General features: G+C 42.5%; 1 protein-coding gene and 1 non-coding gene across 2 annotated transcripts; both read right to left on the minus strand.

The window, feature by feature from the left end:
- Positions 1 to 6,630: 6,630 nt before the first annotated feature.
- Positions 6,631 to 6,795, minus strand: LOC132532597 (U1 spliceosomal RNA). Its single transcript, XR_009544532.1, has one exon. It is a non-coding gene; the product is annotated as a U1 spliceosomal RNA (small nuclear RNA).
- An 18,251-nt stretch (positions 6,796 to 25,046) lies between these two features.
- IYD (iodotyrosine deiodinase) lies at positions 25,047 to 44,594 on the minus strand. Its single transcript, XM_007516000.3, has 5 exons — positions 44,307 to 44,594; positions 36,298 to 36,489; positions 31,964 to 32,123; positions 29,450 to 29,606; positions 25,047 to 25,536 (listed from the first exon to the last, which is right to left on the minus strand). Exons 1-5 carry the CDS (start codon positions 44,482 to 44,484, stop codon positions 25,354 to 25,356), a joined length of 870 nt encoding a protein of 289 aa, XP_007516062.1. The 5' UTR covers positions 44,485 to 44,594; the 3' UTR covers positions 25,047 to 25,353.
- Positions 44,595 to 72,089: the final 27,495 nt, after the last annotated feature.

Raw genomic sequence — 72,089 nt, forward strand, 5'->3', positions numbered from 1 at the left:
ACTGGCTGGCTCCCAATGAGACCATCCCAGACTCTCCCCTGGGCACCTGGGTGTGTCTGGCTCAGTGGGATTACTGGTTAAAGTGGGGGCTGCGGGTAGATTGGGAGACAGCATGTCCAGTGACCGCAGGACACATCCTTACCAGTCTGCTCTTGTTTGGCCAGTCTCTGACTCTAAATGTTCCCGCATGAGAGCATCCTGTTAAGTGAGATAAACCAGAAAGAGAAGAATGAATATGGGATCAGTCTCACTCATGAGCAGAAGTTGAGAAACAAGAACAGAAATGGGAATCACAAAATAGAATTATTTGGACTGGGTTTGGTATATTGCACCAAAGCAGAAGACTTTGGTGGGGGTAGGGGTGGGGGTCTTTAGGTCCTGGTGCATGATGGTGGAGAGGGGCCTGGGTTGGGGGTGAGAGTGTTTATACTCCCCTGTCATGGTGAGGTGAGAAAATTTACGTATGTGTCAACAACTGTATTTACAGTAAACCACTAACTTCCCCAATAAAAAAAGAAACAAAATTTTCCCCCAAGTTCCCCCCCCCAACAAAAAAAGAAAATGCAAAGGAAAGAAAGCAATCACTGATGGTTTTCCCAGCTGGTTCTTTAATTAATTAATTTTATTTTTAATTTTTCAGTGATTATTGATTTAAAAAATTACATGTCAACAGGGGGACAATTCCACAGCGTTCCCATCACCAGAGTTCTGAATCCCTGATCCCTCCACTGCAGTCCACCACAGTTCTCCCAAGGTTGCAGACGTGGGTCAACCATCATCTGTGAAACTATCTACATTTGTACACAACTGCCCCTCCCTTTCTTCCAGGTCTAATCCTTTCTTCCCTTCCATGCCACAGATAACCCCATTCCTACATCCAAATGTCCCTCCCCTTTTCCTCCTCTTTTGTCTCTGGGTCCTGATGAAGCCTTAGTTCAAAGCCTTTTTACCCTCTTCCTCCTATCACTTCTCCCCCAGTGGGAGTATGGACCAGGATTCTTTTGGGTGTAGAAGGTAGGAGTTCTGGCTTCTGTAATTGCTTCCCCACTGGAAATGGACGTTGGCAGGTTGATCCATACCGCCAGCCTGTTTTCTATCTTTCCCTAGTCGGGTAGGGCTCTGGGGAAGTGAGATTCCAGGACACATTGGTGAGGTTGTCTGACCAGGGAAACAATCACTGACTTTGTATCTTGAGCCATTTCTTTTGCCCAACACCTGCCCCACAGCTGCGGACCCCTAACAAGGTAGAAAGTATAACGAATGACATCTTTAAGAGGACGGGGTGTTGATGCACTGTAGTAGAATTTCCAGTACGTGAAAGAGAAATAGTTTTCCTCTCTCCTTTAGCGTGTGTGCAAAAGAAAAATGACCCCCCACACACATACACAGGCCACTGATGTCACTTTGTGAAAAGTAAAGGAATGCGTGACGATGGGATCGTCAAAATACTTGAACTGGAAACAAAGGAAAGTGACCATTTTTACAGCTGGGGCTTAGTCACTGCCCAGTCGATTCGGATGACTAATTTTAGCACATCTGTATTTACATGATCTGGAGACATAAATCAGTAACACGTAGGAAAACTGGGTGGGGTGGGGAGGCAGGGGTTGGAGGGTAGGGGGTGAGAGTGGGGGTGGGGACGTAACTTGATTACGTTATTAACTTAACCAGAAAGATTCTTTTTCTCTTCCTCTCTGCCCCAATCTCCTCCTCATCTGGAGTGACGGCGCCATCTAGTGGTTCTGGAAGTGACTCCAAGTAGAATCAATTCAGGTCAGAAAGCATCATAGTCAGCTCTAGTCAAAGGAAATTGAAACAATCTTTGCATACGGCAAGAAAAGAACCTAAGTTAAGGAGGGTAGAAGTGTTTTGCAGACATCTATCATGGGGAGACGAGAAACTATACTCATTAATTACTATTATAACCACGTTAATTGGGGGTTTGTTTTTCTATGAAAATCTAATGCCTCCACCCCCATGTATTGTTCAGAAGCATGTTGTTTGGTCCTAGGCTTTGGGGAATTTTCTTTTCTTTTTGTAGTTGATTTCTGGGTTCATACCATCATGATCTGAGAAAATGCATTTTATAATTTTAATATTTACATATTTTTTAGGCTGTCTTGTAACCCAGCATACGGTCAGTCAATCCTTGTGAATGTTCCATGTGTACTTGAGAAGAATGCGTACTCAGTTTTTTGGGATGTAAGGTTCTTATATATCTGCTATGTCCATTTCATCTATGGTTTCTTTTAAGACCACTATTTCCCTGTTAATTTTTTATGCAGATGATCTGTCTCTTGCTGTGTGTGTTGTGTTAAGATTTCCTACTATTACTGTCTTTCTGTCAATGGATCCCCTAAGTTCAGTTAAGTACTTGTTTTATATAGTTGGGTGCACCTAAGTTTGAGACATACATATTTGTAATGATTATATCTTCTTGTTGGATTATTCCTTAAGCCATTATGCATAATGGATGGATCCTGTTCTTTAACCCATTTGGCTACTGTGAGTCTTTTGGCAAGTGAATTCAGGCCAATCATATTTAGGGTTATTATTGATATATGTGATTTACTTATATTCATTTTGATTTTTGGTTTTATTTTATTTTATTTTAAATTGTTGATTCTTTTCCCATTTAATTTTATCTGTCATTTTGTGTGGATGGGTTTCTGTGATGAGTTCCTCCCTGCTTTCTCTTGTACTTTCTATAAATCTCAGTTTCCTGTTATACATTTATGATTACCATAAGTGTAATAACTAACATATAGTATTTTAAAAAATTCTTTTTAAAGTTGATCTTGATTAACATTTGATGAACTGCCTTATCCATTAGTTTCCTCCCCTTTCCTATTTTATTATTCTTTCCTATTTTTATTGTATTTTTAGTTAGTCTACTGCTGGTCACTACACTTAGAACACATATTCCTTTGTTTTTCTTTTCTTGTAGGACTCCATTCATTAATATTTGTAAGGTGGGTTGATGATGGCAAATTCCTTTAACTTTTAGATATTTGATATTTATATTATATTATATTAATTATATTATATATTTGATATTTAGATATTTGAGAAGACCTTTATTTTACCCTCATATTTGAAGGATAATTTTGTAGGATACTAGATCCATGCCTGGAATTTCCTATCTTTTAATACTTTGAATATAGTGAAGTCTTATAAAAACCTGATAACTCTACCATTGTATGTAACTTCTTTCCTTTTTCTAGCAGTCTGCACATTTTTTTCTTTGACATTGAGTCTTGATAATTCTACAAGGATATCCTTGGTGTTGGTGATTTTGTATTCATGTACTTGGGTGTACACCCTGCCTCTTGGATGCATATGTTCTGAAGATTGCCTGAATGAGGGAAATTCTCAGCTAGATATTAATATGTGCCAAATCCTTTAAGTAAGCCTCACTCAAAGGTGATACAACTGTTTCCTGGGCAGTAGGATACAATGAGAACATTATTTGAATGTTTGAATGTGACATTGTGTTTCCACTAATAGTGTTGCCTCAGGCTGTGTGACCTTTTGTATCAATCAGCTAAACCCTCCCCTCCCATGGCATTTTTGGAATCACCTACTGTCTGTTGTTGCCACTGTTCTTAGGTTGTTTTATTTTTTCCCCCTAAGATTGTGGGACTTTCTATGCCTATTAAATATGAACATTTAAGTGTTAGACTATAATTTCAGCCTGTTAGAATCTTTTGTATTTTGTTTCCACTTTACCAATTTACCTCTTTCAACTTTATATCAATTATGAGTTAGAAAGGTATTTTAAAGAAAGATACAAAGAAGACAGACCCCATAACCTAATACTGGTTGGATACAACAAATGACACTCGATGCTTTAACAACTGGAGGAAGTCTAAGCTCATCAGATAAAGAAAGGACTATAAGAGCTGGATAAGAGAAAGAGACTGGCTCACTTAACAGTGGCCTTTGGTCAATACCAGACCACCCTATCATCTAGAGCCCTAGTTAGAGAACCCTTGGATTTCCACACAGATATGATGGGCATAGACCTATAATAGATCCCTCTCTCTACCATCACTGACAACTTCCATCAGAAAAATCAGCATAAGCCCTTTTGTGGGCCATACCAGGAACTTGTCTTCTCTATAAAGTAGCAATGGTAGGGACTGCCCAACTCTCTGAAGGGAGGTTAGGTCACCCTATCCTGCCACTCAAGGAATACTGGTCCTAAAATGAGTGCAGCCTAAAATGCTAAAATGTTCCCAGATGTTGACCATGAACTGTGAGCTCAGACTGACTGAAACTCAGAGTTTACACAGGATCCTGTGATATATATATTTATCCTGTGTCAGATGGATGGGGTAAACTGTTGACTTTATTCATAAATTTTATTTCAGTTGGGAGCTACTCTTTGCCCTAATCCAACTTTCTTTCTAGCCCTGTACTCAACTCTGACATCATCTTCTCAGACAATATTTTTGTCCAACTCTATGTTAACTATAAAACTCAAACAAAAACTACTAAAGTCATGGGTCCCTACAAACATATCCAAAATAGGCTTGCTAGCTTCTATTTACCCTAAGGTCCCTATTCTGATATGCTCCTTTCCTACTTTTCTTGTTTCTGTTCATTAATCATGTTGTCCTGAATTATATCTTACTGTCTTTCAACCACCAAGCTGCAGGTGCTATCATGATTCCATCCTGACTTCCATGGGTAGGAAGGTGACCTCACCAATGGATCCCAGAACCTCACTTACCCAGAACCCTACCCCAACAGGATGGGGGTGTAGATAGACTTGCCAACATCCATGTCCAATGGAAGAAGCAACTACAGAAGCCAGAATTCTTCCCTTCTGTACCCCAAAAAGAATTTTGGTCAATATTCCCAGCAGAGGAGGAATGTTAGGGGAAGATGACCAGAGGGCTCTGAACACCAACTCCATCAGGACACAGAGAGAGGAGCGGAAAAGGGAAGGACATCTTGGAGTAGTAACAGGTGTAGATGTGACTTGGAAAATAAGAAAACACAGGACCATGGGAAAAAAAGGGAGAATATATATAAATATAGACAGATAGTTAAACAAGTAATAGTCAACCAATATCTGCAACCTTGGAAGAACTACTGCAATTTCCAATGGAGGGAATAGAAATACAGTAGTCTGGTGGTGGGAATAGTGCTGAATTATACCCCTGTTATTTTATAATCTTGTAAATAAATATTAAATAATTAATAAGTTTTTTAAAAGAAAGGCAATTAAAAAAAAAGAAAGGCAATTTTATTGGTTAGATTTGACTCATTAAAATAAGAACCACACTGAAAACCTCTTTTCAAGACAGTATTTATTCTTATAGAGCACCATTGCACAATTACAGGTTTCTGTTAGATTGAACTCAGTGTAGGTATTAGTCATGTAATAAATGTTTAAACTCTGATTGTCACTGTTGAGTTGGAGGGTGGGCACAGAACTTTGGCTGTGGGTGGAGTGTCGAACTATATCCTTTTAATCTTATAATCTTGTAAAATATTATGCAAGTACTAATAACATTTTAATAATCTTTATTGAATCAGAGTGAACTAATTCTTCTTTTCAAGTCAGTTTACAGCTATGTTGATAGAATCACTTGCCAAACACAAAAGACATTCTTTTTATTTTGTTACAATTCCACCAGGTAGCTATATTAAACTGCAATCAAGGGGGGAAACCATTAGTGGACATCTGCATAACTTTCAGTTCACTTCCCATTAGAATGTCCTTTACCTTTCAAATTCTCATAACAGATTTTTTTATTCCATTTTTTCACTGTGTCATCATTTGTGCTAAGTATTTTATATATCTCCTTTCTTCCTTACAACAAACCAATCAGGCACGATTATTATTCTCATTCTGAAGATAGAAAACTGAGGCACAGTATTGCTGGGTGTCCTGCGGCCAGCAGAGAAACCACAGCAACACGGAGAACAGGGAACCAGCGGTGAGGGTGAGGCATGGAGGAAAGGGCCAGCCTCCAAGAGGGCTTCAGAGAGACAGCTCATTTAGTGTTCATACACAGGGTTAGATATACTGATCACCATCCAATAGGAACATAGAGGAAGTATGTAGGACCCAATGAGGAAAGCGCATGACACTCACGCCATGTTAATCACCCCCAGGTGCACCTCATTCATGCTCTTAGCTAACACCTGCTTCTCATATCCAGCTGGGGCTCAAAGGCAAGTTACCAGCCCATAAGGACCTAAGTTATGGCCTTATAAGGGGAGGTCACATATCAGTCACACACGAGAAACAGGAACCTTTTAAGATATGTTGTGTAAGGAGGCAGCTCCCTTGCCCCTGAGCTCGGTGCCATCTCAGCCTACAAAGTAGAGGAGGGACACACCTTTAGGCCAGGTCGGCCTTGGGGTCAACCTCCTCAAGACTCAGTGCAGAAGTGATAGGCCTCTGCCCAGGTTGGCAGATCTGCACCTCCCACAGCACAGTGGGGAGTTAAAGAAATCATACACAAGGGCACAAGGCACAAGGTTAAGAACTGAGTCAGTCAAGTCCAATCTAAAGTCAGTCAATCACCATTCATGCTATGACACTTGTTCTGATGTGATGGTTTTCTTTTTATTTATTTATTTATTTATTTATTTATTTATTTATTTATTTTTCAGGGGAGAGCGTGAACGCAGTCCCCCACTACCACAGATTATGCAGTCGAGTGTCCCACATTTGGGGGAAGTCTCAGGGGTCAGCACATCTGGAGTGCAATGGATAAGCCTCGCCCTGGGAAAAGCACCTTCCTGATCATGGTATCCCCCCTGCCAGGTAAGTGTGAAGTGATAGTTTTCATTTAGAAAGATAGATGAAAGAGTGATGGAGGCATCACTGAACATACCACTCCATTAGAGACACTGGCAAATTTCAGCTGGTTGTTGATGTTTTTCATTCACAAGTGACTCCCAAGGAAGCAATAAAATAGGAATGAGTCAAAGTCAAGTAGGGAGGAGCAAGGTCTAGAACATTCACTTCTTTGTTCTTTCTTTTATATAAATATAAAAACGTTCACTAATTCCAAGAGCTAGATCCATGTGTATTTTTATGTAGCCTATACTCACCTCCATTTTTTTTCAAGCTATTAAAATAATCTTATAAAAGTCAATCCAGAGAAGGGGGAGATAGTAGAATGATTATGCAAAAAATCCCAGATTCAATTTCTCATGCCACCCTAACCAGAGCTGAGTGGTGCTTTGGAAAACAAAACAAAGAAATCAATCCAATGGATACCTGCACATTTTCATACATGTGAGAATATTCCTTTGACATCGATAAAGGAGCTAGGTCAGCAGAGTTTGCATTTCATTACAAGTTGAACAGATGTCAATAAAACCGAATAAAAACCATTCCAGATTGACTACAGTATTCACAGTTTCTTCTAGAAGGTTTGATGTTCAAACATCCTTTTTGGTTTGTTGATTCTTCCTATTAAATCCAAAAGTATTTAGAGATCTGGTCCATGTCATTAGGAAATAAACTCATAAAAATCAGAGCGCTATTCTTCTTCTAGCGTTTGCCAGAGCACTATTAAAATCATGCCACAAATTGGCAACTAGGAGCAGATAAACAAATGCCTAGCAAAGATTTTTTTTGCAATAATAGGGTTGTGAGGTATTTTTCATTTTCTTTACACAAGTTCTAAACTTGAAGCAGGAAAATTTTATAAGTTTTTTAAAGTATATCTACCTTTGTCTTCCAGTTCTTTAATATTCATCTCGAAGCTTATATGCTCTAAATACTCTATATTTGCTTGTACTCGAGATAAGTAACTATGTTTAGATTTATAGGCTAAGTACATTTAGACTACTGTATCTTTTTATTAGTTGCCTCCCTTGAATCTCTCTCATAGCTCTCCTTACTTTCTGATTTTGATATTTTTGAAATTCCTATGCAATTTACTAGTGCTGGAAATTATCTAATTATGTTTTTTTTTTTTACCTGTTTATAAAATAGTCTCCGAATAAATGTCTTTAAGACTTTGGTTGTTGAGGTTTGTTCTTGATCTTTAGCAAGGGTTTTGCTATATCTAAAGGAGTTAGGACTTTAGAATGTTTTTCTATGATGCTTTTAGAAATTCAAACACCTGTCAAGTGAGCCAGTTCTACTTTTTTGTTATAAACTTTACATACCTTTCAGTTTCACCTTTAGAGTGAAATAGTTATATATGAAAAGACTGTATCTGCTTGCTGTTGAGAGCAGAGCCAGAAAGATCAAATCCAAGGCACACAAACCATTCTGAAGATATTAAATTATTTTTTCCATTTCCATATTTTATTAGATGATGAACTACAGACTTCCACTTTTTAAATACCAGTCATTTATATTTGGGGAAAATTCACTTAACAATTTATGCCCCCCGCCCCCAGCTGGTTAAGCACACATGGCATGAAGCACAGGGACCAGCATAAGGATCAGCGTAAGGATCCTGGTTCAAGCCCCAGGTTCCCCATCTGCGCGTCACTTCACAGACAGTGAAGCAGGTCTGCAGGTATCTATCTTTCTCTCTTCCTCTCTGTCTTCCCCTCTGCTCTCGATCTCTCTCTGTCGTATCCAAAAACAGCAATGGCAACAAGGGCAACAACATGGGAAAAAAATGGCCTCCAGGAGCAGTGAATTTGTAGTGCAGGCACCAAGTCCCAGCAATAATCCTGTAGGCAAAAAAAAAAATGCCCCATGTTAAATTCATTTGAATTAAACATGGGTTTTTGAAGAGTACTGCTTTAATTATGTTATGATTGAAATGATTAATCACCATGCATTTTTCAGAAATGATGGAATTATTTTATTTTATTTTATTCTATTTTATTTTTTACCAGAGCACTGCTCAGCTCTGGCTTATTGTGGTGCTTGGGACTGAACCCGGGATTTTGGAGCCTTAGGCATGAAAGTCTCTTTGCATAACCATTATGCTATCTATCGATGCCTGTGATGGAATTATTTTTATCCCACTTTTTCAAGAGTGTTTTCATTCATTGTTTCTTAGAGGGAAAGTTAGAGGATAAAGAGGAATAAAAAGATAGAGGAGAAATGTAACACACTCTGGCATCCACAGAATTCCCTGGGATTCTCCGTAATGCTCCCATGTGGTAGTAAGACTTGATCCCAGGGACTCACACAAAGAAAGGTATGTGCTCTGTGAGGTGAGCTAGCTCCTGGCCCTATTTCCAGTAGGACACAATGAACCCTGCACATTCTTCATTATGTAGAAGAATGCCAGGGAGCTGTACAAGTCTCTCCTTTTTGACCTTATGACTTTGAAAGGACAAATTTGACTTTACAGTGTCTGTTTATTTCAGTTGCTGCCTTTCACAACAGAAACCCAGAACAAGCTGTTTTATAAGGATATACTTGGGAGTAATTTTTGGAATTAAGACGTTTGCATTGAGTCTCCAATGTTTCTATTTTCACCGTGATTGCTACATCTCGCCTATACGTGGTGCTTCACAACTTCAAAATTTCAGTGATCGCACCTCATTCTTATGATAAACTGTAGGGCTAGGCTGGGTTATTATTTGCTCAATGTGGAAGGACCCAAGTTGTCTTCTGACCTTAGGAATGGGAAACTCTGACCACTCAGAGTAGCTGACAGTGTCTGATCTATCAAAGGCTGTTTTTCTGTAGCCAAAAGATTCTGCCTCCCTACTATGGGGTCAAGAAGTCTGATCTGTATACACTTTTGAATAGACAGTTAGGATGAAGAACCCCTCACTGTTAGCCTTCAATTCTTAAATTAGTCATTTCCAATACAACACAGTGAACATTGCACACCCTTCATTAGGTAGAGAAAATCCAGGAAGCTGTCAGAATCTCTCCTTTTTGACCTTGACTTTGAAAGGATAGATCTTCTGGTAATTGGTTGGCATATAGCCCAGTTGACTTTATATAATAAATCATAGAAATATGGCTCATAAAGAGGAAAATGACATTTCAAACAATATCTATTTGTATGTAAGGCTTGGTATTGTTTTAATGCTTTAATATAATTCATCATTTCAAAGTTAATCATTTATCTCTATGACTATGATCTATGGTTTTGTCTACAAATAGCTTGCCTGTGTCATAGTAAAACTGACTAGGCAGACTGCAGTTTTACATGGTGAAGAGTATTCTTCTTAAATTTTAACTAACTTGATTATCTTTTATTAGTGATTTACGAAATCATAAGAAAATAGGGGTATAAGTTCACATCTTTGCTACCACCAGAGTTTTTTTTATTTATTTATTTATTTATTTATTTATTTATTTATTTATTTATTTATTGTGCCTCCAGGGTTATTGCTGGGGCTCGGTGACTGCACTACGAATCCACTGCTCCTGGAGGCCATTTTTCTCCTTTTGTTGCCCTTGTTGTTTATGATTGTTGTGGTTATTATTGTTGTTGTTATTGTTATCTTTGTTGGATAGGACAGAGAGAAATGGAGAGAGGAGGGGAAGACAGAGAGGGGGAGAGAAAGATAGACACCTGCAGACCTGCTTTACCATTTGTGAAGCGACCCCCCTGCAGGTGGGGAACCGGGGGCTCCAACTGGGATCCCTGTGCGGGTCCTTGCACTTTGCGCCATGTGCGCTTAACCCACTGTGCTCCCGCCCGGCCCCATCCACCAGAGTTCTATGTCCCTATCCCCCTCATCAGGAGCTGCAATAGTTCTCTCAAGGTCACAGATATGGATTGACTATATATCTATATCTATATGTCTATGTCTATAAATTTTGTCCGTTTTTTCCTCCCTACAGTCCTGCCTTCACTTCCTTTCTAAGTCACGCCTACACCTGTAACTACTTCCAAGTGTCCTTCCTTTGTTCCTCTTCTCTCTCAGATAAGCGAAATAGTGCCTGACTCCCTCTTCTGTTTTGCAGATTTGCTTCCTCCTCAGTGACGGCATAAAAACAAAGATTCCTGGTAACAGATGTTTCTGGTCTCGATGGAATTGGGGTCCAGGTCTGATCATCTTCCCCTAAACCCCATCCACCAAGGGTATGGGCCAAAATTCTTTTTGGGGAGCAGAAGGCAGGAGTTCTGGCTTCTGTAATTGCTTAGCGAAGTGTATTCTTTATGCAAGCCTTTCTGCCCTAAGGAACGCTGATGGTGTGGTAACAATGCAATGCAGTTATCTCAAGCTTTATAATATTTGCACTCAGAGTGGTGAGAGATGGAATGCGTCTTAGTAGAAGTCACCTTCCTTGCTGCCTTTCTCTTCCTCTCTCTCAAAAACATTTCAATCATGCCAGCTGTGTTAAAAATGTTATTGAAAGCAGACATATTAAAAACAAGAAAGAGCAAATTCACACATGGACACATATTTGAATTACACTGAGTCTGGAATTGGACATGTAAACTAGAAGACGAAGTTTCCAAGAATTCAGTCTGCCACCTATTGACTTTAGATTTCATGTCCCACATTAATTTTAATGAGTGAACATCTGTCTCTGTTAAGCTTTGTTTTCTCTGCAGCACTCCCCCACAATTTCCCCTTCCCAGGTCACCCCTGGAGTTCATGCCGGCTTTGGTTTAGTTTCTGCCTCTAAGCTAGGAAACTCTTGAGTCTACTTTCAGCATGGGAAAAAAAAAATCCATTCATGGGTGAAAATTGGCTTAAGTTCAGTCACGTCACTCCCTTAGACCTTAATTAAGGGAAATGCAGAAGTGTTGATTTCACTACATTGAAACATCTCCCTGAGAGTCCGAAGTCCACTAGCTTTTAGGTACACCATTTGTGATCAAAGTTACTCTGGGCTTTGTTTTAATCCTAAACAGAACTGCTGATGTGTTGGAAGGGGGTGTCCCCTATCTTTGACATATTCTCTATCATAGCTTTAAAATTTGCTTTTTTTTTCTTTTTCTTTTGCTCTAGTCATATCTTTGTTTTAAATGTTAAATATGTTGATTTAAAGACCATTGAACACAGTGTCACTAGCTTAATTTTTTCAGACATTTAGATTATAACTTTAGAAAGTCAAGAAGAAAGATCATAAAGAAATTTGAGGGATCCCCACCTGAGGCACGGGGGCGGGGCTTGATAAGCAATGAAGCAGTGCTTTAAATGTCTCTCTCTCTTTTTTTCCCTGTCTCCACCTCCCCTATCAATGTCTGTCTGTCTCTGCTCAAAACTTAAAGAAATCAGTTGATGATTTGGGTTCTCTGTTTTTTACTGGAAAAAACCAGTAGGCCTATTTTAGGTATATTCCAAGGGGTCCATGACTTTACTAATTTTTGCCTGAGCCTGACATCTAATAGGCAGGTGGACCCAAGTTACTGTAGTTGGAGAAAAGACTAGGAAGCTGAATAAGGGAAGAGAGTAGCTCCCACATATGGGGAAAGTATCTAACTATTGTTAACTGTAAACCCCTTGATTTGATTTGGGGCCCATAGTCAGCACAGGAGCCTATGTGACCTCTGCATCCCTGTAGGTCTGAGCTCGCATTCTGTGGTCACAGCTAGGAACATTCCAGGCTGCAGTAATTTCAGTCTTTTCTAAAACAGAGTGGTCCCGGAGGTGGCACAGTGGCTAAGGCACTAGGCTCTCAAGCATGAGGTCCTGTGTTTGATCCCTGGCAGCACATGTACCAGATGGCTGGTTCTTTCTCTCCTATTTCCAAAAAAAACCAAAAACCAAAAACCAAAAACCAAAACAAAACAAAAACAGAGACCCCAAATCTTCATCTGCAATATTCTCGCCTTTAGGTTAATGATTAGTCAACAATTTGTTTTGCTTTATATCTTAAGTCTTATTCAGCCACCAGGTTCCAGATGCTACCATGATGCCAACCAGACTTCCCTGGGCAGATGACCCCACCAATGTGTCCTGGAGCTCTGCTTCCCCAGAGCCCCACCCCACTAGGGAAAGAGAGAGACAGGCTGGGAGTATGGATCGACCTGTCAACGCCCATGTTCAGCAGGGAAGCAATGACAGAAGCCAGACCTTCCACCTTCTGCCCCCCATAATGACCCTGGGTCCATACTCCCAGAGGGATAAAGAACAGGGAAGCTATCAAAGGAGAGAGGGGATTGGATACAGAGTTCTGGGGGTGGGAATTGTGTGGAAATATACCCCTCTTATCCTATAGTCTTGTTAATATTTCCATTTTACAAATAAAAAAGAAAAAGAAATACAGATGGAAACACAGGCAAGGCAAGCGGGGCAGTGGAACACCTGGTTGGGCACACATCTTACAATGTGCAAGGACCCAGGTTCAAGCCCCTAGTTTCCAGTCCCCACTAGCAAGGGGAACACTTCACGAGCAGTGAAGTAGTATTATAGGTGTCTCTGTTTCTTCCTCTTCCCTCTTGATTACTCTGTCCAATAATAAATAAATAAATATTTAAAAAAAAAAAGAAAAAAGAAAGAAATCAGAGCAGATGCACATTTGAGAACCCAATTCCTGGAGTCCTTGACTTTGGAGGAATCTTCTAAGCTGTAACCCAGTTAGTTGCACAGGGCTGTGCTCGGGGCCCACCAGGCTCTCTGGGCTGCGACTGGCTGACTACATCATAAGCCCCAGCCAGGGCCTAATTCTGCAGGTGCAGCACATTAACCCTACTTTGTGCCGGGGCGACAGCTGAGCTTGCCAGGCTTTGAAATGCCGTAGTCAGACGAAAGAGGGGCTTATTTCATCTTTCCTCCGGAAGGACTGCTGGTTCAGTTGGATCCCATCCAGATGATATTTGGGTGGATTCCAGGGCAACCCTCAACTCCCACTGGTGGAAGTAAAGTGTGTTTGATTAGAGGCTGGCTGAACATAGGTGATATTTGGTCTCTCAGTCCAAATATTTCCACAGGAGCAGGATTGCTACGACAGGTTTTCTACTTTCTAGAATTTTACCTGCAGACCCTAGTGGACCACAGGACTACATAAGAGTCTTCTTGAGCTCAGAGTCACACTAGTATCCACGTACTGACCCAAAGTTTTTTTTTTTTTTAATTGTGTGAACTCCATAATAAAATTCTTTGAGGTTGAAACTACTCTGATGGTTCCCTTTTCCACAAACACTCAGTTAATAGGGAGGGGGTGTTAGATACTTAGAAAAGATCAGGAGGGTTAGGGAGTGGCAGTTAAACTTGGATGAAGGTTCCAGATTCTAGGGTACATGCTCCTAACCACCCCTCTTTGAGTAAGACAGAACTATTTGTCTGGGGTTTGCATGAGTCATTTCCCTTCTTTACTACAAAGTAAAGAAGGGAAATGACTGGGAAAAGAAGGGAAAAGTCCACTCTAATCTCAATGTCACTAGAATTTTTACTTTTCAATTTTTTATTGATTTGTATGCTATTTTTTTTTTTTATTGGCACCAGGGCTTAGTGCCTACATGATAAATCCACTACTCCCAGTGGCCATTTCCTTTCTCTCTTTCTTTTTTTCTTTTGTTTGTTTGTTTAATAGAAATAGAGAAATATGAGATAAAGGAAGGAAAGAAAGAGAAAGGGAAGGAGGGAGAGAAAGGTAAGGAGGGAGGGAGGGAGAGAGAGAGAGGCCTGCAGCACTGATTCACCACTCATGAAGTTTCTACCCTACTGGTGAGGACCAGGGGCTTGAACCCTGGTCCTTATACCTGGTAAGTTTGTACTTTGTTGGGTGTGCCACTGCCCCACCCCTTATTTTTAAATTCCAAGTATGCTATTTTACCTTTTAGATAGATCAATAAATAGGCAAAAAATAATACTGATTTAAGGCAAAATCAGGGATAGAAGATGGGAGAGAGAGAGAGCAAAGAAGTCAAGCTAAGCTCATGGGAAGCAGTTGGAGGATGGGAGAAAGGCAGCATCAAAGTGTTTTTCCTTTTCCTTCTGTCTCAGGCATGTCTCTGGCTGTGGCAGGCCACCTATTTCCCCACCTCCCTCCAGGTGATAAGCGCCCCCCCCCAGCAGTAAGGGAGGGGACTGCCATCACCTCGAGATCTTCGGTGTCACAGCTCTTCCACCACCTGGAAGTAAATGATCTCTTGAAATGCCCTCTACCCACTTGCCCACAATGGCCGTCTTTGCCCACTCTCTCTCTAGTACCTCTCTGAGGCTGTAGCCACATGAATGATGCGCCTGCTTTTCAAGAGCATGAGAGGGCATAGAAATCACAGGTTGCCCCCATTCCGCCAGGTTCTGGAGCATTTGTCAGCAGGAATCTCATTTTTATACCATTAATGAAAGGGAAGTGAATCTGGAAAACACCCGAGGGAGCCAGGTACTATTTCTCTTATCTGAAAGAGAAGAGGGGAGAAAAGAAAAACACCTGGAAGTAGCAAGGATGATTTAGAAAGGAAGTGAAGGCAGGACCGTTGGGGAGATATGCATATATATATATATTTATTTATTTATATATATTTATATATATATATATTTATACTTGGGAACACTATTGCAGTAGCCAATGGAGGGGAGTGGGGACACAGAACTCTGGTGATAGAAACTGGAATTATACCCCTGCTATCTTATAATTTTGTAAAATAATATTTTAAAATAAATAAATAAGGGAGTCGGGCGGTGGCGCAGCAGGTTAAGCGCATGTGGTGCAAAGCGCAAGGACCGGTGTAAGGATCCCAGTTTGAGACCCCACCTTCCCACCTGCAGGGAAGTCGCTTCACAAGTGGTGAAGCAGGTCTGCAGGTGTCTTTCTCTCCCCCTCTCTGTCTTCCCCTCCTCTCTCCATTTCTCTCTGTCCTATCCAACAACAACGACATCAATAACCACAACAATGTGAAACAAGGGCAACAAAAGGGAAAATAAATAAATAAATAAATAAATATAAAAATTTTTTTTGAAAAAGAAAAAAAATAAAATATGGGGTAAAGCACCAGCACAAGAGAGGTCTTTCATACCTGAGGCTCTAATGTTCCCAGTTCAGTTCCCTGGGGCACCATAAGCTAGAGGTGAGCAGTGGTCCGATATCTCTCTCTCTCTTCAAAATAAACAATAAATTATGAAATAATATACATATAGAAAAGAATCACTTGAAAACTTTTTATCTGTTAAAAAAAGAAAAATGGGAGTCTATACACACATATATTTACATAGACATAGATACATCGCTATAGAATTAGCCCGTGTCAGTGACCTGGAGTGAACCATTGCAGGTTACAATGGAGGGGATGGGAACACAGAGCTCGGGTGGTGGGAACCATATCTTAGAGTTCTGTAAATCAATATTAAGTGACCAACAAAAAAGCAAATAATAATAACAAAGAGAAATGGCATCTTCAATGGCCAGGCATTGGCGGACCCAGATGATAGCACTCATTCCCGTGCATAGGAATTTAGGTTCAGGGGCTGGGTGGTGGCGCACCTGGTTGAGCGCACATGTTACAAAGTACAAGGACCTGGGTTCAAGCCCCTGGTCCCCACCTGCAAGGGGAAAGCTTCACAAGTGGTGAAACAGGTCTACAGGTGTCTCTCTGTCTCTCTTCCTCTCTATTTTCCCCTCCTCTCTTGATATCTGGCTGTCTCCATCCAATAAATAAAGATGATAAAAAATTAAAGAAAAGAGGGAGTCGGGCTGTAGCGCAGTGGGTTAAGCGCATGTGGCGCTAAGCTCAAGGACCGGCGTCAGGATCCCGGTTTGAGCCCCCGGGTCCCCACCTGCAGGCAGGTCCCTTCACAGGCGGTGAAGCGGTCTGCAGGTGTCTATCTTTCTCTCCCCCTCTCTGTCTTCCCTTCCTCTCTCCATTTCTCTCTGTCCTATCCAACAACAACGACATTAATAATAACTACAACAATAAAACAACAAGGGCAACAAAAGGGAATAAATAAAATAAATAAAAAATTAAAAAATTAAAAAATAAAAAATTAAAAAATTAAAGAAAAGAATTTGGGTTCCAGTCCCTCTTCCCACCTGTGGGGAGTTTTATGAGTGGTGAAGCAGTGCTACAGGTGTCTCTCTTTTCCTGACCCTTTCCATATGCATCCCTTCTCAATTTGTCTGTCCTATCAAAGAAAGAGAAAGAGGAAAACAAATGGCTATCAGGATCAGTGGATTTGTCCTGCAGACACTAAGCCCCACCCCAGTAATAACCCTAGTGGGGGGGAATAAATTGCATTTTGATTCCTTTCTCAATTAAAAAATGCACAGAAATATGCCTTTAGCTCAGCGCTCCCAGTTGATGGTCACAAGGTAAATTATAAACTGAGTGGCTGAGAGTGAAGAGGCTGCACTTGGTTTAATTCCATCCTACCATTCACCCTCGGAACATGTAACCCCATTCTGCCCACAGGTATGGGAGCCTTGTTACAGCTGGTTTAGGTAGCCATTAAATCTGAGAGATATAGACTCTGTTTTTGTTCCAAGAGCTTCCCACTAAAAAATGTAGAAGAGGTTTTGGTGTGGCCTCCCAGCCATCCTGTAGTGTACACTACTGGAATTCCCTGTCCTGTGACTCCTCTTGGTCAATACTTACCTGGGACCAAGCACAGGGCATCCTTGGACCAGGTACTGATGGAAGAGAAGCTGAGCTGGATGAGGGCCCTGCTCTTGGAGAGTGGGGAGTCTGAGACAGGAAGAGGGTGACTGGTAACAGGAGAGGACTCCTAGTGGCTCAAAGAAGAGGCTGACCTACTTGATTGAGGACAGACTAGGCTTCAGAAGGACCAGCTCAAAAGCTATCTCCACCTCTGTTAATTTTTCTCTTGACCTCCAATCCCTTCTTCCCTCCCAGCCCCTTCTTCCCTCCTTTCCCCTCCTTTCTCTCCAGTTGCCCTTCTTCAACCCCACTCTGGGGGTTTTACTTTCCACCCCTGTGGTAGCCCTGCTATTTGCTTGCTTGCTAAGTGATTTATACATTCTAGGCTGGATCCAGGACAGTGTGGGCTGGAAACCAAATGCAAATCTACCCGAGACAAAGGCCAGAATCAACATAAACTTCAAGACTTCAAGCTAAAGGATTTCAAGACTCTGCCCCCTGCCCAGCTGTCCCTCTGGGGTTCTTTGTCTCAGCTCAAAGTGGGCCCCCTGGCTGTCCCTCATGGGGGAGAGCTGTAGGACAGAAAAGTGGTCTTTGACGTTCCTTCTTTTCCTTTTAGTGACTGTTGGCCCTGTGACTTAGATAGTAGAGTACTAAATAGCTAAAGCTACTTTGTCACAAGTAAGAATGGCTATGTTAAGGGTCACTGTTCAGGAAAAAATCAGAGGCAATCATGAATGTGAGCAACAACAAAGTAACCTCAGAACCACTGTTTCTCCAGATACCAGCTCTGAGCTCAGTGCTTGAATGAGGGCTGCTCTGACATGATCAAGGCAAATGAAAGACCTCAGGGATCCACATTTAGTTCATAAACTCAGTGAGTACATGTTGTGTCAGGCATAAAAAACAAGACTATTGGAGCCAGGTGGTGGCAGCATACCTGGTTAAGTGCATGTTACCATGCTCAGAGATCTAGGTTTGAATGCCCACTCTTCACAAGCAGGGAAATGCTTCACTAGTGGTAAAGCAAGTCTGCAGGTGTCTCTCTTTCTCCATTCTCTTTCAATTTCTCTCTGTCCTATTGAATTAAAAAAATAGAGAAAAGAAAAAAAAAAAGAAAAAAATGGCTGCCAGGAGCAGTGAATTCATAGTGTGGGCACTGAGCCCCAATGATAATCCTGACACACACACACCTCTTTGTGAGCTGAGGGCTTAGAATCCTCCTCCCCCGAGCATTGGTTTTGCTCCTTCCTCTTCCTTCCCTCTGCTGGGATGCCCCTGAGCCAGGTCACCTATTAGTGCTCTACACTATTACCCCAGCGGCCCTGTTGCTATATTGTAGGCTCAAGTTCTCACTTTCTGAAGCATCCTCTGCAACTTCAATTCCCATCTGAGACACAGTGCCCCCCCCCCCCCCAACTGGGGGCATAGGAACTTTGGATTTGAGATTTTAGGGAGTCAGCAGACAGACTCTAATCCCAGCTCTGTCACTACATAATTTTGCAACCCCTTATAGTTTCTATTTTTTCAGTCATTGGAGAAATATTCATGTAACAGTCACTGTTATGGGCATTGAAGACATAGAGGAAACATGTTTGAGAAGATGTTGTCAAGTTTGCAAACTGGTCAGGACAGTTTCTCAGTAAAAGAGTTAATATTTATATGAGTTAGAACCCGAGAACAAATTGGAATTATATGGGAAACTTCAAACACGAGTGTCCTTTGACTCACCAATACTATACGTTGGTATACACCCTAAAGAAACTCTCCAACATAAGCACAAGATAAAGAATGAACACAGACTTCCGGAGGTGTGGCTATGGAGTAGGAGTCATTTGGGATCACTTCCCTGACAAAGTAGAAGAAGCAATGAACTCTCACCTGGGACTCAGGTAAAGTGTGGAAACATCACAGTAGTATGATTCTCCATATACAATGGTGAAATGCCTAATGGACATGTAAGTGGAGATGCATAGAGAGCAGCTGGGTGTGAACATTTGCATCTTTGGGAATGGGTCAAGGTCGGAGGCTTAAACCAAAGAGACACTGGTAGACGACAGATACAAGTCTTGGGACAGAGGACTTAATTCAAGAGTATATCCCAGGCTCTCCAGACTTGCCTGGCCAGCAGAACCACCTGGAATACTTATTCTTTGAAAATATATATATTAGTGATTTACAAAATTACATGTCAACAGGGGTGTAATTGCATACTGTTCCCACCACCAGTTTTGAATCTCCAGTCTTTCCACTGCAAACATAGCAGTTCTCCTAAGGTTGCAGGCATGGGTTAACTGTCATCCCTACAACTATCTGTCTACATTTGTATGTGACCACCCCCCCTCCTTTTAAGGGCATAATTGCTCTGGAGAAGCGAGGTTCCAGGACACCTTGGTGTTGTTGTCTGCCCAGAAAAGTCAGGATGGAATCATGATAATGTCTGCAATTTGGTGCCTGGAAGGTGGCAGGATAAAAAGTGAGACAAAATGGTTAATGAACAGGAAGCAAAAAGAAGGAACAAAGCAGATGAGATGAGGGATCTTAGGGTGGAAGGAAGCTCGTCCATTTTAGGCATGTTTCTAGGGGCCCATGACTGTGGTAGTTTTTGTTTTGAGTCTGATAGCTAACATGAAGTTGGCTAAAATATTGTCTGAGAAAATGGTGTCAGAGTAGAGAAAAAGGCTAGAAAGTTGGATTAGGGCAGAGTAGCTCCAGTTCTTAAAAAAAAAATTCTAAAGGGAGTCAGGGGGTATCACAGCGGATTAAGTGCACGTGGCGCAAAGCGCAAGGACCGGCATAAGGATCCCAGTTCAAGCCCCCGGCTCCCCACCTGCAGGGCAGTCGCTTCACAGGCGGTGAAGCAGGTCTGCAGATGTCTGTCTTTCTCTCTCCCCTCTCTGTCTTCCCCTCCTCTCTCCATTTCTTTCTGTCCTATCCAACAGTGATGACATCAACAACAACAACTACAACAATAAAAAAGGGCAACAAAAGGGAATAAATAAATAAAATATTTTAAAATTTTTTCTATGAGTAAAATTAACTATTTACCTCCATCCACCCGACCCAGGGCCTATACATATGGCAAAGTCCTGGGAAGGCCTGCTAGAGGAACACTTAGTAAAAGCACTGATTGCTGGGTCCCATTCCAGCTGGCATTCTCCATATCTATGCAATGGATGGAGATTTTTGCATATATTTAATGGATTTCCCCATGTAGTAAATGCTTGTCCTGTTTCATGGACTCTATTTGGTTGTGGTGGGCAAAGCAATAGCTTCATCCTGTGGTCACAAGCGAAATCCAAGGGAACCACTGAGCTTTTGGCCCTGATTTCATTCCATTGGTGAACCTTTGTCCAAATGAGTCATGATGAAGAAAAACTGTCCTTCCCATCCCATTTCCTTAAGCCACTGTCTTATTTTTGTTTCTTACTTTCTGCCAAAACAATCTGCCCTGAAGTATACAGTTTGTTATTATATTTGTAAATCAGTAAGTTCAAACAAAATAAAATGAGATACTTAGGGAAGAGTGATGAATTTGATTAATGTTTGATTAACTCAAGTCGAAGAAGTCAAATCTCCTTAGTCTTATTTATGAGCATTTATTAAAGTTCTCTGAAGCGCTTTTTAAAAAAAAATTCATGATATACTTATATTTGATTTTCTGCTTTATTACTTTAGACAATTGTCCTAGAAAATTTATAGTCAATTCTGTAAAAAAAAAAAAAATGTTTTCCTATATTTGAACTTCTCTACTTCTCTCTTCTTTTCTTTTCCTTTCTTTTTTTTTCCCCCCTCAATAGGACAGAGAGAAATTCAGAGTAGCAGAGGAAGATAGAGAGTATGAGAAAGAGAGACATCTGCAACACTGTAACACCATCTGTGAAACTTCCCCCTACAGGTGGAGATCGGGCCCTTGAACTTGGGTCCTTGTACACTGTACTGTGAGCACTCAACAGGGTGCACCACTGCCCTTGCTCTTAAGCTTTCCTTCTAAATAGGGTAAATTAAACTTATAAAAGTAATGACTTCATCCAAATACTATTAATGAACCAGGTAAAATCTTTTTTTTTAACTCTCAAGTTAAAATCATAAACTTAAGATCAGTTTTGCATTTTAAATTGTAGCTATACATTTTGAAAAATATTTAAGTCACTTAAGTAAGAAACATGCACATGGAGATTTCCAAACTGAACTTGAAAGTGTCAGTATTGTGGGTTTGATTTGTTTCATCATTCCCATATTTAACTCTAAACATTCCCAGGCTTAAAAGCCACTTACTCAGTATGAGACCAGATTTTCTACCTCAAAGGAATTAAAATTACTGAGCGAAGAATTCACAAATACTACAGTACAAAAGCTCAGATAAGACAAGTCTACTTAGGATAAAGTCACAAAAGAAATGAACCCTTGACCCTTTCTGTGTCCCCAAGAACAAGTGGGGACACTTAGCAGGAGTTTGCTTTTACAAAACTTTATCCCAGTTCCCTCTTAGTTATTTTTTTAGTAGCGATCGGTTTAATAATGATTAACAAAATTGTAAGATAACAGGGGTACAATGCTATACAGTTCCCACCACCAGAGTTCCGTGTCTCATCCCCTCCATTAGAAACTTCCCTATTCTTTATGCCTCTGGGAATATGAATCAAAATTATTTTAGGGATGCAGAAGGTGGGAGTACTGGCCTCTGTAATTTCTTCTCTGCTGAACATGAATGTTGGTAAGTCAATTCATTCTCCCAGCCTGTTTCTGTCTTTCTCTAGAGGGGTACAGCTCTGGGGAGGTGAGGTTCCAGGACACATTGGTGGTCATCTGCCCAGGGAGGTCAGGATGAAATCATAATAGCTCCTGCAACTTGGTGGCTGAAAGGTAGTAAAATATCAAGTGTCTTAGTTATTATTTTTAATTATCAGAATAGAAGGAAGCTAGGAACTCGACATGCCTCCCAGTTGGCTCACTTAGTGCTATTGAATTTAATCCCGAGCATTTGGCTCTGTGACAGGATTTTAAAGTCATTCTAATAACACAAACCATTCACCTTCCTTGTGACCATCTCATAAGTCCCCCAGATGGAATTACAGAAGCTTGCATTTCATCACAACTACTGGAGTCTGATCCTGGACAACCAGTAAACTACCTGGGACCACCCTGAGGGGGTGCCAATCTGGTCTGAACTTCAGCTATGAACAAAGTCAACTCATTCTCCCTTGTGAGAGAGGCACCTCCTTGGCAAATTTATCTCAAATTCTCTTTACTTCTCATTCTCTCCACATATAGTTAACCGCGTCCATTTTTTTTTTCCTGTCTTTGTCAATGGACTGCAACATTGCAACTCTTCCCATTTTACCCAAAATCAGATGGGAACACTGCTGATATTCCTACTTTTCATGATTGTCAGGTAAAATATTTATTGACAGTGATAGGGCATATCCCTGAATGACTTTTGAAAACTTCACTGTCTAGCAGTGAAAAAGGTATCTCAGTAGTAGAACACATGATGTGCATATGTGCGGTCTCAGTTTCCACCTACAGCTTTGAGTTTGCTACCGCAATGATGCTCTGTTTCTTTCAATAAAGGATTAAAGCTTAAAAGACAAATATTTAGAGAAGCCCACTGGTGGATTATTTTTTTAAAGATGAGTAATCATTCTTAAGTTGTATATTTGACTGAGAGTGTTTTTGGTTAGGGTTTAAATGTGTAATAGCTGTGTCTTCTCCAGTTCCCCTGACCAGAAAAATTTTTTTTTTTTTAAATTGGAGCAAACAATAAAATATGAACTGGAAATGGGGTTTTCCCCCTCTGCTACTTCTCAGAAATTTCGGTTTCATTTCATGGACAGGGGGAGGAACTGTTTAAGTAAGGGATTTTAATTCCCTTCTGTATACACTTGATTGGCTTATTTATTTTTACCAGAGCACTGCTTAACTCTGGTTTATGATGGGGTGTGTGTGTGTGTGTGTCTGTGTGTGTCTGTGTGTGTGTGTATGGGGGTGTGGGGACCTGAACCTAGGGCCTAGAAACCTCAAGTATGAGAGTCTGTTTGTAAAACCATTATGCTATCTCCCCTGGCCTATTTCATTAAATTCCATGGCCCAAGCTATATTTATAAGCCTTAGCAGACAAATAGCAGCCTGTCTTCACTATCACCCTTAATGAAAAGAATCTTTATGCATTTTGCCTTCTAATTTCACCTTCTTTCCCCTCCTATATCTTTGTTTTTGTTGCTATCACCTTCAGTTTTTTCCCCAAGCTCAAAGTTATTTTTCCTTGGGGAACAAAGTTCTAAAGTCTCTCCATAGCTCTGGTCTCCTCTCCTATGTTTGCCAGGACGTTTCTCTGTAATGTAAATGGACTGTGAGAGTGGGTGTCTCACTCCTGGGCCAGAGTATTTAATTTGTAGGTGAACTTCTCCTGCTTTCTTCCCTTAAGTAAGGAGGCAGTGTGTTCTCATGGGGTAGACCAGTCACCCCATGGAGAACAATTATCTTGGAGAGTTTCTATGACTTTACATGACTGAGGTGCATACTTCTATCAAGGTTCTTGACTGGCACTCACCAGCTTGGAATGGGAGAAGGCAGAACATGGAAAACTGATTCAGACTCTAGACAAAAAAGTTACTGCTAATTCCATTTCCCAAACAGAGAGCTGAGTCAAGCACCTCCAAAATCTATGCCTTTGTCCCATTGTCCAGGGCCCTTACCTGCATTCTTTTGTTTGTGGGTTCTTTTCTACATTTTTTAAAAAATTTATTATTGGATAGAGACAGAGAGAAATTGAAAGGGGAGGAGGAGATAGAGAGGGAGAGACACAGAGAGACGCCTGCAGCCCTACTTCACCACTCATGAAGCTTTCCCCCTGCCAGTGGGGACCAGAGATTTGAACCTTCATCCTTGTGCAGTGTAATGTGAACACTTAACCAGATGTGCCATCACCTGGCCCCTCATTTGAGGGTTCATCTGTTGCTACCTGAATTTTTCTCTTTCCTCTTTAGCAGTTCTGTATTTGAATGACTAAACTTGAAACCCCAGCCCCACATCTCTCCCCACAAACAGGTTCTCTCTGGCATCTCAGTCTTCCTCAGCAAGGGGAATACAAGCACTAGCAAAAAACTCCTGGCTTCTCAGTAGTTTTTAACATAAGAAACAGAAGAAGAGAAGTTGTTAAGTATAAGACTGATTTATTTTTTTTCCACCTTGAGGCCAGGGTGTGCTTATTGTTTCGATGTTTCCTACTAAAAGCAAGGCAGGGCCTCCTGAGTATACTCCTATTCCTGGCCACCTAAGTCTAAGGAAGCCGCAGTGGAGCATAAACAATGTTCATTGATAGGGAAGAGCACAGGACAAATACCTCCCCCAGTGCTGGTGATTTTAAAAAAAAGGAATAGAAATAAATCATAATAAAGTTTGCATTTATTATGACATGGACTTAAGGAAATTATGTGAGTGGAAATGAAAACATAGATGATTCTAGAGATTTTAAAGGAGACTTTTGGGTTACTCCAGGGCTCAAAGTCATGAATCACTACCTTGTGCACTGTAGCATGCATGCTCTGTGAATTTTTTTTTTTCTTGATCAGAAGCAAATGAGAAAAAAAAATCACAAGCGATTTGTTTCTCTAGAACATTTTGGAAGACTTAAAAATCAGAACATGTTCTTATTCAATTTTTAATTATTTCCAAAGAGAAAGTGTTAATCCCTTAACTCATGGAAACAAGACTTCTCACACTCAAAATGCTGGGGGGGGGGGGGGTGTAAAGGTTCTTACACACACACACACACACACACACACACACACACACACACACACACACACACACACACACACACCAAGGCCACCCTGTAAAGTGTAGTTTGGGGCAATCTGTCATCCCAAGAAGGAGCATCCAATAGACTCAAGGGCAACGGGGGCAGGTAGGAGAAGCAACACCTTCCCGCATCTTCCTGCTGCTCGCCTGACTACACGGTCACCATGATCTGGTCCAGGGGCTTCCGTTTCAGGTCCGGGATGGTAGCCTCTTTGCTGGGATACCCCACAGGGAGCAGCATCAGCAGTTTTTCATTGTGGGGCCGGGCCAGGAGCATCCTCAGGCGGGGGCCACAGTTGAGAGGGGTGGTGGTGACCGTTACCAGGCCTGCATTCTGGAATAGGAGAGGAAAAGAATGCCATTGAAGGTCAGCAGCAAAGTCACAGCTTAGCTTCCAATCTGGGCAGGGAGGAGGGCATTCTAGTTCCTGGTCGAGCTGCCTGTGGCATCATTTTCCTGTAGCTGAAATGCAAAGAGGCTACCAGCTCATGCCAGGGGCATCTTGGGCTTTACCTGCTCTCCTCAATCACCTCACTATGCACACTTTTTTTTTTCTGTTTCTATGTTTCTTTTTAAACAATGTTATTAGTGATTGAATATTGATTTGCAAAATTATAAGATAACAAGAGTATAATTCCACACAGTTCCCAACACCAGAGTTCTGATTTTTTTTTTTTTTTTTTACAAGAGCATTGATTGCTTAGTTCTGGTTTCTGGTGGTATGAAGGATTGAACCTGGGACCCTGGAGCCTCAGGTATGAGATTCTCTTTGCATAACCATTATGCTATCTACCCCTGACCCCACTCCCAACATCAGAGTCCTGTGTTCCCATTCCCTCCACCAGAAACTGTAGTAGTTTTCCCAAAGTCACAAATATGGGTTGACTATTAGTTCTATGAATATATATGTGTGTGTGTGTGTGTGTGCGCCCAATTTTTCTATGGTCCTGCCTTTCTTTTCTTCCTTCCTTCCTTCCTCTTTCTTTCTTTCTTTCTTTCTTTCTTTCTTTCTTTCTTTCTTTCTTTTTGTGACCAGGGTTATCTCTGGGGCTTGGTGCTGACACTATGAATCCTCTACTCTTGGCAGCCACTTTTTCCTTCTTTTTTTTTTTTTTTTCAGTGTGTAGGTCAAAGAGAAATTGAGAGAGAAGGGAAGACAAAGAGAAAGAGAGACAGACAGACAACTGCAGACCTGCTTCACCACTTGCAAAAGGGAGCCATGAGGCTTGGACCAGTATCCTTGTGCAGTCACAGTCCTTGTGCTTCTGTATTATGTGCGCTTAACCCAGTGTGCCACTGCCCGACCCCCTCGTCTCTTCCTTCCTAAGTCACATGTGTACCTATTACTACTTTTGAACGTCCTTCCTTTTTTCCTCTTCTTCCCCAGGGCTCTGATGGACTTGGACTTCAGAGTGCTCTGGTCATCTTTGCCTAACATTTCTCCCCCTCTAGGAATATGGACCAAAATTCTTTATGTAGAAAGTAGGATTTCTGGCTTCTATAATTGCTTCTCTGCTGGACATGAACATTGCAGGTCACTTTATACACTCAGTCTATTCTTATTTTCCCCCAGTGGAGTAGGGTTCTGAAGAAGTGAGTTCCCAAGGCACGCTGGTAAGGTCATCAGCCCAAGTAGGTCAGGGTGGAAATCATAGTAGCATCTGCAACTCGGGTGCACCTTCTTTTTAAAAGATTGGTTTATTTTTATGGGAAAGAGAGCAAGAGAGACCAAAACACTGTTCCAATTTGGTATCTAGTAGTCCAGGGATTGAAATGAGGCCTCAGGCATATAAGTCCTGCTCCATTCTCCCTGTACATCTTCTCTTAACCAACTAATGACAATACTTCCGGCCCACCAGTATGTTAGCTGTCACACTCAGGCAAAAATTAAGAAATTCATGGGCCCCTTGGAATAAACCTAAAATAGACTTCCTAGCTCTTTCCAACATGAAGACCCCAAATCTCACCATACCTTTAGGTTCCTGATTATTAAACAATTTGTTCTGTTTTATATCTTAATGCTTTTCAGTCACCAAGTTGCAGATGCTACCATGGTGCCAACCTGACTTCCCTGGGTGGATGACTATACTAATGTACCCTAGAACCCCACCTTTGCAGAGTCCTGTCTCACTGGGGAAAGATAGAAAAAGGCTGGGGGTATGGATCGACCTGCCAATGCCCATGTTCAGTGGAAAAGCAATTACAGGAGCCAAACATCCTACCTTCTGCACTCCATAAAGATCTTTGGCCCATACGCCCAGAGGGATAAAGACTAGGGAAATGTCTAGTGGAGGGGAGGGGATATAGAACTCTGGTGGTGGGAACTGTATGGAATTGTACCCCTTTTATCCCACAATCTTGTCAATCATTATTAAATCTCTAATAAAATATAAAAATAAATAAATGAAGATCTACACTCAGAATTATGCCTTTGGAAAGCTAGAGGGCAGCAGACTCAAAAAGAAAAGTGGAAAATTCTGGGGATTCCCATTCACAGGGAGCACAGCACATGATGAAATGAGTTTCCTTTGGTTCTAAACCAAGTCTTCCAGGACCCAAACATGAATGGAAGAGCCTTGTGGTTCCGTCTTGCTACAGCCCCTTTAATGAAACACTTTCCAGCGTCAGGGAGGACATGACATGCCAGCTCTTTGGGGACAATTCTTCAAGTACTATAAAAAACAAGACCCTCTTTAAAAAAAAAAAGCAAACTATTTTACTTGTTATTTATTATCTAGAGACGGAAATCAGGAGGGGGAGAGAAGAGACTCCTCCAGTCTGCTTCACCACTCACGAGGCTTCCTCCCTACAAGGAGAGTCCAGGGCCTCAAACCTGGGTCCTTGCACATGGTGACATGACATGTGTGTTCAACCAGGTGTGTCACTGTCCAGCCTCAAGACCCTCTATTTTTTTAAATAATTATTATATTTTGCAAGTGGTTTGGGTATAAAAGCTTTTCTATGAGATAGTGGAACATGTGTTTTATTTATTTTTGGAGAGAGGTATATCTGTTGTCTCTTGATAGTATGATTACTTGTTTGCTAATTTTATTTATTTAAATATTTTATTCCCTTTATTTTAATGATGGAAAATGATACAAATAAAAAAGATACTGCTCAGCTCTGACTTATGGTGGTGCCAGGGACTGAACCTGGGGTCTCTCAGTCTTAGGCATGAACATCTTTTGTAGAACCATTATGCTGTCTTCCTGGTCTCCTTATCTATTTTTGCAGCCCTATAGTCTTGAACACTTGAGATTCTACTGATCTCAGGCCAACTTTTTCATCCTGTTTTATTTCAGATAGAGAATGAAAGGGGAGGAGGAGTTGGGGAGGAGAAGGGCAATAAAAGGGAGGGTAAAGGAGAGGGATCGAGAATTGAGAAGGGAAGAGAGACACCATATCACTATTCAGTGGTCCATGGGGCTTCTTCAGATACCGTCCATAGTCTTCCCATATGGTTTCTCATGATTTGAGCTCTGCATGGTAAGGTACTCACTCTCCCAGAGGAGACATTTCCTGGATCCGACTTTATTAATTTTTATAGGCCTTCCCTTTTTTTTACACTTTGCCACAAGTCTGGTCCCTATTGAATGTACTATCTCCAAGATAGCTTTGCCGAGTGCCACTGAGGATCTGTCACACAGAAGGAACTTAGAAAATATTTCCTGAGGTGCTAATCTGAGTCCTGTGAAAAGCATACCTCAACCCTGCCCTTTCAGACTTAGCACTGCTTCAACACACTGGGCAGCTGGAATTCTCTAAAGTACTTGGTCATCTTCCAAATATAGCACAATGTAAACTCAACTTCTCAGGTAAAGAGCTCCATGACTGAGTTCTCTTTGTAGCATTTCAATCACTCCATCTGTTCAGCAACACTGCACACAGCTAGGAAGCAAGTCCTTGGGATTCTGAAGCTGCTTATGTGCTTGCCCAAACCTTCATACTGTGAAGTCCTTACCTATGTTAAGGTCTTTCTGTGCTTAAAATTAAGCTAGAAAGTGAATTTCCAGGGAGAAATTTCAGACTCCTTTTTCACATCAAAGTTGTGACTAAAGTCGTGATGCAATTTTGCCCCCAAAACATGTCAAGACTTTTCTGGCAACTGAATACTTTACCAAGAATTCAAAATTTAGACCAGTTTATAAATGTCCCTGGCCTAGCCTAGAAATTCTCCTGAAATTGAGCACTGCTTGTGCTCAAGTATTACTTCTCTCTCTCTGGGGTTGAATGGGAGAGGAGCATACCTGTAAGGCAGCCAGAAGGATCCCACAAGAGATGGAGACGCTGATCTCGTTGTAATAGTGGACCTTTTTCTTGCCATTGGTGGCAAAGCCATGGACTTGTTTGAAAATGAGAATGAGAACAGGAGCTGTGTCCAGGTACTCTTTAATCCAAGTGGTTCTGAAGAGGAGAAGATAGTCCAGAAAACATTTGGTTGTAATGGAATCTGGTTTCCTTTTATGACTTTGGCTTATTTATGTTAAAAAGACTATATATATATATACACATTGTTAAAGAGAACATGCCAGGAGCCATTTCTCTGCTTTATAGATGATAAGCTTTGAAACAATGGAATCCCTCGAGACAAGTGTTAATTCCCCCCTGGGCAGGCCATTTCCCCTCAGGTAAATCATTTATCAGTAATCAAGTAAGTCAACACACAGTTGTGGTAATAAACATGGTTTCGGCCATTTGTTGCAAGAAACATTCCGCTTTGAAGTTTGCTCCCCCTCCCCCCCTCCAGCATTCCCTCTCCTTCCCCAAAGCCTTATAATGCCTGTGAACACAATAAAATTTTGCAGCTTGATCAGAAAATTGTCTTGCTGTCGTTCTTCCGTGTCTCGTGTTCCTATCATTCCAGGTTTTTTAGGTTCCTAGCCCCTGTTCACCGCCCTGCTGGTCGGGGCAAGAACACACACACACACACACACACACACACACACACACACATGCATCTTTTATGTTTGAAGGGAAAAAGAAAGAGCAGGAACTTTGTGTCATCTTCTTTTGTCTTCAAGTTCTTTCCGTGAATCTATGGGTCATTCAATCCAATAAACAGGCTTACTGTGGCAAAGCATATGACATGTGGAAAGATGGAAAGATGGAAAGATGTAGCCTATATTCCAGAGGACAGTTAGGAAGATTTACCAAAATAGAACCTGTCTAGGCAGTGCCATAAAAGAAATATAAAGTCAACAAAATGACTCACTTAGATAGTGAGCTACTTTGCCATGTGTTCGATCCAGAGTTGAGCCTGCCCCCGCCATAGTGATAGAAGCTTTGGTGGTGTGGACTCACTCACTTACTCACTCATTCACTCATCCACTCACTCCCTCTCTCTCTTTTTCTCCCCCTCTGTTTATCTGTCAAAACAAGGGGGTGGGGCTGATAAAGTAGCTCACTGGAATAGTGTGTTACTTTGCAATGCACATGACCAAAGTTTGAGTCCAGCCCCCATGGAATTGGAGGAAGCTTCAGTTCTGGAGTCTCTCTCTCTTTCCCTCTCCCTCTTCCTCACCCCCCCCTGCCTCTCTGTCTTCAGAAAACAAAAAAGAAGAAAGAAAAGAAATATAGGCTAAGTACATTAGACCCCCCTGCAATATTAATTTTGAATAAGAAGAGTGGATGAATGCTTCTTGCTTTTCCAGAAGGCTGGGCATTGAAGACCAGGTGAGTAGAGAGAGATACAGGGTTGCACATTCTGGTGAGTAAAGACAGAAAAAGAGGAACATGCTTGGCAGGTCAAGGAATTCCTAGAAGCCTGGGATGCAGGGAAGGTTATACACCCACTTTGCAGGGTTCTAGATTTCTCCACGTGAGGGACACAGTGAGCACAAACATCTGAGCAGAAACATCACAAGGTCAGATTCCAGCAAGTGACAGCCCAGAGCAGGGGAAGAGAGAGGAGCCACTAAGCAAGGCCCAGGGACATGGGAGGTATCAAGGTTTAAGGGGACAGAGCTGGCAAAGGAGCAATCGAGGAGAGGAAAGTGATAATCCACACATCTGACCACGACCACAGCTTGACAGATGGTAGGCCAGTTGTGGAGAAGGGGAACCCCACTTTCGTGGGCGAGAGGATGTTTCATGTGGGATTTCGATGTTGAGTTTGATTCTTGATTTTCTGTGAAGAGTATAGTTTTCTCTATTTCGTTACCCCACACCATTCACTTTGGCAAACACTTCCTTTTAACAGATGTTCAAAGGAAAGATACCCACACAATGCTATTCAGAGAGAGAGAGAGAGAGAGAGAGAGAGAGAATGTGTATGTGTGTGTGTGTGTGTGTAGAATATGAGAGAGACTCATCATTCATTTTAAATTTGGACTAATTACGACTCCCTACTTTTACACACACTAACCTCACACTAAGCCCCTTTTCTGTGGTTCCTCTTATGCTACTAACCTCAACAGTTTGCATTTCAAAGCTATTTCATTATACTTTGGCCAGCTTACTCATATTAGAATGTTCTTGATTCTTTTCTCCTAACAAAGGGGGTGGAAAGTGCTGCTTTAAAAGATTTGACTTGCTCTGCCATATGGTACAAGTTACTTCATGTAACTTGCCTCAGTTTCCTTGTATGGAAAACGTGCCATTGTACACTCACCTGAGATGATTGTTTTGGGGAGAAATGAATTTAAAAAGATAAGGAACTGAGCCCAAGTACTGCTGCACCTGGTTAAGTGCACACATTACTACAGGAGATCTGACGGCAGATTAAAAAAAAAGTCAAACCAAACATCCACTAACTTTTGTACCTCAGCTTCTTCACGTCTGATACCCAGCGCTGTCCCATCCTTTTCATGTAGTTGACCTCCTCTTCTTCCTCAATGATCTCCCGAATCTTGTGCTTCATGTCTGAGTCCTTCACAACCACAAAGGTCCAGGGCTCTGTGTGGGCTCCACTTGGGGCTGTTCCTGTTGTGCATTAAAACTAAAGTCAGAAATTACAACTGTTGGAAAACTTGAGGATGATAATTGAGAATAAACACAGTAACTTATATCTGATAATAGCGAAGTTAGGTCATCTGGTAGACCAAGTGCTGGACTGTGGACTCTGACATGTTGCTGCTCAACTCATGTTATTTATTTACTTTTACTTTTTAAATATTTTATTTATTTATTAATGAGAGGGATAGAAGGAGAGACAGAGGGAGAGAAACCCAAATATCACTCTGATACGTGTGTTGCCAGGGGTCGAACTCAGGACGTCATGTCTGAGAGCCCAGTGCTTTACCCAGTACACCACCTCCCAGATCACTCAACTCCTTTTGTTCAACATCACCTTACCAGTCTCTAAACTCACTAACCAAGACCAATACTTGCAGGGCCTTGGGAATATATTATTATTTCTCTAAGTATGTGGGAAAAGTGTCTCGAATTAACCCAACATACTTGATAAAGAGACTCAGAGAAACATTTAGAGCCCACATTCTCCAAAATACCAGCTGTCTTCTTGATAGTCTTGAGATAAACAAAGAATAAAGTCATGAAGCTTAGTGGAAATGGTGAAATTTGAGTGGTGACATGTGTGTGTGTGTGTTTTAAATCTCTATTGTTTATTGTTATGATAGAAAAAGACAGAAAGAGATAGACTGTAACACTAAGGGCCAGGAGGTGGCACATCTGATTGAGAGCACACAATAGCCTGCACAGTGACCCTGGTTCAAGTCTCTGGTGCCTCCCTCTCGAAGTGTGTGTGGGGGTGGGGGGGACAGGGGTTGACACGAGCAGTGATCACTGCTCCAAGTCTTTCTCTTTTTGTTTCTCTTTTCTCTGTCTCTACCTCTCCTCTTTAACTTCTTCCTGTCTTATCAAATAAAAAAGGGGAAAAAAAAAGTCCCCAAAAAGTGGTGGATCTTATTTTGTCTTTACTTATTTATCAAATAGAGACTGCCAGAAATTGAGAGGGGAAGGGGTGATAGAAAGGGAGAGAGACACCTGCAACAGTGCTTCACACTTGAAAACCTTTCCCCCTGCAAGTGGGGCCTGGAGACCCTAACCCAGGTCCTTGCCCTTTATAACGTGTGCTTAACCAAGTGTGCCACCACTTGGCCCCAGAGCAGTGGATTTGTCACATAGGAACTGAGCCCCAGGCATAACCCTGGTGGTAATAAATAAATAAACAAATAAATACCACACTTCCTTTGGTGCAGTGGAAGCTGGGCTCAAAGCTTGGTCTCTTACATGGCAAAGCAACATGCAATATACTATCCAAGTGAGCTATTTTGTGGCACATGAAATGGTTTTTAAACTACTGGTTTAAAGATGACTGAACTAAAAATCTCCTAGTCACTATATCAAAGCTCTGAGTGCAGCAGTGTGGAGCTTACAGTCTTGTAATCTCATTGTTGGTATGCAAGAGCTCTTGACTTTTGGTGTTCAGTGAACATAACAGTGTGTTTTTTAGCTTTCACGGGCTCCTGGACTCTTCAGACCAGACCACATATGGATAAGTTCAAGGATCCAGGGACAAAGATTCTCAGTGTATCACGTTACCTAAGGAGTATAAAATTCCCAGAAGATATCTGCCAGAGCTAAGCCAACAACAGATCTGAGTCTCCTCACTCCGTCCTAAAGATGAAATGCTGCTTTGGACAGTAGATGAGTATTTCAGAGGAAATTATTCTTTTCTTCCTAATGTGCTGGAAAATTGTGCAGATGCAGTCACATCTGCCATGTTGTCCCCTCTGGCTACTGCTAGTTCCCGCGAGAGTTGGGACATTCTCAGAGTGCCTGTTTCACCATGTTGTGCCCTCAGGGCATTGTCTATTTCCCCGCGATATTTGGAGTGCTTTGGTCACTCCTCCCCCTTCCCATTCTCACGAGAGTTATTATCCTATCCTGGAGTGCTATGGTTACTCCTCCCCTTTCCCATTCTCACGAAAGTTGCTCCTATAAAAGCCCTTCTTATTCCGCACCTCGTTCTCTTGCCAGCGCTTCACTTCGGTGTTCAGACTCAGGAAAGGTTACTGCTTGAGGCGGCCATTTTCGCTACCTCCACGTGGCCCAACCTGTTTCTCTAGCACCCAACTCGGAGGTGCCAGCGCAAATAAAGATTTGTGTTCCCTCTTCGCTCCGGACCTCTCTCTTCACCGCGGCACACAACAACACTAATGAGTTATCTAATGACATAAATTCTACATGAGGGAGATCAGGCCTGCCAATTTTGATGAGACGCTTATAAATCATGCTCCGTTCCCCAGGGTGAAGAAGGTCTGATTGTATTGTGTAATACACGTCAAAAGCTACCGTTAAGGGTCTAGGTAGTAGTAGCACACATGGTTGAGCACAAAGGCTACCACACACAAGGACCCAGGTTTGAGCCTTTGGTCCCCACTAGTGGGCAGCGGGGGAAGTTTTAGGATGGGTGAAGAAGTGCTGCAGGTGTTTCCCTGTCTACTGTCTTCCTCTTCCCTCTCAAATTGTCTCTGTCCTAACAAGAAGACAAAAGGAAGGAAGACAGGAAAGAAGGAAGGAAGGAATGGAGGGAGGGAGGAAGGAAGGAAGGAGGGAGGGAAGGAAGGAGGGAGGGTGGGAGGGAGGGAAGGAAGGAAGGAAAGAGAGGAGATGGGAAAGGGGAGGAAGGGAAGAAGGAAAGAAAAAAAGAGGAAAAAAATAGCCACCAGGAGTAGTGGATTTATATTATACAAGCACTGAATTCCAGTGATAACCCTGGTGGGAGGAAAAAGAAAAGCTAAACATAGAACTCCAATTTCTGAATAAAATGATTCCAGTTCATTTTGTACCCACAGGAGGCTTTTGATTAAATGTTTGTGTCAATAAACATAATGAATAAGTCATTCCCTAATGTTTTCAATTCTGCCAAATTTAAATATTAAGTGTATTCATTCATACATATAGAGATGCATTTAGCAGTTGCTAAATCTAGTAACTGTTAATTAAAGGGCCCAATAATCTACTGAATTTGTTTTCTTAACTAAAGTTAAATGCTTTATTTTTGCTTTTTGCTTTGGACAGTGAATTCACAATTGTGATGCAGTCAATTTTGCAAGTTGACTTAAATGTGACCTTATAGGAATATGATTCCAATTAGAAGATACTCTCAAATAAAGGATTTTCTTTTATATCCCATCCACCTTTTTTTTCCCCCCCTTCAAATTATCTCCTTTTTTTCCTTTGTGGAAATAATGGTCTACATTGAAAATGGGTTTACCTTACTTTGGCTTGGATGTTAGATTTACACGAGTTCATTTTGCTATTCATTAGGATATTGTACTAGAACATCATGTATATATGTAACAAAATATCTGGTACCAAAAAGAAATGTCTAAGTGAGTGAACGAATGAGTTTTTTACATTAAAGGAAGTGGTGAGCTGCTCAGAAGGTGGTTCAGTGGATAAAACTTTGGACTCTCAAGCACAAGATTCAGAGTCTGATCCCTGGCATCATAAGTGCAAGACTGATGCTCTAGTCCCAACCCCCTTCTTATCCTGTTAGATAAATAAGCCAATACATTTTTCTATATGTTAATTTTATTTATTTTGGATAGAGACAGAGAGAAATGATATAGGAAGAGGAACATAGAGAGGGGGAGAGGGGCCAGGGGGTGGCACACCTGGTTAAGCGCACATGTTACAGTGCACAAGGACCCAGGTTCAAGCCCCTGGCCCCCATCTGCAAGGGGAAAGCTTCAGGAGTGGTGAAGCAGGGCTGCAAACATTTCTTCCTCTCTCTCTTTCCTCTCACCTAAAGTTCTCTCTGTTTCTACCTATCTAATAAATAAAATATTAAGAGAGAGGGAAAGAGACACACTTGCTTCACCACTCATGAAGCTTCCCCCCTGTAGGTGGGGACCAGGGGCTTGAACCAGGGACCTTTCACATCCTGATATGTGCGCTCTACCAGGTGCACTACTGCCTTGTCTCATTTCAGAAGTTTTGAACTGTTGCCATATCTGCTCCCAAAAAACTGGAAGCAGCAAGTTGGTAGAGAGTGGAAATCTTACGTCTGGCAGTCTGCTGTATCTTCCTAGGCAAATATATCTCCTCTGGCTTTACTCACTGGCTTGGAACCTTAGCATTGCTCTGCTATTATTGTCACAGGCTGCTGACATTCTGAGAGACAGACCTGCAGTTTTGATGACGTTATCGATGACTTCCATCGGGACTTGTTCATTACTTATGAACCTCACAGATCGTCTCTGGTTGAGAAGTGCATAAAACTCCTGGGATCTCTTAACCATCTCCTTCTCGGGGTACCGAGTGTGGGAGAATGGGATGTGGTCAATCTCTTCTTCAGGCTCCTGGCACTCCTCAGCATCTGCAATTGGGAAGAACACAGCAATCAGCAAATGAAGTCTGTTGTTCCAAAGGCAGCCGCGGAAGAGGAGGAGGGGGGCGGGGGAGCAGGGGCGGGGGAGCAGGAGCAGGAGGAGGAAATAAAATTCTCCAAGATGTCCAAAGGATTATGAGCTCAAATTATCAACACAAACTGAGACCAGATTCACATATTCTTCACCTTTGATCTTGATATTCCTTCAAATTCCAAACTTGTTCTAATTTCAAACAAATGGGGGGGGGGTGGCTGGGCAGTTACGCACCAGGTTAATCTCACGTAGTACAAGGCGCAAGGACTGGCACAAGGATCCTGGTTTAAGCCCCCAGCTCCTCACATGCAGGGAGGGAGGTTTTGCTTAGTAAGTGGTGAAGCAGGTATGTGAGTGCCTGTCTTTCTCTCCCTCTCTCTATCTTCCCTTCCTCTTTCAATTTCTCTCTGTCTTACCCAACAACAAAAACAAAATGGAAAAAATGGCCTCCAGGAGTAGTGTTCAAACACATAGTTCAAGCACCCAGCCCCACACATAACCCTGGAGACAGACAGGCAGACAGACACACACACACACACACACACAGAGAGAGAGAGAGAGAGAGAGAGAGAGAGAGAGAGAGAGAGAGAGAATACCTTTTGCTATAAGTGGAGAAGATAAGTGAAATAAGCCAGTCTGCAGGCAATGCAGGCACTCTACCCAGTGAGCTATCTTTCTGGCCTTCCGCTAGATTTTCAGAAAGAAATGTAAACACCCACAATCATGACTTAAGATATTGCATATCTCACAGTATTGACAGAATAAGCTTAAGAAGAAAACCAGTAGGGTATAGAAGATGTGAGAAGAACGATCGGCAAGGGTGACAGAATGGACATATAGACAGCATTGCATCAGAAAGCACATATTAAAATTAAATAGCTCATTCATTAATTAACTTTTATTGCCACCAGGGTTAGCTATAGGTCTGGATGCCTGCAGCATGAATCTACCACTTCCAGTGGCTTCTATCTATCTTTCTTTCTTTCTTTCTCTCTTTCCTTCCTTCCTTCCTTCTTTCTTTCTTTCCTTATTTTTTTCTTTAATTTAGATAGAGATAGAGAAATTGCTTCCCCAAATTAAGTTCTAAACAGAAAAGCTGAGAGATCGTCTGAACATTAACTAAATCAAACGAGTTGTCGAGAGCTTTCCAAAAGCATCACCAGACCCAGAGGAAGAGGAGCATCACAGAAGAGTTTAAGCAACCACAGAGAAAACATTGCTTAAGTTTTTCAAATTCTTTTTGATCTGTAGAAAAAGAGGATCGCCTCATCTCATTACATAAGGCCAGGGTAATCTTGTTATCAATGTCAAAGGACATTATAACAACAGCAGCAGCAGCAATAACAAACCTGCAGGTTAAGTTTCTCATAGATAGTGGTACAAAAATTCTAAGCAAGATATTAGTGAACATAGCCTCATAATATATTAAAATTTATCTGTCTTTGATAGTCATTATAAGCATTTTTAACCATTTTATTGGGGTTAATGTTTTATTGTATTTTATTTTATTTTTACCAGAGCACTGCTCAGCTCTGGTTCATGATGGTGCAAGGGATTGAGCCTTGGACTTTAGAGCCTCAGGCATGACAGTCTCTTTGCATAACCATTATGCTATCTGCCCCTGGGGTTAATACTTTAAAGAAGAGCTGTTGACACCAGGGAACAATTTCTCATCTACTCACAGTAGGTGTCTGCAAGACACTCTGACCCTCAATTTAGGACCTTTTTTTTTTTTTAACTATCATGCACCAGGATAAAAAAAAGGCATTTTTAAAAACATCTTTTATTGATCAGATTATTTATTTACCAGATCACTACTCAGCTCTGACTTGTGGTGGTATGGAGAATTGAATCTGGGACTTCAGAGTCTCAAGCATGGAAGTCTTTTTGTAGAACTATTACGCTATCTTCCCTGCTCCAAAGCATTTTTTTTTCATATGTCTGTTAGTCATATGAGTTAGCTACTTTGGTAAACACTATTTATTTTGTGTGATTATCAACATGAATTATGTATGTCAATAGTATAATCAATTTTCTAAAGACAGAGCTTAGATAATTCAGTAGTATCTCGGAAAGGGATGCATGTACAGACACCCATTGTGAGGTTATAAGAAACTCTCCGGAGTCCGGCAGTAGCACAGTGGGTTAAGTGCACATGGTTAAGTGCGTGAAGTGCAAGGACCAGCATAAGGATCCCAGTTCCAGCTCCTGGCTCCCCATCTCCAGGGGAGTCACTTCACAGGCAGTGAAGCAGGTCTGCAGGTGTCTATCTTTCTCTCCCCCTGTCTTCCCTTTCTCTCTCCATTTTTCTCTGTCCTATCTAACAACGACACCACCACCAACAACAATAACTACAACAACAAAAACAACAAGGGCAACAAAAAGGGAAAATAAATAAATGTTAAAAAAAAAAGTAACTCTATCATGTGACAACAACTGTCTTGCAAAGCGTTCTTTCCCCCTAGTAAAGTGACTAAATCTTGGCCAAGTTGGATTATCCTGGAAACGCCAGCTAACACAACATTAGAAAAACAGTTCACGTTCATAATCTAAAGTGCACAAACTAGACAGTCATGTCAGTGCAGAAAAGACGTTTGTTTGATGTAATTTAGTATTTATCTTTAGTAAATGGGGAGGAGAAAGGAACTATAAAAGTATGATAAAGGACTGGGCTTGGGAAACAACATAATGATTATGCAAACAACTTTCTTGCCTGAGGCTCTGAGCTCCCAGGTTCAATTCCCAGTACCACCATAAGCCAGATTTGGACAGTGCTCTGAAGAAAGGGAAACAAAATATCTAATGATGGGCCAGCAAAAATACCAGCTGACCTGGATAACATGCCTGCTTGTAGTTGTGGTATATTACCCTCCCTCTCTCTGCCTTTCTCTCTCTCTCTGTTTGAAAATTCAACTTGAAGCAGTGAAGCCTCAATAATGACAAAAATAAACACAGAAATAAAATAAAATTGGGTAACATTTAACTATGAATGAAAGAGCTAAATATATAGTTAATGTGATCTTGGGAGAACTAATGCAGTTTCCAGTGGAGGGAATGGGGACACAGAACTCTGGTCATGTGGGAAAGGTATGGAATTATCCCCTGGTATCTTATAATTTTATGATTCAATATTAAATCACTAATAAAAAATAAAGGGAGAAAGAGAAAAAAAAAGAGGGTGTCAGGCACACCCAGTTAAGTGCATATAGTACGAAGCACAAGGACATGCGCAAGGATCTGGATTCGAACCCCCATCCCCACCTGCAGGAGGAAGCTTCATGAGTGGTGAAGCAGGTCTGCAGATCTCTCTCTGTTTCCTCTATTTCCTCCACCCCTCTCAATTTCTCTCTGTCATATCCAATAAGAAGAGAAGAATGGCCACCAGGAACAGTGGAATCATAGTGCCTGCACCAAACCCCAATGCTAATCCAGGAAGAGAAAGAGAGAGGGGGGGGGGGGATCAGTGGTATCTAGCTAGTATATGATTTTATTTTATTTTATTTTTACCAGAGCATTGTTCAGCTCTGGCTTATGGTGGTATAGAATTGAACCCGGGACTTTAGAGTCTCAGGCATGAGAATTTCTTTGCATAACCACTATGCTATCTACCCCCACTGCAGGTGGGGAGTAGGGGCTCGAACCTGGGTCCTTGTGCTGGTCTTTGTGCATAGTCTCTGTGTGCTTAATCTTGTGTGCTACTGCCCAATCCCTTCACTATATTTTAAAACACTTAAGAAGTGATCTGAGTGGGAAGTGAGGAGGCAGTGTCATACCGGGAAGAGTACACGAGTTACTGCCTTGTACAAGGACTTGAGTTCAAGAGCCTTGTCCCCACTTACAGGGGGGAAAGAATGATGAACAGTGAAGCTTTGCTGCAAGTGTCTCTTTCTCTTTCCTGCTTTATCTCCCCTGTTAATTTCTGTCTCTATCCAAAAAAGGAAGAACCATATCCTTGGAAGTTCCTTACTCTACCATCAAGCCATCTCCCAAGCTGTTATTTACTTGCTTTGTTTGTATTTATGTGGTCCTGGGTATCAAAACTCGGGGTCTTAAGTATTTGCTGTAACCCAGAGTTGCCTTCATGACCCAATTTCCTTTATTTAATTTTTGTTTTTTATTTTGGGGGAAGAAAGAGAAAGAACATGAAAACACTTCTCTACCACCCAAGAATTTTTCATTATCTTTGTCTTTGGTGCTGTCGTATGCTGCTGGGAATTGAACCCAGGACCTCACACATGGAAGGCATGTGTCTCATTCACTGAATCACTTTTCTGTCCCCAGAGAAGGTTCATGACTAAGTGAATAGGAAGTAGGTGTGATGGGGGAGTGGCATTCAGTGCCCATCAGTTCTCTGGCAATCAGTTCTAAACTAAAGCCAGATGCCCTCAAGAGCAACCCCGAACTTCCCCACGATGTCAACAAAGACTTTCAACACCAGAGATGCTCTCTACCCTGTTCTTGTGTAGTAGGACCCTGTGATCAGCAAGTAGTAGATTAGTGAACACATGAAAGGCCACTTTAGCTGTTGGGAAGGCAAGTCACTAATTCTGTTTTTTGTTTAATAATTAATTAATTTAATGGAGGCAGAGATGACTTGAGAAGGAAGAGGGGAGAGAGGAGAGACACCTGCAACCTTGCTTCCGACTGTGAAGAATCTCCCCATCCCCCTGCCTGCCTCCACAAAGGTGGGGATGGGAGCTTGAACTGAGGTCCTTGAGTATTGTAACATGTGCACTCAACTGCGTATGCTACCTCCCAGCCTCCTCAGGTTACTCATTCATAAGACCCACTCAACTCGTGTATAAAGGCCAAACTATGTGCTTGACCAACCTGATGGTTGCTGTACCTTCAAAAGCTCAGAGAGGTAGCATCTACCTCAACAGAATGTAGTGGCCACCTGAGTTTTCTGGATGCCACTGGTGTCTTTGACCAGGAGGAGCAAATGTCCTGGTCCCCTCAGGGCTGGGTTATCCTGAAGAACTCTTCTAAGCAAGGACTGATATTTCTAGGGCTTCCAGCAGGGCAAAAGGTCTACATTCTGCTGGCACAAAGGGACAGGTAGAGTCAGGCTTGGAGAGAAAGCACCAAGCAATGCAGGGCAGTGAACAAATACAAAAGGTTCTACTATATCATAAATGCAGAATTATCTGGCTATTGCCTGGATGGGGTGAGTCTGAGAATTGTAATCTAACCTACATTGTAATCTAAACTGCATTTCCCTATGACCTGATGCAACCACGCCAACCTTCCATGTGTGACCCACAAAGCGTAAAGTAAATCTGGATGATCTAGTCATGGTCAACTGGGTCAGAAACTACAAAAGCTTAAAATTAAGCCTATGATTCCTGAATCTCTTGTTTTGAATATGGCCTCAGTGTGCTACATCCATAGCTTTTTGGGGTGACTGATAAAGTGTTCTGATCTCATTCCTGTTGATATTCCTGTTTACTCTTGGTGTCTATTCCTAAATAACTCTCTGATTCAACACCATGCTGGTAGTTGACTCTCTCTCCCTGAATTGCCCACTTCATGTTTCATTTTACTAAATTCTATTACAATTACTCTCCCAGGCCCTGCAAATCCTACAATCATATGACTTCATCTGGAGTCAGAAAACCCATCACAGAAATGTGGATCTCCACAAGAGGCCAGAGAACTGCCTCTGCAGACTTCAAAGTTGCCCTCCCTTCACCCTTGGACCAGCTCAGCCACCCAGAGGAATTTATTAAGTCCTAACAGCCCACACCTCCCCAAAACAAATGGGTACTCTTAAGGTCTGCTTTATTTTATTTTATTTTTTTAAATGATCTTTATGTATTGGATGGAGACAGCCAGATATCAAGCTGGAGGGGGTGATAGAGAGGAAGAGAGACAGAGAGACACCTGCAGTCCTGCTTCACCACTCGTAAAGCTTTCTCCCTGCAGGCGGGGACTGGGAGCTCGAACCTGGGTCCTTGTGCATTGTAATACGTGCGCTCAACCATTTGACAATGCAATCTTTGTTCTTCATTTTCACTATGGGGTGCACTCATCATGGGGATATTATGGAGATTAAATCATAATTAAGTAAAAGTAAAAGGCTCAATGCAATGCCTTAGATATAGTTATAAGATATAAGATGAAGCTAACAAGTCAGGAAGTATTTACATTAATTGATTGGTCTCTGTGGCAACCACCACTGCGGTGACTTCTGAATTCACTCAGCATCTTCTCCATTTCAACTGCAGTCTCTTTCCTCCATGATTGATAGTAGTTCTGACTCTTCCAGCCTCCAAATCTCCTTTTACTACCCAAAATCCAACTTATGACTAAACTCATTTCTTCCTCCTTTGACTGGTTGACTCCTTTCTCTGCACCCTTGGTGCTACCACCTGCCAGTCTACCTTTACTAGAAGGGTTGTTACACAATACTAGGGGTATGTAGATCTTTGTTCAAGAGAGTGACTCTCCACTGGGCATAGTTGGTTACCTGGGTGGTATAGCTTTCACTGTGTGAAAGGGGAACAGGCTTGGTGGGATTCAGTGCTGTTCAATGTGCTCAGCATTGCTGCCCCCAACACAAAACCAACTGTGAACCCCACTGCCCAACCATGAGGTTGAGACAATTCAGAGCACACACACATATATACATATACATGTGTACATGAATGTTCAAACACACACACACACACACACACACACACACACACACACACACACACACACACACACACACACACCATCACTAGCCCAACTGAGAATCATTGCGTCAGTCTCAAATCAAATCTGACCCATAAACCTATAGCAGACAACACTCAAACCTGTGTTGAGGCCACTTGCGACCCTTCAAGAACTTCCCATTCCTGCCTACCTTCTCTGCCATCTGCTCTTTCCAGGTCAGCCATTATGGGACCCACCCTCGCTTCCTTGTTTCATCTTCTCCCTTCTCCCTGATGGTCCAGTCCTGCCATCTTCCTCAGGAATTTCATCCCTGCACTTCTGCTCCTTTCACTCTTCTTACCTGAGATATTTCCAAACCCTTGCTGAACACACCCCATCATCCATCCTCTGGGTGAGGCTGATCCATCATACTGCTAAGTTTTCATCTTGTAATCAGTTCTACCATATCTACCTCTGTTACTCTCTAAAGATATGTTCACTGTCTTGCTTACTGAATTGAACACTCTATTTTAAGGATAGAGACCCCTTTTGTCTCTGATCTAGTATCCAGTATCCCTACACTATTGCCATATTCTTCCTCTGTCAACAAAGCCTTACCATTTATAGCAAGGGAGGTACCTCAGTGGAGAGAACACATTCCTTGCATGTATGAAGCCAGTTTCCATCCCTAGCATTGCATAAGCCAGACTGGTGCCTTGGTATCTCTCTGTCTTTGTGCTTCTCTCTCTCATAAAATAAATAAGCCTTAAAGAAAGCAGAACTGGACCACATAGCCCATTTTTACCAGTAGTCTGTGATATCCTTCTGCAAATAGTATCTTAAATCCCAGAAGAAGAGTGAAGTTATGAGAAAAGCATCAGTCCCTTGGTAGTTTCTTAACTAATTATCCAGGAATAAAAGGAGGTGGGAGCCAGTGGGTGAGAACCAGAGCACCCAGGAGAAGTGACCTGTCCCTACCCCGCGCTCCTGTGTGCAGAGTGAAGACTGAAGGTGAAACTGTCCTGCACACACTTCTTTCCCTGTGAAAGCCCCTCCGTCCACCACCTGCAGTTAATATCCTAAAACATGCAAAATTCAGGCACTCAGTGGCACTTCCAGTGTGTTTCTTTACCTTCTTCTGCCTGGTAGAGGTCTGTGCAATCTCTTAAGTCTTCATCCACCCAGGGACGAGACACCTTCCTGACTCTGGGCTCCGCCTTCTTTTTCTCAAAGCTTCCATCAGCGCTTTTAAAGATCCACACAACCAAAATGCAGACAACTGCTATCAAGACTGGAGTCAGGAAAAGCATGGTGGAAGTGAAGCATCCACTTCCCACAATGGGATGGCACAGACGACAGACAGACAGGGGTGAGGAACTCCAGGAGCCTGAGCAAAGGCCTAGAGAGGTGTGCCCGCTGGGGGAGGGAGGCACAAAGTGAACTCTGGGCTCGGAGAGGACTTTGAAGGGGGCAAAGGGCAGGGCTCTGTGCACTCAGGACACGCTATGGGTTTGGCAATGCACAGGTGCATTTCCTTCTTTACGCTGTGTGCTCAATCAATAGAATTTTACACAATACTGGCCAGGGCCCCGGTCAATGCTTGAGTGAACTAGAATCTGCAGTGCACTTGAGTGCTGTACTTCATGCAGTGGAGAGAGGCACCCCCCCCTCCTGTTTAACTTTTCTCCAGAGCAATGCGTCTTCGACCATACCTGCATCAAGGAGGAGCTTTTTGGTTTTGTTTGTTTGTTTTGTTGTTTGTTTGCTTTTTAATAAACCAATGAGGTTTTCTTTCTTATTTTATTATTTATTCTCTTGTTGCCCTTGTTGTTTTATTGTTGTAGTTGTTATTGATGTCGTCGTCGTTGTTGGATAGGACAGAGAGAAATGAAGACAGAAGGGGAAGACAGAGAGGGGGAGAGAAAGACAGACACCTGCAGACCTGCTTCACCGATTGTGAAACAACTCCCCTGCAGCTGTGAAGCCCGGGGCTCGAACCGAGATCGTTATGCCGGTCCTTGCCCTTAAACGTGAGCTTAATCCGCTGCGCTACCATCCCACTCCCTGTTTTTGTTTTTAGATCAGATTTCTTGGCACCAGTTCAGACTTTCACCAGGAGAAAGTCCTGCTACTCTGCATTTTGAAGTAGTATATTTACGAGTCTGTCCCCTCAGGTTATGCTGAGTTAGTTGGCAATTGAGCTATTCAATTAATTTCAGTTGTTGACTTACTGAAAGAGGGTAAAATTAATTACAGATATAAAGTACAACTTGCTAATATTCAGTCAGGCACTAAATTTTTTAATCTTCTTTTTCTATAATGTGCACGTGAGGACACATAGAGAGAGATTTGATAATGGTTTATAAGATTACAATATATATTTAAAAATTTTTTTCTTTTCTTTATTTCTTTCCTTTTAGTTGCCCTTGTTTTTATAGTTGTTGTAGTTATTGTTCTTGATGTTGTCATTGTTAGATAGAGCAGAGAGAAATGGAGAGTGGAGGGGAAGACAGAGAGAGGGAGAGAAAGGCAGACACCTGCAGACCTGCTTCACCACCTGTGAAGTAACTCCCCTACAGGTGGGGAACCAGGGGCTCAAACCCGGATCCTCATGCGGGTCCTTCCACTTTGTGCCACATGCGCTTAACCCACTGTGCTACCGCCTGACTCCCGATTATAATATTTTAAGAGCAAAAAATGTCTTTTTTTCTTCTAGCATGACTATTCCTCTCCCTCGATATATCTATCTCTCTTTCTCTCTCTCTCCCTCTCTCTGATAGAAGGTAAGCAATAGGATACAGAAGGAGAAATACCTGCCATTATTGCTCCACTGCTTGGGAAGCTTCCCCCCCTGCAGGTGGAGACTAGGGACGTGAACTCAGGTCTTTCTGCATATAGTAACATGTGTGCTTTATCAGGTGAGCCACCATCTGAGCCCCCTCTATCCCTATCCCTCTCTGTCTTCCCCTCCTCTATCCATTACTCTCTGTCCTATCCAACAACAAATACATCAACAACAACAACTACAACGATAAAAAATTTACAGACACATAAAAATATATTTTTTATTTTCTATTATTTTTAATATTCTATTTATTTGATAGAGGCAGGGAGAAATTGAGAGGGAAGGGAGAGAGAGAGAGAGAGAGAGAGAGAGGAGACCTGCATTAATACTCCACCACTCTTCAAGTTTCCTCCTGAAGTTTCCTCTCTGAAGGTAATGACAGGAGCTTTGAACTGGAGGTGATCATGCTTAGTGGAAAGAAATAAAAACATTTAAAAAAAGAAGAAGAAATCCAACTACCAGATGGTTTCACTCATATGTGGAATCTAGGGAACTGAAACACACAAACTTACAACAAGCAAACAAGCAAAAAAAACTAGAAGCAAACTAACCGACCTAGGAGCTTGTAGGAACTATGGTGGTTATCACTGGGAAGGTGGGGGAGGGGTGGCGTGTAGAATTTTGGTGGATGGTGCACTGGGAGAAAATACCTTGTCATCCTACAATCTTATAACCTACTATTAATTGGAAATAGCATTTTAAAAATCAATTAAAATGTAAATTTAAAAAACAAAAAGCAAAGAGAATCAAGTCTCATGAACCACCAGCACCACTTGGTGCAAACCTTTGAGATAAACTGGTAAATAACCTTTTCCTGGAGGACTGAAAAACCCTAGAAATCTCTTCAGTGGGCCTGCTGTTTGCTTCATTCATCTGTGGCTGGCTCTTAGCTAGGTAATAGTAAACACACAATATGTGAGAACATTCTTCTGCATCAAGAAACAAACAAAGAAAAGGTCAAGTAGGGGAGTGAAAGATTATGGAGGAGAACAAGAAGTAGTCTTTCATGCTTCCTCTCAAAATGTGGTTTTTTCTAGGGGAAGGGGTTGTTGAGTGGAGGTTGGTTGTATCAGTTGGAGTCAATCAAATAGAAAGAGGGAAAGTGACGTTTGGTCAGAGGGGGAAGTGTGAGCAACATCTGTGCTTTAGATGGAGAGAGGAGAGTGGAGAGTGGACAGAGTAGAGGCAAAGAGTTAGCTGAGATGGAGAAGTAGGTCTATGATGACTAATTCAGAGTTTTGTTTTACATTTTAAATATATTTTATTTTCCCTTTTGTTGCCCTTGTTGTTTTTTATTGTTGTCATTATTTTTGTTGTTATTGATGTCGTCATTGTTAGATAGGACAGAGAGAAATGGAGGGAGGAGGGGAAGACAGAGAGGAGGAGAGAAAGAGAGACACCTGCAGACCTGCTTCACCACCTGTGAAGTGACTCCCCTGCAGGTGGGGAGCCGGGGGCTCGAACCAGGATCCATATGCTGGTCCTTGCGCTTCGCGCCATGTGCGCTTAACCCACAGCGCTACTGCCCGACTCCTAATTCAGAGTTTTTGTGAGTCATGTTAACAAAATATTTTCTTCATCTTAAATGGAACTTATGAAGGGACTGACCAGTAAAAGCAGACTCTACTGAGTGCTTACTCTAAGGAAGCAGACTATTTAGTCATATATATATATATATATATTTAGTGATTTAATGATGATTAACAATATGGTAAGATAACAGGGGTACAATTCCACACAGTTCTCATCACCAGAGTTCTGTGTCCCATTCCCTCCACTGGAAGCTTCCCAATTCTTTATCCCTATCTAGGAGCATGGGCCGCAATTCTCTATAGAGTGCAGAAGGTGGGAGATCTGGCTTTTGTAATTGCTTCTTCACTGGACATGGACATTGGTGGGTTGATCCATAACCCCAGCCTGTTTCTATCTTTCCCTAGTGTGATAGGGCTCTGGAGAGGTGGGATTCTAAGGCACATTGGCTATGTTGTCTGCCTGGGGAGGTCAGGATGATGTCATAGTATTGTCTGCAGCTTGATGGCTGAAAGGCAGTAAGATATAAAGCAAATTGTTCAATAAACAGGAACCTAAATGTAGGAATAGAGCAAATGAAACTAGGGGTCTTTGTGTGGGAAGAAGCTAAGAAGTCTATTTTAGGTATGTTCCCTGAGGTCCATGACTTTAGTAATTTTTGCCTGAACCCAGTAATAACATGCAGATGAACTCAAAGTATTGTATGGGGAGATGGTGTAAGAGTTGAGAATAGGAATAGAAAGCTGGATTAGTGCAGAGAGTAGCTCCCAAATATGAGGAAAATATATAAATAACATTAAGTGTTAACTCCATTGACCTGGCATAGGGCCCATATCTATTCACAGGAGCCTGTGTAACCTTTGAGTCCTTGTCAGTCTAAGCTCACAGTCCATGGTCACAACTAGGAACATTCTAGGCTGCACTCCTTTCAGGACTAGTTTTCCTTGAATGGTAGAATATCTTAACCCAGCCTCTCTTCTGAGAGTAGGGTAGTCCCTACCACTGCTGCTCTACAGTCAGGGCAAGGTCCTGGAGAGGCCCACAAGAGGGTTTTATGATCACGTTCATGATGGAAGTGACCATTGTTGGTAGAAAGAGGGATCTACTAGAGGTCTAGGTCCATCATATCTTTGTAAGAATCCAAGGATTCACTGACTAGAGCTCCAGATGGTGGGGTGGCTTGGTATTGACCTAAAAAGGCCTTCATTAAGGTGTGTGGTCTCTTGCCCTTATCCAGCTTTTGTAGTCCTTACTTTATCTGACAAGGTTAGTCTTAAAGTGATTGAAAAAAGTGAAGTAGGGGTAGGAGAGGAAGGTGCCTAGGCCTAAGCAGTAAATATTGGATTATGGTGTCTTCTTTAGGTCTTTTTACTTGCTGCACTTACTGAGTCTGTCTTCTCATAGCAGACACCGGTGCACTTTGAGGTATATATTTTTCCCTAATTTATGGATACATGTGGACATGTACCCTGTTCCTTAGGCCCTGGTCTATATCTAGGGTCTGTAACTACTAACTAGGTAGCCCCATGTGTTAGTAAAGGTCTCACCAGGTTATTGGAGTTGGAGGACTGACATCTTAGTCTCTGGGTACAATCTGAAGTGAAACTTGGTGTGGTGGCACTGGTTGCACTGATTTAGTTGAGGTCAACAGAGACAGTAACACAAGGTAGGGGATCAAGATAAAAATCATGAAAAATACAAGCAAAGCCCCAGAGGTTCCAGGAATGGGAGAAATGTGGATTTTAGTCTGTCAATCTCTTCGATCAATTCTCTTGTATCTTTATTGGTTCTCTGCTTTGTTGATCTGTCTAAGTGTGAGAGTGGGGTATTGAAGTCTCCCACTATTATTGTATTACTATTGATGTATTTTTGAAATTCTTTCAGTAGGTGCTTAATAGAAATGTGGATTTTAAAGAGAACTAGGAAGGCTCAAGATTTATTTTATTTCAATTAGAAAGAGGGAGAGAGTGCAGAAGCAAGAATCAGAGCCTCACTTTGGCATGTGTGTTGCTAGGAATCAAACTCATGAGGTCATGCTTAAGAGCCCAATCCTTTATCCACTGCACCACCTACAGGAACACAGTACCATATACATTTTAACTCACATGTGCCTTATAGCAGACTGTGCAATCAATCTCATTATCTCGGTGTTGTAAATGAATACAACTAGCCACAAGGGGATTATGTAATGATAATATGCCTCAGGCCAGTGCTATATAAATGTGCCAGAAATATCAACTCCAGTTTAGCCAAGAATGGCTCCTTGCCATGTGTTTCTTCATAGCAAGTGAGGAAAATGAGCCCAAACTCACTGCTGTAAATGTGACTTGATTGGAGGACGGAAGGAGGCATCCTATGGAGTAGATGTTTGTGTCTTCCTCTCCAATTCACAAATTGAAATCTTGACCCCAAAGTGATGATGGTATTTGGATGTGAGGTCTATGAGAAATAATTGGGTTGTGAGGGTGGAGTCCTCAAAAATAGGATTATTACACTTAGAATAAAACGATAAACAAATTAACCTATTTGCAAATATTGTTCAAAAATCCCAAACAGGAAATTAAGCAATTGCTTCCCACTCAAACTTTCCCCAAGGCCCTGGTAACTTCCAATCTGCTCCCAGTTTCTTGGAATTTGACTTTCCTATGCCCCTCATACATGTGAAACCCCATAGTATTTGACCTTTCATAAATGGTTACCTGCAGTTAACATAGGTTTCCAAGGTTCATCCATGTTTTAGAAGGTACCAGAGATTCACAACTTTTTTTTTTTTAAATATTTATTTTATTTATTTATTCCCTTTTGTTGCCCTTGTTGTTTTATTGTTGTAGTTATTATTGTTGTTGGTTGTCATTGTTGGATAGGACAGAGAGAAATGGAGAGAGGAGGGGAAGACAGAGAGGAGGAGAGAAAGATAGACACCTGCAGACCTGCTTCACCGCCTGTGAAGCGATTCCCCTGCAGGTGGGGAGCCAGGGTTCGAACCGGGATCCTTATGCCGGTCCTTGTGCTTTGCGCCACCTGCGCTTAACCCGCTGCGCTACAGCCCGACTCCCAGATTCACAACTTTTATGTGCTATATGTACAGTCTCTTTGGGAGGGTCTGGAGATGAATGGTTTACAGTGAATAGAGTTGTTGAGACACATGTAAAGCACATGTAAAGCCTCTCAGTTTTCTGTAACACAATCTCCTCCCCAGCCTAGGTCCTTGTCCAACATCCTGCACCAGATTCTGAGTGCCATCCCCTCAGAGTCCTTTGCTTTGGCTCAAGACACCAAAACCAGTCCAGGCTCAGCTTTGTGCTTCCTTTTCTGTTCTTGTTTCTCAACTTCTGTCCATGAGTGACATTATGCCATATTCATCCTTCTCTTGCTGGCTTATCTCACTTAACATGATTGATTCTTTCAAGCTCCATCCAAGATGAGGTGAAGAAGATGACTTCATCATTCTTTTTTTTCCCCATCATTTTTAATAGGTGAATAGTATTCTATTGTGTACATAGACCACAATCATCTCAGTCACATATCTGTGGTACAGTATGCATATTTTTAAAAATTTTTAAAAAAAATTTTAAATTTAAGTTTTTTAAAAATTTCAGGTCACATTAAACATTCTGAGATATTTTTAAAATAATGATTAAAATGAGATGTGATGAAAGCAATGCCAGATGCCCACATAGGGTCCTTCAGACATCCTGAGACAGAACCACTCCCCAACTGAGGACAAAGAGCTTCTAGAGTCTTAAAAACATCCACATCTTAGGAACAATGTTACTCAAAGTGCCTATCTAATATACAGCTTGTGCCTGAACACAGGCAAGTCAAAGAAATGACCAGGAGACAGTTTATCTGGTAGAGCACACACTTTACCATGTGTATGCACAAAAGTTCAAGTCCCTGGTCACCACAGGAGAGCATCATGCAAAGGGGAAGCTTTAGGAGTGGTGGAGTGGTGCTGTTGTATCTCCCTCCTCCCTCTCTCTCACTCAATCTCTCACACCCTCTTTATCTCTCACCACCTATCTGGAAGAAAAGCAAAAATCATGAAGGAAACAATCTGTTAAGAGTAGTGGTGGCAGGGCTGGGCAACCATACACCCTGCTGAACACATGTATTACTAAGCACAAAGATCCTGGTTCAAGCCTCCTATCCCTACCTCCAGGAGAAAAGCTTCATGAATGGTGAAGCAGTGCTGCAGGTATCTCTTTTTCTCTCTTCTCTGGCTCCTCCTTCCCTCTTGATTTCTCACTGTCTCTATCCAATAATATATATGCCTCCAGGGTTATTGCTGGGGCTTGGTGCAGATACTATGTTTTTTTAAAGTTCTTTATTGGGGAATTAATGTTTTACATTCGACAGTAAATTCAATAGTTTCTACATGTATAACATTTGCCAGTTTTCCATGTAACAATACAACCCCCACTGGGTCCTTTATCATCCTTTTTGGACCTGTGTCCCCAACCCCCCCCAAACACACACACACACACACACACACACACACACACACACACACACCCCAGAGTCTTTTACTTTGGTTCAATACACCAATTCCAGTTCAGGTTCAGTGCAGATACTATTAACCCACTGCTCCTGGGAACTATTTTCCTCCCTTTTTATTGGATAAGACAGAGAAATTGAGAGGGGGAGGGTTGATAGAGAGGAAGAAACAAAGATAGACACCTGTAGACCTGCTTTACTGCTTGTGAAACGTTCCCCCTGCAGGTGGGGAACTGGGGGCTTGAACCTGGATCCTCATGTGGGTCTTTGCGCTTAGTCCCATTGGTGTGCCATCAGCTGGTCCCAAATATATATATATATATTAAAAAGATGTATATATTAATATTAATGAGCCCCTATTAACATTAATGAGAGAGGCGGAGGGAGAGGGAACCAGAGCATCACTCTGACTACCAGAGATTGAACCCTAGACCTCATGTCCACCAGTTTAGGGCCCTGTCACTGCACCACCGCCACGGGTGCAACACACATACTATTTTGATCTGTCAGGATTTTTACAGCATCCCTGCATGTGACAACCTTCATTGTTAAAATACAGCTTGTAATACACAAGGTGTAGAGTATCTTGACCCACTGTTAATGTTACGGATAAAACTTTCAGTACTAAGCAGCTAAATTTGGGGGAAATCAAAATTATATTGAGTACATGTATCTTCATTTTTGTCATAACCCTGTTCTAGCTTCCTTTTCCTTTTTTTTAGTATATATTTTTTATTTGTCACAAGGGTTATCTCTGGGGCTCAATGCCTGCACAAGAATCTCCTGCTTCCAGCTGCCACTTCTTTCTGTTCTTTTTCCTTCCTTCCTTCCTTCCTTCCTTCCTTCCTTCCTTCCTTCCTTCCTCCCTTCCTTCCTTCCTTCCTTCCTTCCTTCCATTTAATAGAACAGAGGGAAATTGAGAGGGGAGGGTGGGAGGAAGTTAAGGAAGGAGGGAGAGAGAGAAAGAGAGAGAGAGAGACCAGTATGCAGCACTGCTCTACTGCTTGTGAAGCTCACTCCCCAGGTGAATCTGAGTTGACTTTTTCAGATAGAAAAAAAAAAAAAGAAAGAAAGAAAGATGAGTCAGGCAGTAGCGCAGTGGGTTGAGCGCATGTGGCGCAAAGCACAAGGACCGGCATAAGGATCCCGGTTCGAGCCTGCCGGCTCCCCATCTGCAGGGGTGTTGCTTCACAAGTGGTGAAGCAGGTCTGCAGGTGTCTGTCTTTCTCTCCCCCTCTCTGTCTTCCCCTCCTCCCTCCATTTCTCTCTGTCCTATCCAACAATGACATCAGTAACAACAATAATAACTATAACAATAAAACAAGGGCAACAAAAAGGGAATAAATAAATATAAAAAAATTTAAAAAAGAAAGAAAAAAAAGAAACAGAGCTAGAAAAAGAGAAGGAATAAAACCACATCACATCCAGTTTGGTGGGAGCTGGGATCAAACCTGGATTGTGCACACAGCAAATTAGACACACTGTTCAAGTGAGCCGTCTTCTACATGTGAATCAGTGCCCCTAGGCCCCGTGTTGTCCAGGGGTCCCCCATACATGCAAAGGAGCTGAAAGCAAGGCCTCACGGGTAAGCACATTTCTCCAGCATTTCCCCATAGCCAAGAGGCAGAAGCAAGCCCGCACGTGTCTGTGGGCAGAATGATGAGTAAAGACTGTGGTTTGCATAAGCTTTGATAAAAGAATTTCAGACACCTGCTATAATGCAGATGAACCCAGAGGACATAATAATGAGTGAAATAAAACAGCCACAAATGATGAACCTTGTATGATTCCACTTACACGAGATACCTAACATAGCCCAATGCATACAGAGATAGCATATAATAAGATGGTTGTTGCCTGGGACTGAGGAAAGGGTAAAAGAAGGGCCTTTCTTTCCTTCTTTATTTCTCTTCTTCCTTTCTTTTACACATTGTCTATCTTTTTAAATATTATTTTTTTGATAATAGGTCAGAGAGAAATTTAGAGGGAAGTAGAGATAAGAGAAAGACACCTGCATCACTGCTTAACCACTTGTGAAATCCCTGCCCCTTGCCTACAGGTGGGAAACCAAAGATTTCAACCTGCATCCTTGTATGTGGTGATGTGTAGGCTTAACTAGGTGTGACAGTACTTCCAGGAGAGTTACTTTCTAATAAGCTCAGAGTTTGGGTGCTGGTCTGCTTGTTTGTATTGTGGAGACAGAGTCTCACATGTGTGCAATTTCACCTCTCCAGGCCTTTTTGTCATTCGTAGAGAGAGGTGAGGGAGAGACACCACAGCATCAGAGTTTGCTCCAATGCCCTAGCACCCCCCCCCCTATGGTGCTGGGATCCTGAACTTGGGCTGCACACATGGCACAGCTTATGCCCTTCCTGGTGGTCAGTCTCTTTGACCTGCACTTCAGTGTTGCAAGATGGAAAGAGCTCTGTGGAGGACCAGTGCTCTGACTGAACAGTCATGTAATCACAACTCATACTATCTACGGATACACTGAGAAATAGCTTAAACTTGTACACTTGAGGTCCCAGGTTTGAGCTTCAGTACCACCCCTAGCCAGAGTGGGGTGGTAGCCTAGTTGGTATTTTGTTTGGAATATGTATTTTTAAAAAATATTGATTGATTGATTGATGAGAAAGATAGGAGGAGAGAGAGAAAGAACCAGACATCACTCTGGTACACGTGCTACCGGGGCTTGAACCCAGGACCTCATGCTTTGAGAGTTCAGTACTTACTGTGCCACCTGAATATGTATTTTATAACATTTAAAAAAATAATCTGTATGTCCCTGTAGAGTAAGAGAAAAAGAAAGGCTTACACACCATAGCTAACATAGAGTGAATGAGTTAGGACAAGATTCTCTTCAAAGTGGGGGCCCAAACCACTACCGCATCGCATCCCAGGAGAATTGATTAGAAACCCACATTATTAGGGCCAGATGGTGTTGCAGTCGGTGAGAGTACACACTAGTTACAGTGCGAAAGGACCTGGGTCCAAGCTCCAGGTCCCCACCTGCACGAGGGACATGTCATGAGTGAAGTAGGTCTGCAGATGTATATCTTTCTCCCTCTCCCTCTCCTGTTCATCTCTCAATTTCTCTCTGTGCATTTGAGCTCAAACCCAGGTCCTTGTGCACTGTAACATGTGCGCTCTACCAGGTGTGCCACCACCTACCTGGCCCCTCAATCTGCAGATCTTAAGAAACTCTCTAGATGATTCTGATGCTGACATTTGAGAAGCCCTGACAGTCTCCATGTTATCCCCGAACCCAGACCGTTACATCATTCTGAGAATCAAAGTGCCCCAAACATCGCATTTTTATTGATGCCTTTGCCTACATAGTGTCTCCTTAAAACATGGTAACTTGCCCATAATAAATTCTCAATAAAAACCAGTTCAGCATTTAACAGTGGAAGCTGTGTTTTAAAAAGCTGTGTTAAGAAGGATTAACCTGGCCATAAAAATCTCAGGCAAATAAAAGCTGTGGCTAAGAAGACCAATCAACGAACAAGGACAGTTGTTCCTAGCACAGTTACCAGAGGCAGGAAATTGTAGGAGCTGGAAGAGGAATCTAATGTAATGGAAGTGATCAGGGCCAGGCATGGCAGGTTGTAGAGAAGACAGTCAAAGGTGAATCCCATGAATCCACCCTTCTCCAATCAATTCATATACTCGCATCTCTAACCGCTGCACGGAGACAGTTTGAGATTTCACGGGTTTAATGTGAAGGGGAGCCAGCAGTGTGTTCCTGGAGCAAAACTCTTGCCTGGGAAGAGCTCTCAAATCACCAGATGTGATCTTTTCCCTCTTTTATCTTTCTTTCTTTCTTTTTTAAGATTTTATTTCTGAGAAAGACAGGAGGAGAAAGAAAGAACCAGACATCACTCTGGCACAGATGTTGCCGGGGATCGAACTCGGGACCTCATGCTTGAGAGTCCAAAGCTTTATCACTGCGCCACCTCCCGGACCACTGGATGTGATTTTTAAAAAATATTTACTTACTTATTTTCCCTTTTGTCCTTGTTTTTTATTGTTGTTGTAGTTGTTGATGTTGTTGTTGTTGTTAGGTAGGACAGAGAAAAATGGAGAGAGGAGGGGAAGACAGAGAGGGGGAACGACAGACACCTGCAGACCTGCTTCACTGCCTGTGAAGTGACTCCCCTGCAGGTGGGGAGCTGGGGGCTCGAACTGGGATCCTTACACTGGTCCTTGTGCTTTGCGCCTCATGTAACCCGCTGCGCTACCACCTGACTCTCCTGATTTTTTTCCTTCCATAATTACAGCCCTGTTTTACAAGCAAGGATGTATTTATTTTTTTCTTTTGTAAATATTTTATTTATTTATTTATTCATTCCCTTTTGTTGCCCTTGTTGTTTTTATTGTTGTTGTAGTTATTGTTGTTGATGTCGTTGTTGTCGGATAGGACAGAGAGAAGTGGAGAGAGGAGGGGAAGGCAGAGAAGGGGAGAGAAAGACAGACACCTGCAGACCTGCTTCACCGCCTGTGAAGCGACTCCCCTGCAGGTGGGGAGCCGGGGCTGGAACCGGGATCCTTACGCTGGTCCTTGTGCTTTGCGCCACCTGCACTTAACCCGCTGCGCTACCGCCCGACTCCCGTATTTAGTTTTTCAAGAGCCACTAATCACGCAAGATAGAGAGGGAGACAAAGAACCAGAGCATCACTCTGCACCTCGGTTGCTGGGAAGAGAACTCAGAGCCTCATGCTTCCAAAGCTAGTTCCCAATTCATTGGACCACCTTTCAGACACATATAAACAAAGGTTTATTTTATTTTATGAACTTGTGGAGCAGTCTATCAGATCTCTCTCTCTCTCTCTCTCTCTCTCTCTCTTTCTCTCTCTGTATGTGTGTGCTTTCTCCAGGTCAGCTATCCACCTTGACTATGAAAATATTTTTTTCCTTTTGCCCATACAGAAATCATTGATTATTTCTCCTCCTCTTCCTCCTCCTTCCCCTCTTCCTTTTCTTCCCCTCCTCTCTTCCTGCTCCTTTTCTCAACATAAGTGAACCTACTAGAGCAGAATAGGTGGGACTGTGACACTAAGACAGGGGAATTTCTTTGACTAGTTTTGTATTTGTAGGAAATGTTAGCGAGCAAAAATCAGACCACCATCCGCTGCAAGGAAGCAAAGATGTTTATTGCAGATTCGAATCTGGGCCGAGCGGTGACTGACAGCAGTCCACCAAGGCTCGACCCTGAACAGAGCTCAAACACACAATTTATAGGATTTCAGAGTACATTCTGGGTGGGGAAATATGCAAAACGAGGATTTCATAACACATTCAATAACACTCTACAGAAAACGCGGGATCCAATCATTTCAAACATTGCAACACACTCAGCAACCTATAGGAATTGTCTAATTTCAAGTCTTTATGCAAAATAGGGCCACCACACTTTCCCCTTATCAGCTAAAACCACCTGGCTGTCAGCTCCCTCGACCTTGAGCAAGCGGTTGGGTTTCAAGGACTTGGGTTTGCGGTTAAGCTAGCTATTTCCTTTAGGACAAACAACAGGTGGCTTACATCTTAGCGTGGGTTTAGTCTAGCCCTGTTTTCATGAATGGGAGGTACAGGGATTTTCCACTTCACAGGAAAAAAATAGGAAGTTTGGTTCTACCCACAGAGAACTGGCTGCCATCCCTTGCATGAGGCCCTGGGCTTGGTCCCTAGTACCACACGGGAGCACCATAGGTAGACATCAAGGAAAATCCTTGAGTAGTGGAACTGTGCTTTGGTATGCTTCCCTCTCTCTCCTCTCTTTCCCATTCTCCTCACCCTCTTTCCCTCTCTGTCTCTAAGAATATAAATAGAACAAAATACCGGGCTGGGGAGGTTTATGGAGATATGATAAATGAGGGAACCTAATGTGTGTGAAGACTGAGGAACGGGGTAGAGATATGAGTCCCTGGGGCTGTCCTTTGATTGTCCAAATCTGGTTTTAGCATATTCAATGTTTCTTCTGCTAAAGTGTTCCTGCAAGCAGAGAACATAGAGTTAGTATCAATCTCAGGTCACCCAATTTCCCTCTGATCATATCAGGCAGCCCAGCTTGGTCCTTCTGGGGCATAGTTTAAATGGGCTCCCCTTCTTTAGTGATTATCTTGGATGAAGCTTGGAGAAATGATGTGAAGTGAGATAAGCCAGAAAGGTGATGCATATGGGATGGTCTCACTCATGGACAGAACTTGGGAAACAGTAACGGGGCTGGGAAGTTGCAAACATGAGGAGCAGGGAGAGGAAGACGTGAAATCCTGGTGCACGATGATGGAAAAGGATCTCACAAGGAGGTGAGAGAGTTTGCAGACACCGATCATGGTGAGATGCGAATTTGTGTCCGTGTGCCAACAACTGTCCTGTAAATCACTAACCTCTCAGTACAAAAAAATCATCAAAATTAGGGCTAGAAATCTTCCATCTACTCCCATTTTTTTTCTTGTAGTGTTTTGATCATTCTACCATTCAGGAGTCCAGACAGGCAGGAAAGAAGAGGTTAAATACCCAGATCATATTTCAGAGCAAACCCTGGAAAGTCCAAAGGTTTAGATTTACAGTCTCAGGCTAAGCTTCTGGACTTTTCAAGGTTCACTGAGCAGTAAAGATTTCTTCCCTGCCTTGAAATTGTCCCTCCCCCCCGCCCCCGTCATGATAGAGTCTCCAAGTCCCTTAAGGGATGTTATTGGTGTCTACACCTCAAACCTTTAATCCGTATGGGAAGAAAGACTGAAGCGAGGCCTGATCTCTGTGGAATAAAATTAAATCTGAGAGCCAAGTGTTTCCACCAGCCTGATAGAATTAAATAGCCTTTTAACTACGATGCTTCTGGTTCACCCCTCCCTTGGCTTAATAGAGCATTGACATCGATTATCAGGTCTCTGAGGTAAACAAGAGCAGCAGAGTGATGCTGAAAGCTGCATTTCCCAGGAGACAGAAGCCTTGTTGAGCTCAAGTGCAGTAGAAGGGACTCCGGGAGTGATGGTGATGGCTACCTGGACCCCACAAATCCACTTCTTCATGTGGGTTTGAGATGGAGCCTCTAGTTTCTGCACAATTCTTCCTTTTGTAAATTTACTTAGTTTTTTGGTATTATTTATTTTTATTCTTTCTACTGATAATTTAATATTGATTTACAAAATTATATGATAATAGGGTTATCATTCCATACTGTTCCCACCACCAGAGTTCTGTGTCCCCTTTCCCTCTGTCAAAAAACTGCAGTGGCTCTCCCAAGGCCACACATGTGGATTGACTATTCTTTCTTTTTTTTAAATATTCATTTATTTATTCCCTCTTGTTGCCCTTGTTATTTTTATTGTTGTTGTAGTTAGTATTGATGTCGTTATTGTTGGATAGGACAGAGAGAAATGAAGAGAGGAGGGGAAGACAGAGAGGAGGAGAGAAAGATAAACACCTGCAGACCTGCTTCACTGCCTGTGAAGCGACTCCCCTGCAGATGGGGAGCCGGGGGCTCGAACCGGGATCCTTACGCAGGTCCTTGTGCTTTGCTCCACATGTGCTTAACCAGCTGTGCCACCGCCAGACTCCCTTCACTACTATTTCTATTACTATCTACATATATGTATATTTACCCGGTTTTATAGTGATCTTACCTTCTCTTCCTTCCTAAGTCACACGTACACTTGAGTACTTCCATACGTCATTCCTTTTTTTTTTTCTCTCTCTCTCATCTTTCTCTGGGCCCTAATTAAATTGGAGTTAAGAGCCCTTAGTCATCTTCCCTTAAAATTTCTCTCCCTCTAAGAGCATGAACCAAAAATTTTTATGGGGTGCAGAAGGTGGAAGTTCTAGGTTCTGTAATTGCTTCTCCACTGGACATGGACGTTGGCAGGTTGATGTATACACCCAGTTTGTCTCTGTCTTTCCCTAGTCGGGCAGGGCTCTGGAGAGGTGAGGCCCTGGGACACATTGGCGAGGTCATCTTCCCAGGGAAGTCAGGATGGAATCATAGCAACATGTATCTTGGTGGCTGAAAGGCTGTAAGATATAAAGCAGAACAAATTTTTTAGTAAACAGGAACCAAAAAGTAGGAAAAGAACAGATGAGAATAGGGATTTTAGGGTGGAAAGAAGCTAGGAAGTCTGTTTTTAGGTATGTTCCTAGGGTAATATATTAATTTATTTATTTTGGATATAGAAAGAGATTGAGTAGGAAGGGGAAAGTGAGGGGGAAGGACACTTGCAGCACTGCTTCACTACTCGTGAAGCTTCCCCCCTACAGGTGGGGACTAGGGGACTTGAACCTAATTCCTTACACACTGTAACATGTGTGCTTTACAAGATTTGCCACCGCCTGCTCCTATGATGGTATTTTTTTATTTGTGATTTACAAGTTTATAAGGTAACAGGAGTCTAGTTCCTTACTTCTCTCAACAGGGAGCGTCACCATAGTTCTCCCAAGAGCTTAAAGACAAGTTGGCTACATATTTGTTTGTTTGTTTTTACAAGTTTATGTACTTCAGTTTTCTATCTTTCTACATTTGAGTGGAACCATCCAGTAGTTGTCTTTCACTTCCTTACATACTTCACTAAGCAGAATCACACCCAGTTCCATCCATTTTGTCCCAAGGGACACCACATTATTTTTTAAAATTTCATTGTGTATTTATGTCCCACGACTTCTTTTTAAAAATGTTTGTTTATTTATTTATTTATTTATTTATTTATTGGTGGTGGGAATGGTGTTTATGTACACTCCTAGCAAAATGTAGACATATAAATCAGTAGTTAATTAATATGAGAGGGGGAAATCAATTGTATGTCTCAAAGTTTCTCAAAAGACAAACTGAATCTTTTTAATATATAGGCTACGTATTTGATATGCGGACTCTCTCAAAAGCCTAGACCAAGTAGATTAGAAGCTTCCAATAGCACAGCTATATACAAGATACTGGGTACTGTACAGCAAACCATAACAAAGGGACTTTTCAAAGTTAACCCAATTAACAAATAATGTGATAATAATATTAACTATTGATTGTCTTTTTGAACCCTAAGACAGCAGGAACCTCACATCTTCACTATAGAGCCCCTACTTCCCCCAGTCCTGGCACCCTTGGATAGGGCCCACTTTCCCATATGCATCTCCCAATCCAAACCAAATAATATTGCATCCGCCGATCACAACCTAACCAAAGCAACGATTGCCATCTCAACATGCTTCACCTCAGACTGTATCCAGAGACTTCACGTGTGGAATGACAACCCTTCAGCTTCATTACTCAGGTGAGACCTTTCCTTTAATAGTACACTCTAATTTCATCTCAGGTAGTTCACTTTCTAACAAAGTCCCATAACCTAGATATACACCAGTTTCTGTGAGAGAGAGCTTATGTGCACACGTATCCATAAACTACTGCAAAATATATACCTGAAAGCAGGATTACACTAGAGTTTGCAGTGAGTACCTCCCTAACACTTTCTCTCCACTATTCCAAGCTTGGGATCCATGATTGCTCAACAAATTGTTTGGCTTCATATGTTAACTCTCTTTTCAATCACCAGGTTCCAGATGCCACCAGGATGCTGGCTAGGCTTCCCTGGATTGAAGACCCCACCAATGTGTCCTGGAGCTCAGCTTCCCCAGAGACCCACCCTACTAGGGAAAGAGAGAGGCAGACTGGGGGTATGGACCGACCAGTCAACGCCTATGTTCAGCGGGGAAGCAATTACAGAAGCCAGACCTTCCACCTTCTGCAACCCACAACGACCCTGGGTCCATGCTCCCAGAGGGCTAGAGAATGGGAAAGCTACCAGGGGAGGGGGTGGGTTATGGGGATGGGGTGGTGGGAATTGTGTGGAGTTGTACCCCTCCTACCTTATGCTTTTGTTCACTAATCCTTTCTTAAATAAAAAATTTAAAAAAAAATGTTTGTTTATTTATTTATGTATTTACTTTGAAATAGAAAAAGAGTCAGAGAGAGAGCGAGAGAGAGAGAGAGAGAGAGAGAGAGAGAGAGAGAGAGACTGCAGCACCAAAGCTCCCTTCTGGGTTGGCGGGGCTGGGCTCTAACCTGGGTCATATGTTCGGCAAGGCAGTACACTATCCAAGTGAACTATTTTGCTAGCCCCCCACTGACCTTCTTCTTCTTCTTCTTCTTTTTCTTCTCCTCCTCCTCCTTTTTCTTCTTTCTTCTCCTTCTTCTCTCTACTCCTCCTCCTGCTCTTTCTTCTTCTTTTTCCCTGCCATGACTTCTTTATCGAGTATTCTGTGAATGAGCATTTAGGTTGTTTTCATATATTGGCTTACTGTGAATAATGCAGCTACGAGCACAGGGTATATATGTCCCTGTGGATTAGTGTTTACATGTCTTCAGCTAACTGTATGCATGTGGTATCGCTGAATCATGCTGTAGTTCCACTTTCATTTAAGGATTTTCCACACTGTTATCCAATATGCCCCCCCCCCCCCCGCAGTTTGCATTCCCACCACATTCTCACTTACCATTTTCTGTTTTGTTGATGTGGGTGATTCTCACTGGTATGTCGCACTTCTTCCTTCCTTCCTTCCTTCCTTCCTTCCTTCCTTCCTTCCTTCCTCCCTGGGGGAAGAAATGAAGACCCTGATCAAACAGTTGAATCTCATTATTGACAGGAAAACGATCAGATTTTGTAGGCTCAGAAACACCAGCAGGAAGGTTACTTGAGAAATGGTGGAGGTGACCATTGGCAGATACATCAATTTGCATCCCTAGTAACCACCACTTCCAGAATGCAGAGTCTGTAACAGGACTTACTACTCAGACCCTACAATGACAGCTGTCTCAATAGACAAATGAAGGTAAGGTTAATTGTGATTCTGCAAGACACAACAGAGATTCCTGCTGTGCTGTGATTAGAAATCAAGTCTGCCAGTCACTTGGCAATAAAGCCAGGGCTTAATTTGGGATTTAGGCAACACAAATTACTTAAGGAGGCTTTGATGTACTGAGGGATTTTGCTCATTTCCCCAGTGATTTTTCAGCATGTCTGGATATAGAGGGATAAGATTCTCATTACTGAGAATTTCTTATTGGGGAGGGAAAGTAGCTGGTCCCAGATTCCAGTAGCATAGAGATTCACTGGGTAACCACAGACTCTCACTTAATTCATTTTTTCTCCTTCCTTCTTTCCTCCCTTCCTCCCTCCCTCCCCCCTTCCTTCCTTCTTTCCTTCCTTCCTCCCTCCCTCCCCCACCACCCTTTCTTTCTTTCTTTCTGTCTTGAACAGAGACAGAGAATTTTCCAGGGGGAGTGGAAGGGGGAGGGAGAGAGAGAGAGAGAGTGAGTGAGAGACAGTGAGAGAGGGCCCTGCAGCACTGTTTCATTTCACATCTTTCATCATGAAGTTTTCTTCCTGCGGGTGGGGGCTTGAACCTGGATCCTTATGCATTGTAACATGTGTGCTCAACCAAGTGTGCCAATGCCCAGCTTCTGTCTCTCACTTTCTATAGACAAATGCTCGAAGGGGCTATACTTGGAATTACTTGCACATCTAGAACATTCACCAGATCTGACTTCCAGGTCATTGCTCCCCCTATCCAGCACTAGAAGGAGAAAATTTGGAATCAACTTCCTGTTCAATGATTTATAGGCTGTTTGTCCTTGGGCAAGTCACTTAACTCCTCTGATCCTCTTTTTCTTGTCTACAAAATGAAGACAACTTTCCTTTCTTCATGTCTCAAGGGGAATTGCAAAGCTCAAGTGAAATAAGTAGAGTGTCCTTCATATGATTACCTATTTATATAAGTGAGAGATTACTAGCAATTCCCCTCAGTGGGTGGAATTTCCCTGTGTTGACAAGGAATGACAAGATGGCCGATGCCAGGGCCACTGAGTTTGTGTCAAGAAAAGAATGACACAAACACACAAAAAATGAAATGCCAAAGACATGACCTGCTGTTGGAACATGGACTTGTATGTCTAACCCCAGAGTTCAGTTAATGGTACAAGGACATGTCAGAACTCAGTGGCTCAATGACCCTCTTTTTCTTTCGTAAAAATAAATCAATACTTTTAAAAATCCATAAAACTTTTGGTCTTAAAATATGATAATGTGCAGAGCCTGGCATAGATTAGCAAAAGAACACTTCAGAATTTCCAAGAGATTTCTTGTCGGTTTTGTGGAAAAGATACATGGTGGTCACTTCTGTTTTTCCTTCCTCTGTCAAGCCTGTTGGCTTCTTCTGGATCGGATCCAGTTCCTCATTAATACTTGCTCATGGGGAAAAGAACATGGAGGCGGGAGTCTGCAGTAGCACAGTGGGTTAAGCGCACGTGGCACAAAGCACAAGGACAGGCATAAGGATCCAGTTCTTAGCAACATCGCCCCGCCAGATATTCGTCGGGATGCGGCATCATCTACGTTCATTTCCCACGTCTACGCTCGACCGGACCTGCCAATATACGTGGAGATCTTCGCCCACCCTGTCCAACGCTTGACGTCTCGTCACCCAATCTGGTCCCCTACGCCTACACTGAACTTCTCTGTTCCAGACTCTTGGAAACAGAGCTGGCAGTCAGCTGAGGTCAAGAACAAACACCTCATCACAGACCCCTGCGAGCGTCAACCCGGCTTTGACCTAGCACGTTATGATTGGGCCCTCCTCAATCGCTATGGAACAGGCCATGGCCGGTGCACCGCTATGTTCCATCGCTGGGGAGCCAGAGACGACCCGAACTGCCCCTGCGGCTCCAGACAGACTATGACCCACATAGTCAACGACTGCCACCTCTCTAGATTCAAAGGAGGCCTCGAAACTTTACATCAGGCTCAACCTGACGCTGTCGACAGGCTACGGAAGAAGGGCAAATGCTAGAAGAAGAAGAAATGGAAGGTTTAAAAACAGGTGACAAAAGGTCATTCCTGGGAACAATGTATCTCACTGGGAGGTGATCTGCAGAAAAACTGGGCTCTGAGAGGAGCCAAGAACTGAGGAGGAAGGAGGCAGTGCTGCAAGTCACTCAGCATTTATTTCCTATTCACTTACTGAAATTTTTCTTCGACTAATCGAATTATTTGCTAAATTCAGCACTAAATTGAGTGCCAAATTCTGCTTAGGGTGAGAGTGACAGGATAGAGCAAAGGCTGGAGAGATATGGGGATGCAAAATGGCTATCATGCCTGAGACACTAAAGGTCCTAGGTTCAAGCCCCAACACTACAATAAGCCAGAGTTGTGCTGTGCTCTGGCAAAAATGAATAAGTAAAAATAATGACAATAAAGATAAAATAATATGTAACAGAAATTGAGAGAGGAGGAGGAGGTAGAGAAGCAGACTTGCAACCCTGATTGACTGTTCTTGAAACTTCTGTCTTGTGGGTGGGGAACAGGGATTTTGAACCTGGGTCCTTACATAAATCTTCATTGAACCAGGTGAGCCACTGCCCACCTTAACTGTGAGATAATCCTCTGAGACATTTAACTTTTCACCAGGCATTTAGATTAATTCACATTCAATTTCAGAGGGTCAGAGAACTGATCCTGCAGTGCAGATAAATGACCACTAGGTGGAGCAAGCAGTACAATCAGAACTAATTCTAGGATAGGATGGTTTTCAGGAACAGGGATCCTGTTTCTTATTTCCACGGTAGAACTTCTTATGAAGTTATTAAGTTATTAATTTGAATGGCTTTTCATATTCTAAGGTTTTACATAACATTAAAATTTGAAATCAGAGAGAATGATTATCATGCATCTATTATTATTTTTTTTCAACTACACAAGAAACCCTGGGCGGGTCCACATTTCCTCATCCTCAGTTCCCAGGACACCTCATCACAGACCCCTGCAAGCGTCAACCCGGCTTTGACCTAGCACGTTATGATTGGGCCCTCCTCAATCGCTGTCGAACAGGCCATGGCCGGTGCGCCGCTATGTTCCATCGCTGGGGAGCCAGAGACGACCCGAACTGCCCCTGCGGCTCCAGACAGACTATGACCCACATAGTCAACGACTGCCACCTCTCCAGATTCAAAGGAGGTCTCAAAACTTTACATCAGGCTCAACCTGACGCTGTTGACTGGCTACGGAAGAAGGGCAAACGCTAGAAGAAGAAGAAGTTCCCAGGAGGCATCACAGTTACTGATCAGCACCCCAGGATGCGATGAATACTTGCTGGTTTTGTCACCAAGAGGAACCGGGATGGCACAACCATCATACCCCTACTGCTGAAAAATGACTCAGTGAACACTGCCACATGGGTGGGTTTAAGGTGGGCTGTGACTCTCAGGCTCTCAGTTACCGCAGCGGCAGTGCACAGAACTTGCCTGCGAGAAGCCTTGTGTTCAGTCACCAGCAGTAGCCACGTCTGACTGGCGCTTTGGCGGATCAAAGCAAATAAATGAACAGGGCTGGTGGGAGAGCTCACTTGCTTAGTGTCCTGCTTTGCCGTGTGCATGGCCCACACTACACTGAAGGAAGAAGTTTCGGTGCTGTGTTCTCTTACTCTCTCTTTATACCTGTCTGCCTTCACTGTCTCAATAAACAAGGATGAAAGGCAAAAAGAAAGCAAGTGGGGGAGGAGAGAGAAAGAAGGAGTGTAACCACACTGCAACTTAGGCACACAGAAATATTACCAGGAAAAACAAGAAACAGTAACAGCACCGATGGCATCAGGGGGAGCAGATTTCTGTCCTATTCATGGCCTCTGATTCAGTTGCCAGGGGTGCAAACTGTTTCTTTTGATAGTCAGCAGGAGTCCAAGCTGACTGCTAGTGTTTTCACTTCTTCTTCTAGCGTTTGCCCTTCTTCCATAGCCAGTCAACAGCGTCAGGTTGAAAGCTGGCAGGAGCTGCTTGTTGCTGGCTTTGAAAGTGACTGGGATCCATGTGGATTCAGTCGGCTAGGAAGGATCGTCAGTTTCCCCAATGAATGGGTACTCACGGGATGCACCACGAGAAGGTCGATCCAATGCAACCCAGTGTTTTCACTAGTAAACACCTTCAGCTTGGGCCCGTTCGCAAACCTGGCTACAAACTGTTCTTATCCCGCCAGCCTGACCAAAGTCCTCGTTATCATGTTATGCACAGCACCATCTATGCTGAGGGCAGGGAGAAGGTTGTCTCCAGCCACCTTCTTATTCAGCCTGAGAAGTGGATCCTTACCTTCTGTCTTGAGACACCAGCCCCCCCCCCCCCCCACTTACCTCAGAAGTCTCAGATTTGATCTCCAATACCTAAATAAATAAATCGGTCTCCCTCTGTATCTCTACTTCTCATCTTTTATCAAAAACAAACCAATACCAGTAATTTCTATGGCATAGATTTATAAATATTTTGCTTTTAAAAATGTTTTATATATTTCTTTTTTTTAAAAAGTTTTTTTTTGCATTATCTTTATTTATTTATTTGATAGAGACAGCCAGAAATTGAGAGGGAAGAGGGAGAGAGAGAGAGAGAGACACCTGTAGCACTGCTTCACCATTTGCTTCACCATTTGCAAATCTTTCCCCCTACAGGTGGGGACCAGGTGGGGACCAGGGGCTCGAACCTGGGTCCTTGAGCACATGTGCACTCAACCAGTTGTGCCACCACCCAGCCCCTACATATTTATGAGAGAGAGAGAAAAAAAGAGGGAGAGAGAGAGAGATCATAGTACTACTCAGCTCTGGCTTACGATGGTGCTGGGGACTGAACTTGGGACTGCAGACCCTCAGTTTGCAGAATCTCTGTGCTTTCTTCCCAGCCCTAAATATGGTTTTTTGCCAAACTGATTCAATAAAGCAATTTTTAAAAAAATGAGCCAGAGTTGGGGGGGTGGGGGACAGACCCTAACTTTGGCTTAAGACATTAGTGAGTGAAGAAGATTCATTTCTAGATGCCAGCCACCTCGATTAAGAATGTCAGTGGAGAAGGTTTCAGCCCTTACAGCAGGAAGTTAAGATATAAACTCCAGAGAGCCGGGCGGTAGTGCAGCTGGTTAACTGCATGTGATGCGGAAGCACAGGACCGGCATAAAGATCCTGGTTCGAGCCCCCGGTTCCCCACCTTCAGGGGAGTTGCTTCACAGGTGGTGAAACAGGTCTGCAGGTGTCTATCTTTTTCTCTCCCTCTCTGTCTTCTCCTCCTCTCTCGATTTCTCTCTGTCCTGTCCAAGGACAGCAACAACAACAACAATAATAATAACCACAACAGTGGTAAGACAAAAAGGGCAACAAAAGGGAAAAAAATGGTCTCCAGGAGCAGTGGATTTGTGGTGTAGGCACCGAGCCCTGGCATTAACCCTGGAGGCAAAAAAAAAGGAAGAAAGAAAGAGAAAAAATTTTAAAAAGGATATAAACTCCATACCTAGTCATTGAATAAAAGGCTCTGTCAGCAAATGGTAATCCTGGAGTCCAGCACGTAAGAGGTTCTTCCTCTTACTCTAGGTAGTAAGTGAGTTCTTCCCAATCAGTTGGCAGTCAGTTTCTTCCTTCTCAATTTGCTCCCTTTCTGCAGTTGTTCCTTTACTGTCTACCCATCATCTCCCTGGGTGAATATTCCTAGACTTCATTAGTCTAAGAAACTGTAGCCTCTTCTATAATTTTGTGTACTGCATATTGACTTATTCTCTTGGGTCCTCTGCATATTACTAGCCAAATACTGCCCCAAAATATATCTTCAGAAATAATGGCACCATCTTGTAGGCATTGAGCCTCATCGATAACCTTGTTGGCCCAAATCATTAGTAGTAATACAGAATCGTCTCTGTGTTAAGAATACGCCACTGGTGAGCAGGGAGGTGGCTCAGTGGTAGAGCTCATGGCATGCAGATCTGAGACCCTGGATTTGATCTCTGGAAGCGCACAGCAAGAAGAAAGGCAAAAATAAAGTAAAGCAACCTCGATGGTAGAGCGGTACTTTGCTCTCATTCTCTCTCTCTCTCTTTTACATTTTTTTCTAGCGATTAGATATTGTTTTACAAAATTACTTGTCAAGAGAGGTTTAATTCCATACTGTTTCCACCACCAGAGTTCTGAATCCCAAGTCCCTCCATTGAAAACCAGTGAGGTGCTCTCTCTGTCTCACTCTCCCTAAAGGTTACAAAATATAACACAATAGAAGGAGTCTGGTGGTAGCCCAGTGGGTTGAGCCCACGTGGCGTGAAGTGCAAAGACCAGCATAAGGATCCAGGTTCCAGCCCCTGGATCCCCACCTGCAGGGGAGTCGTTTCACAGGCGGTCGGTGAAGCAGGTCTGCAGGTGTCTATCTTTCTCTCCCCCTCTCTGTCTTCCCCTCCTCTCTCCATTTCTCTCTGTCCTATCCAACAACGATGACATCAATAATAACTACAACAATAAAAAAACAACAAGGACAACAAAAGGGAATAAATAAATAAATATAAAAAATTAAAAAAATATATAACACAGTAGAAAAGAAACATGACTCTCTTATGTACTTACCAAGAAAAACAAAAGTACTAAAAATGGGAACTACAATGTCAAGTCCCTAAAAAATTGTTGGATAAAGATGTACATTTTTTTTCACAAGTCTAGACCTTTTTTTCACAAGTCTAGACCTTGGTATGTTCTAAAGGTACACTTATTTATTTATTTATTTATTTTAAATGTATTTATTTATTTATTTGTTATTGGATAGAGACAAGAGAAATTGAGAGGATAAGATAGAGAGGAAGAGAGACAGAGAGGTGCGGACACCTGCACACCTGCTTCACCACCTGTGAACTGACTCCTCTGCAGGTGGGGGGCTGGGGGCTCGAACCGGGATCCTTATGCTGTGAAGCTAACCAGATCCTAACCGGTCCTTGCGCTTTGCACCACGTGCACTTGACCCGTTGCGCTACCACCCGACTCCCTGTTTATTTTTAATAAAATAGAGAGCCAGAGCATATGTGGTTCCAGAAATCTAACAGGTCAGGAGTTGACCTGGAAAAAGAAACTTTAGACTCTCACCAAGGTCTTGCTAGAATGAGACCCTTGGATAAACCAACCCCTCCTCTCAGAGCCTCTATTGTCTCACTGGTAAAAACTGTAGTAAGCAGAAACTCTCTGGAACCTGACTTTAAAATTATGTGAGACAGGGGCTGTTAACACTGAAGTCTGATGACTTTTTATTTATTTATTTATTTTTTATGGCTTTACTGCCCTAAGGTATGGAAAGTAGCACAGCTGTGTGACTTTTCTCAGGACACCAATTCTCAGGAAGGAAGTTGCTTTTAATGTTGTTTTTAGGCTAACTCTGCAATCCAGAAATGTCCCCATGTGGCTCCTCGACCTAGAAAGCCAGCCCCCTTTGCAAGTTATCCCAGCCCCTGCTTGGGTGGTAATAGGACAGCCAGGACTTTCTTCTGCATAAACTATACAAATGCTGTGAGGTCTGCAGCAGTTTCTCTGTTAGCTGAGAAACATGAAAACACACTGTTGACGGGGCTGAAACTATCTGGGGCTGTTGGGATCATCAAAGAAGGGGAACCTGGAGTGCTCTGTCCCTGCTTGTCATAACTGGAAAGGAAGCAGCCATGATTGTAAGAGGTGGACTTAGACTGGACCTCGTACTGATAAGGACTACAGACCCTGGACTGGTTTAAGTTGGCAAAGGAAGACTGCTCAGCAGAGCTCATTCTACCTAGAGTCTCTTTTCTCCTCTCCCCTATGCTCAAAGCAGCCTCCTGGTGAGGTTTTGCCGCCATTTTCTCTACACGCATTGTATGGTCATACTATGTTCCTGTCATAAATATGCATGATGTCTCCCAGAAAACTCCCAAATATGTATAGTCAATAATGTTGCCTGACACAACTTGGCAGAAGCTCAGACCCTCTACTCCTTCCTCCTTTTAAAGCTCGCTCTACAACTTATGCTGTCCAGCTTAAGTTGCCTCTTTCAGTAAGACCCTCCTTCCCAGTTCCTCTGTTCTGGTGACTTTAACGACAGTGGATATAGTCCAGTGTTCATTTAGTGCATGCTCTGGTTTACTGCCAGGACATGTGGGGCGGACCACCTTTAATCCTCTATTGAAGTAGTTCAATCACATTCTCACATTCTACCTTCCCATTCTAAGCCAATAGGTAGGGCCAGTTCCCCCAAAGGCTGTGTGATGACTGTGATCTGTTGGCTGCACTACATCTTCTACATTGCAGGTTGTGTGATCAATATTGTCTGTCTGCATCAATATCTCTCATGAACCCAAGAAAAGTAGTCTTGGAGAGAGAGAGTGGTCTGTGTATGACACCAGCCTAAACCCTCTATCTACACTAGAGCAATGGACATCAAAACTCCATTCAACTATAAATAGATAGCACCTTCTCCCTTCACTCAACAGAGATAGTAAATGCTCACTCATTGAAGACCTCTTGGTTGACAGGCATGTGTGAGAGCACCAGGGGAAATCTGTCACCCAGTGCATAACCCCTAGCCATCATGCTCTGATGTGCACAGTCATATTCTATGGTGTCAAACCAGATGGAAGGGGGAGACACTGATGCAGCCCAGAGATATCTGACAGCCAGTCTCCTTCTGTGATGAAGGTGATGGGGGAAATGATGGGCAGGTTTTCCGTACCATTTGGCTTTACTGAGTTTACTCAGCTTTACTGAGTTCCTAGTATGTCTTCCAATGTCCTTCTAGCATTCTTCAGGGCCATCCATGTGCAGCTCCTAACACTTCTAGGGGGGTTTGCTGGAACTGTTTGTCCCAGACAGAGACATCAAGAGAAACCATGGGTACTTTCCCTGGTGACAAAACAGAGACATCAAGAGAAACTGTGGGCACTTTCCCTGGTGACAAACTGCAAGAGAAACTCAAGAGAAAGGCACTTACTAGACTGCACACAATGAAGTCTTAGAGGCAGAAGTCTTTGGATGTTGCTAGCAGTATAAACTCGGCCCTCTATTTAAAAGGAATTTCTCACACATCTAGTGGATGGAAAATCAGAGTATGTGGCCAAGCAGGTGGTGCAGTGGAGAAAGGATTGGACTTTCAAGCATGAGATCCTAAGTTTGATCCCTGGCACTACGTACATCAGAGGGATACTTTTAATTCTCCTTTTTATGTTATAAATAAATAAGTGAACAACTCTTTATGAAAAAGAAAGAAC

The sequence above is a fragment of the Erinaceus europaeus genome, chromosome 13, assembly GCF_950295315.1.
Source record: "Erinaceus europaeus chromosome 13, mEriEur2.1, whole genome shotgun sequence".
Classification (NCBI taxonomy): domain Eukaryota; kingdom Metazoa; phylum Chordata; class Mammalia; order Eulipotyphla; family Erinaceidae; genus Erinaceus; species Erinaceus europaeus.

Coding starts and splice junctions, on each gene's coding strand:
- IYD (XM_007516000.3), bottom strand. CDS start 44,484: ATGCTTTTCCTGACTCCAGTCTTGATAGCAGTTGTCTGCATTTTGGTT. Junction 36,490..44,306: donor CCTCTACCAGGCAGAAGAAG/GTAAAGAAACAC, acceptor TCCCAATTGCAG/ATGCTGAGGAGTGCCAGGAG. Junction 29,607..31,963: donor TCAGACGTGAAGAAGCTGAG/GTACAAAAGTTA, acceptor TCTCCTCTTCAG/AACCACTTGGATTAAAGAGT.